The 68,440-nt window shown below is 47.1% G+C and overlaps 2 protein-coding genes and 6 non-coding genes across 9 annotated transcripts in view; all 8 read right to left on the bottom strand.

Moving 5' to 3' along the window:
• The window catches only part of PRRT1 (proline rich transmembrane protein 1), a 26,321-nt gene extending 10,470 nt beyond the window's left edge, over nucleotides 1-15,851 (bottom strand). The window contains exons 1-9 of the mRNA XM_084829942.1: nucleotides 15,760-15,851; nucleotides 13,221-13,272; nucleotides 11,331-11,417; nucleotides 10,545-10,661; nucleotides 7,660-7,710; nucleotides 5,342-5,410; nucleotides 3,699-3,773; nucleotides 1,922-1,937; nucleotides 515-927 (exon numbers count right to left, since the gene is read on the bottom strand). Coding sequence (XP_084686068.1) covers nucleotides 515-927; nucleotides 1,922-1,937; nucleotides 3,699-3,773; nucleotides 5,342-5,410; nucleotides 7,660-7,710; nucleotides 10,545-10,661; nucleotides 11,331-11,417; nucleotides 13,221-13,272; nucleotides 15,760-15,851 — 972 coding nt within the window. The remainder of the gene's footprint in view (nucleotides 1-514; nucleotides 928-1,921; nucleotides 1,938-3,698; nucleotides 3,774-5,341; nucleotides 5,411-7,659; nucleotides 7,711-10,544; nucleotides 10,662-11,330; nucleotides 11,418-13,220; nucleotides 13,273-15,759) is intronic.
• A 5,926-nt stretch (nucleotides 15,852-21,777) lies between these two features.
• On the bottom strand, nucleotides 21,778-63,056 carry LOC146355590 (carnitine O-acetyltransferase-like). 2 transcript variants are annotated; one of them, XM_084841083.1, is made up of 14 exons: nucleotides 62,946-63,056; nucleotides 57,076-57,297; nucleotides 55,313-55,431; nucleotides 43,681-43,734; nucleotides 41,995-42,160; nucleotides 39,268-39,442; nucleotides 36,223-36,401; nucleotides 33,779-33,879; nucleotides 32,164-32,283; nucleotides 26,498-26,620; nucleotides 26,005-26,140; nucleotides 25,049-25,111; nucleotides 23,857-23,994; nucleotides 21,778-23,226 (listed from the first exon to the last, which is right to left on the bottom strand). In XM_084841083.1, exons 1-14 carry the CDS (start codon nucleotides 63,009-63,011, stop codon nucleotides 22,999-23,001), a joined length of 1,890 nt encoding a protein of 629 aa, XP_084697209.1. In that variant the 5' UTR covers nucleotides 63,012-63,056; the 3' UTR covers nucleotides 21,778-22,998. The 2 variants fall into 2 exon arrangements, with proteins under 2 accessions (XP_084697209.1, XP_084697210.1); XM_084841084.1 differs by lacking the exon at nucleotides 62,946-63,056 and adding an exon at nucleotides 62,777-62,890 and having other exon boundaries at nucleotides 21,785-23,226.
• TRNAI-AAU (transfer RNA isoleucine (anticodon AAU)) lies at nucleotides 34,875-34,948 on the bottom strand. Its single transcript has one exon. It is a non-coding gene; the product is annotated as a tRNA-Ile (tRNA).
• On the bottom strand, nucleotides 46,293-46,364 carry TRNAC-GCA (transfer RNA cysteine (anticodon GCA)). Its single transcript has one exon. It is a non-coding gene; the product is annotated as a tRNA-Cys (tRNA).
• TRNAC-GCA (transfer RNA cysteine (anticodon GCA)) lies at nucleotides 47,695-47,766 on the bottom strand. The gene has a single exon. It is a non-coding gene; the product is annotated as a tRNA-Cys (tRNA).
• On the bottom strand, nucleotides 50,650-50,721 carry TRNAC-GCA (transfer RNA cysteine (anticodon GCA)). Its single transcript has one exon. It is a non-coding gene; the product is annotated as a tRNA-Cys (tRNA).
• Nucleotides 52,679-52,750, bottom strand: TRNAC-GCA (transfer RNA cysteine (anticodon GCA)). The gene has a single exon. It is a non-coding gene; the product is annotated as a tRNA-Cys (tRNA).
• TRNAC-GCA (transfer RNA cysteine (anticodon GCA)) lies at nucleotides 53,972-54,043 on the bottom strand. Its single transcript has one exon. It is a non-coding gene; the product is annotated as a tRNA-Cys (tRNA).
• Nucleotides 63,057-68,440: the final 5,384 nt, after the last annotated feature.

Raw genomic sequence — 68,440 nt, 5'->3', positions numbered from 1 at the left:
ATTGGGCACATGTGAAAGGGCTTTCTCCTGTGTTTCCGCCAAACTATGGAATGCGCTTACCTCAAGAGCTACAATTGGCCCCCACTTTCTTGGCAAAGTGCAAAGAAAGAAAGGGTGCAAAGATGCAGGGTGTACCCAAAGAAAGGGTGCAAAGATGCAGGGTGTACCCAAAGAAAGGGTGCAAAGATGCAGGGTGTACCCAAAGAAAGGGTGCAAAGATGCATCTTTTCAATTTGGCCTTCTAAAATGTGTAGTTTTAATGTTTTAACCATTTTGAATGTTCTTGTTTTTATTGCTGTTGGGTTTCATTGTTTGAAATTATTGTGCACTGCTTTGATGGCTTGTTAGCAGATAAGGCAGCATACACATCATCATCATCAGTTACATAATAGAAAACCATGGTTTCTTGTTACATATGAATTGGGTCATACTTTCTATGTTGTTCAGACAGCCTTGAACCCCCACAGGCATTCAGATGCCCATCTGAGGAAACCTTCCCCCCAAAAATACTCACCGCCCCTACAGGATAGACGGGTACATATGCCGTGCAGGGCTGCAGCTGGACTGGGTATCCTGGGTGCATGTAGCCTCCAATAGGTAGGGTGCCAACCGGTGGATGAGTCTGCACTACGTAGCCCTGGGGGGCCCCATTGAACTGAGTTTCCTGCATGTATGGATCAGGGGGAAGGCGGGGTAGGGTGGCGGAATGGTGGCGGGGTGGCCGTGGAAGGGTGGCCGATGTCGGAGGAGGGCGAGGCAGGGTAGCAGCCCCTCCAAGCCGGGGCAATGTGGCAGTGCCTGAGTGCACAGTTGTGGCAGGGGGGTCACTGTATCCAGGGATGGGGGCATCCTGTGGGGGTGGAGGAGGAGGCTGCAAAGGGGTGTTGTAGGGCGGAGGAGAGGTATGTGGGCCAGAATCAGGCAGTCCTAAGGGAGAAGGAAAAGACAAAGAGGAAACCATAAATAAAGAAGGTGAAAGAAGCATCAGCATACACACAGCACAATACAGTTTGAAAAACTAGGTTTCAGCTAGTAAGAGTTCCCCCAAATCCCCATAAACCAGCCTTCCCCAACTGTTGCCCTTCAGATGTTTTGGACTACAATTCCCAGAATTCCTGACTGAATGCTGGCTGGGGCCGATGTTAAAGTCCACAACATCTGCAGGGCACCAGGTTGGCAAAGGCTGCCATAACCCCCCCTCTCCAAAACACGACTACTTATATCAGTTTTATTGACTGGGCTTTTCTATGTCTGAGACACAGCTGAGCTGAAATTACTGTATCCAGCAGGACTGTTTTGAAGCCAAATCCTGTCCTCCAAAGTGTCTGGAATCCCTCTGAGTTTTGTGTCTCCTATAAATCTAATGCATAAACTTCTCATTCCATCAGTCAAACTGCTGATGAAAACAGCATCCAAGGCAGACACCTGTGGTATATCAAGGTATGCTTTCCTCTCAGTTCAGCCTCGTACATACCAGAAGAAGCTCTAACACTCACAGAATGTGCTTTTGATACATGCCCAGCTAAACATCAGATCACTGATCAGAGAGCTGCAATGTGACACAATCACCCCCACACTGCTTCTTCACTGGCCAGAGTGCAAGTAAGGAAGAAAGGCATATCATCACATTGTCCTACTGAACAAAGAACAGAAATGGACGTTGTTTTCCTTTCTTGTTTCGTTTTTTTCTTTTAATCCTGGACGCAGGGAGCCCCGTCTCTACACTGTGTCCAAATCCACCAAACCAAAAATTCTCAAAAACTGTTGAGTGGCATAAACCTCTAAGCCACTCACACAAGACTTGCACATAGAATCCTATTTCCCTGTCACACCCAAGAGCTCTCAACCGCCCACACTCATGGTCCTATTTTTAGGACAGTAACCCTCCATCCAGCCCTCCCTCCTTCTGTTCCTGCCGGGCCTGGGATCACCTTCTCCTGTGGAGACAGAGACATATGCAAACAGAGTCCAATGCAAGCAGCAATCCTGAGATTGAAAAGTGTGCACAAAAGTTTATCATTTCTAAAACGAGGTGCCAGGATAGAATTCTGCCTAGAATCCAGAATCCCTGCACTTCTTATTTCACGTTTGGCTGGCTGTAGTCAGTAGTTAGTGAGCCAAATGCATTCTGCATATGCCAAAGAAACACTCTTCCCTCTCTATTTCAGGGCTGTGGTCCTGGCATTGAAAATAGATTCCAAGTCTAAGCCCTGGTGACAGAATGCATGCGCAGTGCAGGTTGAGAGCATGCCTTTTTTCATATTTCTTCTGCTGGCACTGACTTGTAGTGAGGATAACAACTTTTCACTTTCCTCAGCACCCTTTTCAAAGTGATGCCTTGGTGGAGACTCAAGCATGTGATTAGAGAAGCACATTACATAAGCAGATGAAAACATAAGAACTGTGCTGGATCAGACCAAAGGCCCATTTAGTCCAGCATTCTCTTCCCACAGTGGCCAACCAGATGCCTATGTGAAGCCCACAAGCAGGACATGGACGCAATGGCACCCTCCCACTCATGTTCCCCAGCATCTGGTATACAAAGGCATCTTGCCTCTCCTCTGATACTGGAGGTAATATATAGCTATCATGATGAGTAGCCATTGATAGCTGCTGGATGTTCCTGATCTCATCTGATCTTGGAAGCTAAGCAGGGTCAACCCTGGTTAGTACTTGGATGGGAGACTGCCTGGGGATCAGGCTTCCTATATTGAGCAGGGGGTTGGACTTGATGGTCTTGTAAGCCCCTTCCAACCCTATGATTCTATGAATTTGTCTAATACCCTTTTAAAGCAATCCAAGGTGGTGGCCATCACTCACTCTACATCTTGTGATAGCAAATACCATAGTTTATGGGCTGCGTGAAGAAGTCCTTCCTTTTCTCTGTCCTGAATTTCCCACCATTCAGTTTCATAGGATGAATTCAATGGGTTCTAGTATTATGAGAGAGGGACAAAAATGTCTCCTATCCACTTTCTCCACACCACTCATAATTTTACTGGCTTTTTTTCTAAGCTAAAAAGCCCACAACGTTGTATCCTTTCTGCATAGGGGAGTTGCTGCAGTCCCTTGATCATTTGGTTTGTCCTTTCCAGCACATTGTGACTGCTACTGCTATATAGGTGGAAAACAAGTGGGACCTGCAATAAAATGTTGCAGCGTAGAGTGCTGTTGTGTAGGAATCCAGCTACTACATTTCATTCTCCCTCTATAGCATTTCTATTCCCCAGTGCTCAACAGTCAGCTCAGTCCTTCTGAGATTGTTTTTAGTCTTTCCCCAACCGCTTTCCCCAACTTAGTTTATTGTTTTTTCTCTAAAGTTCTTTCTTTCTTTTTTTGATGGTGGTGGTGGGGGAGTCATTCTGCAAACCTTGGGGATAGCTGCTGAAGCCTTCTAATACCTCCCCCTTGTATGTGAGTGGGTGCTGTTTTGGCTACATAAGCAACGGCACTCACAGCCTGAACATCAGAAATAGACAGATGGAGAATGACTGAAATGTGGAACTGTTAAAAAGTGGCAGGTAGCCAAGTGGTATGTGTCGAAGGAGTTTGAAGCACAAACTTCAAGGCCTAGGGTGGCCATGTGTCTTCTGTTTGAAGGGCTGCCAGAGGACCATCCTCTGTTTGAAGATGTCCTCTATTTGAAGGGCTGCCCTGTCCAATTCCAGTTTAAAAACAAAGAACCATGGATTTCTTACTTCTGTAGTTGGGAACCGGGAAGGACTAGAGGCGCCTGCAACCTCCGGGTTAGCCACCGAGAAGACCCTCTCTCCCTTGCCACAAAGTCGGAGGAAGGAGGGGACAGGGGACCAGCTCCCATAGCCTGCTATCCAGGTCACTAGAAGGGCTTCCAACTTCCCTCTTGCTGCGGAGGAGTGGAGGGACAGGAGGAGCCATTAATCATGTTACACGAACCAATGATCAGTGGGGGGGGGGGAGCAGCCCCCTTCTGTCCTGATTTTTCCATGCAGCTCCACCCAGCCATGAAAAGATATAGAGCAGAAGGAAGCACTATGAGAGATGCCTGTATACAGGACCAGTCTAAATCTTGGAAAGGATCTGGAATCAAAAGGACCAGTTTGTAGTGTGATAAAATGCCAGGTGTTAAGAGAGCCACAGTCTTCCACACTATGGTGAGATGTACTGTATTTCTATTTAAATTATAATAATAATAATAATTTCTAAATTTGCATCCATACAAATAAACAAACACATGTGTTATACAAATCGCTGTCCTCTTTTGTCTTTGTTGGTGCATTTTCTCTTTTTTGACCATTTATACATGGCCACCCTATTGGCCTGGGAACTAGACTAATGAGCGGCCTGGGCATGCCTGGTCTCAGTGAGCAACATACTTGGACATTTGCCAGTCCCCACACCCCAGCAGGACTCCCCCCACATCAACCACAGACCCTGAAATTGCTGCTAGGTGCCACCATTTTGTTTAGCCTCATAGGCATGCCCGAACATGGCTACACAACCTCAGCAGAACTGTTCAACCTCAGTCAGAAAAATATTATCCTTCGAGACCCACCAGGCAGCCCTGCCAACGAGGCGCAATGGCAAAGGAAGCCACAATAGCTGGCTCTTAGGGTGGCCACTTACGCATCACCAGAAAAGAGGAAATGTGTCACCACAACAACAAAAAAAGAGGACCAAAAGGGGACACAGATTTGCATAACATTTGCACAGCTTAATTTATGTGCATCACTGCAACATTAGAAATTCCTGGAATTTAAATAGAAATACAATCACCATAGCAGGGAAGACTGTGACAGAGACCTGTGTGTATGTGCAGTTAGCCTTCCAAGTGGAAGCCACGGGCAACTTCAGTGGCCCCTGCTCTCCCTTCTTATGGTTCTTTATTTTTAAACCAGACTTGGACTAGGCAGCCTTCCAAATAGAGCAGGAGTCCCCAACCTTTTTAGGGTTGGTAGGCAGATTTGAACCTTTGAGAGTGCTGTGGACACTCTCACAAAATGGCTGCCTTAAGGGAGGACTTACTCATTCCGCCATGGTGGGCATGGTTGGTCACAAAACATTAATCTCCCAGTAATCCAACTGTTGAGGTTAAAAGAAAAGTAACTTGTCCAAGAACCTAAACACAAGGCAGAGGTGGGGTCTGATCTCCAAATGCCTCCCGCCCAATTAAAAACAAAATTAATCTTTAAAAATCCTAAGAAAGAATAAAAATCAGGAGGGGCAGGGAGCCTGGTAGATGCCAAGAGAGGGGTCTGTGGGCACACTGGTACCCATGGGCACCACACTGGAGACCCCAGAAATAACAGATGTCTTGAAATAGAGGAATACCTTTTCTAAGTAGGCCCTGTGACCATCTTACCAGTCTCCTTCTGATCAAGGGCCCAGTGATACTACGGTGCCTGGGCCCACAGAAACATGGAGCCAGCCCCTATGAACAAAGGGAATGTGTGCGTTGAGGCCTCAGAATAACTTTCTTCAGTCAGGCAGCATGAGGCCTCTGGATTGGCTAGGCCTGGTATAAACAGTAGCCTGGTCTTCTCTACCTACAGCCTCCAGGCAGCTCTACCAAGGCTTTCATCTCAAGCCGCCTGCTCCAGCTATTGAATTCAGCGAGCTTGGGCTGGAGAACATACCCTTCAGGATGAGATTCGAGTACATCTGCCCACAGGCTTGGCCCCAAAACATGTGAGCTTTTTTGACAGCTGGCCGGTGTCAGCGCCATGCAGTGGCCGCCCCCTTCCAATATCCCTCAAGGAGACAATTGTCCAAGCCTTACAAAGACACATTGTTTGGGCAGCCTTGCCGATTGCACTGCTGCATCCTTTTCCTACAGTTAAGCATGCTAAGGGAAAGGAAGGGAGACACTCTGCCGCTTGGTGTGGCTCGCGGCCCCCTCACAACAGCCACCCCTTCTCTGTGGTGGGGCCAGAACAGAGCACTCACTCCAAATGGAGCAGGGGTACCATTTTAGATTTCACTGGGGAGGAGATTTTGTGGGAGAAGATTCAGCAAGGGCTGGCAGTCCAGCGAATTCTGGATGTATTCATTATTCAATTTGCAACTGTGTCTTTCTTTCTTTCTTTCTTTCTTTCTTTCTTTCTTTCTTTCTTTCTTTCTTTAATGTTATCATCCCAGAATGGTATAAGTCATTAGAATGTCAGACTAGGATTGGAGAGACCCGCGTTCAAATCCATACTCAACCATGAAGCTCACCAGGTGACTTTGTGTCAGTCTCTATCTTACCTACCTCGCAGGGTTGCTATGAGGATAAAGTGAAGTCTTATAAAGTAAGAATGGCATGGTTCTCAGAGGAACCCAACCCTCTAAGTTTGCACTTGAGTTTTGAGTGTGCTTTCTGACTGGAGGGAGGCAAGGAAGGCCTAGCACAATGGTGCAACACGCAGAGATGCAATGACCACCCAGCTCAGTGTCTTTGCTTCAGAAATAATTGGATACGTTGATCAGATCTTACGCAGAGATGTTACAGAATCTGCCTAGGGAGGGGCCATAGCTCAGTGTGATGGAGCAGCTGTTGTGCATGCAGACGGTGGCAGGTTCAATCCCCGGCATCTCTAGGCAGAGCCAGTTAAGAATCTTGGCTGAAATCCTAGAGAGTCACTGCCAGTCAGTGTTCATGATGATTGACTGGATTTGTACCTCACCTTTCCACCAAAAACTGGCACTCATTACTGGGCGAGATGGACCAATGGTCTGCCTCCGTATAAGGCAGCTTCCCGTGTCCCTAGAATTACCAACCCCAGTGCAGGCTGATTGGAAAGACGCAAGACTGGAGCGGCGCATCACGCAGACTCTCAAGAGGCAACTCCCTCTGTGTGGGGGTACTTTGTTCTCACAGGAACCTTCAGTTATTTAATTGGAACATGTTAGCAATTCTCTTATGGCATGCTAGCAAGCTCCAGCTCCCAGTTCTCAGCCTAAATGGTGTCCCTGCTCTGGGGTTAGTAGGGGGCTGCTCTGTGTGTCGTATACAGGCACAATGAGTACAGTTGTGTAAAGTAAAGGTGTCCCCAACCAGTCATGTCCGACTCTAGGGTGCGGTGCTCATCTCCGTTTCTAAGCCAAAGAGCCAGCGCTGTCCGAAGACGCTTCCGTGGCCATGTGGCCGGCATGACTGAACACCGAGGTGCACGGAACGCTGTTACCTTTCCCGCCGAGGCGGTACCTATTTATCTACTTGCAATTTCTTGCTTTCAAGCTGCTAGGTTGGCAGGAGCTGGGACTGAAGACGGGCGCTCACTCCGTCACGCAGCACTCGGGTCTCGAACAGCTGTCCTGCTGACCTTCCAGTCTGCAGTTCAGCGTCTTAACCACTAAGCCACCGCGGCCCCACAGTTGTGTACTGTGTGAGAGTACAGTTGTGTACTCTCCCCTTAAATATAACCCAGGCTCTCCCCTTATATATAACCCAGCCTCTTCCCTTGACCCAGAGGAAACCCTGCTGCAGGCCTATATTAACGGCCTTGCCAGGAAGCTGTATATACCCCATGTTCATAAACATTCAATGGCTGTAGCTCAATTGTTCAGTGTTTAATTTCTTCTGCTCCTTGTTTGGAAAGGTACTCCACAGCCTGTGCTCAGCCTGACTTAATTGTGCTTCAGCAATTCTTGAATGTTTTCAAGGGCCTCCCAGTTTTCACATCTACAACCCCATCTAACCTGCAGTGAATCCTTGACGATTTTCCTAAGCACCCATTTCAATTGACACATCTGCTTAAAGCAAGAGAAATGTTAATGACTGAATAGGAGTAGGAAGGTGTCCTTAAGCATTTGGTAAATGTGAAGAGGTTGGCAGTGTGCTGAGGTGTAGGTGGAAGGGCCTGAAATGGATCCTTTCTTGCTTTGAGGGCGAGAGGAAATAGCTTTGTGGCTCTTTAAAGCTACTGCCTGCATTAACATTGCCTTTCTAGGAAGAATGCTGCACTTTGCTGCCTGCAGTCATTTCATTCATTTCTTTCTCCCCCTGCCCCAACCCAGTACTTTATGCTGTTATGTGTCAAGCTCAGCTTATTTCTTGGCTAACAATGCCATTTACTCAGCTACACCCCTGTACATGAGAGTTCCATGGCACAGTTTTATTTAATGAGAAGGTTAATCTGATTCAGCTTAATATAGCAAACAGGAGACCTTAATCGTGCCTTTAGCGTGCATTTGCATTTCCGTTGATCACAATGGTAACTTGTACTTCAGCACAACAATTTAGTTTCAGTGTCTTTGGAGACTGACATGGCTCATTGCCTGCTAGTTTATGGGGGCCCTGGCGCAACTTTGTAGAAATGTTAGATTCAAATGTAATTTTCATGCCAGTAGTTGTCACTGACAACCTTGACTCAGGTCTTTCAAACAACACCACCACCATGGGCTTACAAAGAAACATCACAATGAATTTTATGCAGCCTTTTATTTATTTTTTTAAAGGGGAGATGGATGCTTCCAGACAGAGGGTTTTCACCGCTAACAATAAAAAAAAATTGAGCTTTTCTACACAAGGCTGTTAATCGCTGTATCTACTTTCAGTTTCATCACAGAATTGAAATCTGAGTTCTACGTAAAGAGCTTTTCTTTCCTCCTTTTCCACTTCGTAACCTCTAGGTGGAGCTATGCTATAGTGGAATAACAAAAATACACAAGTAGTTCTTTTGCTTTCAGAAATAATAGCCCATTTTCCCTGCTCTAAAAACCCCCAGGAAAGTGCTCTGAAAAAAGCAGAAGCAAAATGGGAGGATCACAACATTGTCTAACGAACCCATAACCAACAGTTAGTAAGGAATCACGAGTGCACAATAAATACCTTGAATAGAAAAGCTCATTGGGCAGTTGTTTCATCTTTTCCACCTTAACTGATTTTTTTTTCCGTTAAGGAAAAAGATGGAGAAAGCAGGAGAGCTACAAATGGAAGCAGGAGAGCTACAGATGGAAGGCAACAATGTCTGGGAACACAAACATGTGAAATTCCTTGAATGAGGCAGTGCAATTGCACGATAAAAGCTTAATCTAGAAGCACCCAATGACTTCTAGTACATGAGCTGTCATACTGATGTTTTTTTCTCATTGTTCCATAAAAAAAGAAAAGAAAATCAGTGTGACAGTATGTTTCAGGTAATCTTTGCTCTTAAATCTTATTTGTAACACTAAATCTTAAGCATGTATACTCAGAAGTAAGTGCTACTGAATTCAGTGAGATTTACTCCCAAGTATCAGATTGCATAGTTCATTATATATTTTGAACCAGGGGTGCAGAACCTCAGGCTTGGGACCCAAATCCAGCCCACCTGGAGTCCTATCTGGCCTTCCAGGGTTAGTATTGGTTATTGGGCAGTATAGAAATGTAATAAATAAATACATACATACATTTAAGCTACAATATGGTGGTATTAATGCCCCTCCCTTTTGCCCACCACTGGAAGGTGGCCCCCAACAGCTTCCCAAAAATAGAATTCAGCCCTCAGGCTGAAAAGGGCTGAACACTCCTGTTTTCAACAAAAAGCAAGAGCATTTCTGTCATGGAGGAGCGGTAGTGTCACAAGATGTGGTGATTAGATCATTGCATAGAAGATAAGGCTATCAGTAGCTATATTTCAGTATTCAGAAGTGAACGCCATCGATTATGTAGCCAAAATGGTGCAACTCACATCACACACAACAGGGAGGTATCAGCAGGCTTGGGCGAACCCTGAGTTTCATAAAGGAACAACAACAAAATGGGGGAGGGAGCAAAAAGCAGCCCAGAGATAACTGAGCCTGCTCAGTGGTCGTGGAATGCTGACTGACTAGGGCGTGGGGGACAGGACTGAAAACTGGGGAGGAGGGAGAATGGAGTGGAGTATCATGGAGGAGGGCAGGGCTGAGTGACTGGGCCACTGAACAAGAGCACCCCACACTGCAGCATTTTATTGCAGGTCCCACTTGCTAACAGCTATTAGCTCCCTTACAGGGCTAACTGTCATCAATGGCCAGGTAGGAAAGATGATGGAGCAAGGGAGACAGGAGCAGGCAAAGGGAACATCAGGGCCTGCTCCAGTTGGACTGTCCCCCCACCCCCCAGCTGAGGAGAGGATAAGCAGAGCCATTGCACCAGCCCTGCTGAAAGCCTACTTGATTTTTTCCTCTTTCCTCCCCATCCCTTTTTCCTTCTGTGTCATATCTTTTTATAAATTGTCAGCCTGCGGGCAGGAACTGTCTTATTTACCGATTGATTGTAAGGTGCTCCAGGAGGCTTTTTTGGCTGAGGAGCATGATAAAAATCCTTTAAATAAATAATTAAAAAATGACCCTATGGAACTTCCAAATTGAGAGGCAATGTGCCAATGAATACCAGTTGCTGAGAGGCAACTGTGACTGAGGGCTTTTGCCTCCATGTCCTGGTGGTGACCTTTCTAGAGGCATCTGGTTTTGAGAAACAAGATGCTACATAAGATGGACCTAGTCTGATGCAGCAAGGCTCTTCCTATGGTATTCTATTTTTCCCTCCCACAGTCAGTGCTCCTTGTATCCTTGTGATACAAGGAGCTGAGTCAGATCAACGCTATTGATTTGTCTCATACATGGATCTGTATCCTCACGAGATACAGCTGCAGCAACTTGTCCAATACAACGGAGTGAGCTCCGTGGCTGAGCAGCAACTTGATCCTCAGCAAGGCCAGCCCAAGACATTTGGCTGCCTGAGGCAAAGGACAAAGCAGCAAGATACCCCCCCGCACCCCACTCCCATTCCATGTACAGAAGCCAACTGGACTGGAAACACTGGCGACAGGCCAGCATCCTCCCACATGCTGGAAGACTCAGGCTAGCTTAGGAAGTGCAGGGTCCTCCAAAACTTTGCCACCATTCCCTGCCTCCACCACCTGCCACCTGAGGTGACTACCCCACTCTGCCTAATGTTAGGGCCAGTCTTGATTTCCACAGCCAAAGCTAACCGTCTAGCAACTACCCCATAGCATGCTGGTTCTTCTCTTAAATCTCGGGTAGGCTGAGAGCTGAATTCAATTTCAGAGATGCTCTCGGGGCTGCATTCCAGTGGTGGGTGGGGCCAATATGCTGATACAAACAAAATGCCCATGTATTAGAGCTGAAAGCTCTCACTGCCAGTAGCTAAGCTATAGGTGAAGCAGTTCAACCTTTTAGAATGGGGGAAAAACTGCACAAAAGGTTGGAAACCATCGAACAATGGGTGGTTGGGGCAAGAGAAGGGGTGTGTGGCCATCTGAGGAAGGGCTGGATTGGGCCCCCAGGGCTGAAGTTTCCCACCCCTGTCTTAGATGGTGGTAGGTTCCAGGATCTTGAGTCAGAGGCAGAATGTTGGGTTTCCCTTCTGGCTCTCCTCATGTTACCTGCACTCCTTTAATAGGAGACATTGGGGAATCAGTGCTTTCAAATGAAAGATTTTGAGGCTTGACTTTAGCCTGGAATGTCTCATTCTAAATGTGAGGAGACCGCACTTAAAAAGGAAGGGACATCCCAAACAGGAACAGCTTAACACACTTTGCTGCCAGAGCTGGAGCCAAAAAAGTGCCCTCCCTGCAAGTCAAGATGCATAGTAGCCTTGGCTACTATGTCAAATTATTTTGCCTCCTGAGGCAAAACAAAAAGGGGAGGGGGCAAGCCAATACAAATACAACAATAATAAATTAAGGGTGCAATCCTATTCAGGTAGGCGGCCGCCTCTGAACTCAGAGGCAACTGCCTATCCAATGCAGGGCAGGAGAAGCATGGAGGGGATCATTCCCTCTGCACTTCTCCTGCCCTGCATTTTTGGCTAGACAGCCGATTGTGGCTGTCTAGCCATGGGAGGACAGAGCAGGGGAGGAGGCTGCTGTACAACATATTGGATGTGTTGTACCGGCATTTCCGCCCTCCCTGCCCCAGAACACCCCCTGAACACCCCCAGACACGCCCCTTTTCAGCTGCTCCACACTCCTCCTGCAAGCGCAGATGACAGGGCTGTTCCACACTGCCTCCAAGGCAGTGCAGAAGTGGAGGGAGGTCAGTTCTCTGGGAACCGACCTCGGAGCGCGGGCTCCAAGTTCGGTTCCCAGAAAACCAGATATCCTATGGCCATCTAGCTACTGTCTAGCGGCCATAGGATTGCTCCCTAAATAACTAACAATTTGCTGCCCTTTTGCGTCAGTCCCAAAATCAGCTGCCTGAAGCTGCTGTCTCACTCTGCCTAATAGTAGGGCTGGCTCTTTAGACATGTCTTGTACACATATTCCAGTATTTGAATTGCAAACCGGATTTGAGCAGTTACTCAAAGCCATGAAGGGTCAAGTCCAGGGCAGTTTGACACCTGGGAGAGGAAATCCAAATGGCAACCCATTCCCATCTGCTAGATAGTACAAACATAATCATAAACTAAATAGCAGTTTGCTGCCCTTTAACAGTGGCCCCCAATTGGCCACCTGAACTGTCTGCTTCACTCAGTTTAATGATAGGGCTGGCCCTGAGGCATCCCTAACCATTAATTATGCACTGCATATTTTTGTCCAGTTGTCAAATAGTGGTTTGTTTGGTGTAGCTTTATGTAGGTTATGGGCAGCTTTCTCTCGGAAACTGAAAGTATGCCCCACTTTGAAAGATCTTTTTAACCCTATCCTTTTATCTCACACTGTCCTATTTTGATCAATTTCTCCCTTGTCACAACTTTGCCTCCCCTTCAATCTGACTGATGCATGACATCCTTCAGTGGGGAACCTCTTTCCATTTGAGGCCCAAATTAAATTTCAGAGACGCTCTCGGGGGCCACATTCCAGTGGTGGGCGGGGCCTAATGCAAAAGGAGTGTGCTCAAAATACAAGGAATGCCAATGGATTTTAGCTTAAGGTTCTTACTGCCAGAAACTAACCCTTAGGAGAGGCAGTTCAATATTTTAGAATGGAGAATAAACCATGCAAAAGCTGGGAAACCATCAAACTGTCAGTGGGGCCAGGGGAAGGGGACATATGGGAAACCCAGGAGTGTCAGATTTGGCCCCCTTCCCCACTCCTAATGTATACCAAGAGTTTCCCAGTATGATAAAGATAGGTAGCTAGCTAGCTAGATACCACTTTGGGGTCATACAACACTGCAGTATCTGGGACATGTATATAAAATTACATATGTATTCTCTCTCTCCCCAACCCCCGCCACCACACAAATGTGGCTGAATAGATCTCCCCATTCTCTTCAAAGGAGGCCACCCCTCCAGAGGGTGAATGAAATTCCGTTACTGTTTTTTAGGTCACCTTGTTTGTGTCTGCCTGCTCTCTATTTATACAGGGAGAAGAAAGAAGTGCCCTAGGGGAAAAGAGAAGGGGGGAAGGGTGTGTGGGTAGGTGAATGGGTGAGTGGATTAAAAAAAGGTACATATAATGCTAGGGATGGCTGGAAGAGTAGCTCCAGGAGGCAGAAAGGCCATGCGGATTCAGATTCCAGCTCATGGCTGGACTCAGCCTGCTGGCCCTGCATTTTCCCTCATCCTCAGTCACCACCAGTCCCTCACAGCATCGTTTTGAAAAAGAATGAGATGCAGTTTGTAAAGTACTAAAAAAAAGGGTATCTAGGGTAAATGGGGCATAATAGTTGAGGGATTGTTCAATACAGAGACAGCAAGTATGAGGTTCATATTATTCTACTCAGACTTAACCCAGTAATTTGCAAACGCAACCCCCTCCCTTCCCTTAATATCTCCTTTGTCAGTGTCAAGCCATAAATGACCATAATAGTATGATCCAGGAAAAGCTACATTTTTTAAGTCTCTGTGACTTCAGTTAAGGGTGTTAAGCATGTGCTTAAATATCTCACATTAAAATCAATGGAGCAGAAGTGCTTAACTTTGCCTGAATTATGCCCTTTGTATTGTGTGTGTGTCTGTTTGCGCACGCACGCACACACACACACACACACACACAGCACTTTTTGTAAATGTTCCTAAGTGCTTCCCATACTTTTCTTTCAATAAACTTACAATATTCACTTGATCATTTTAGTTTCAGATTATGCTCTTTGAAGGTGTGGGATTCCAGTGAGTTAAAGTCCTGTGGTAGCCACTTAGTTTATTGCATGCCATTTGTAGCACGTGGGGAGAGGATCTGTAGCTTGCAGTCCTGATGGGGCTAAGCTCAGTCTTACCACTCCTCTGCTTTTTCAGAGGAGGAGAAGGTAACACTGGGCTTAACCATTTAGTGGGGAATACTAGAAATGCATGATAAGACTCCCATGTTCTACAGGAACCACACAGTAAACACTTTTTAACACATGGTTTGTGTGTGTGATATTTATGAGTGAAGAAGTCGCTCAAGTGAACTGAATTCTGAGGTATTATTCAATAATTCACAAACATTTGGAGAAAATCTCATCACAAGCCATTTGATCTCTATATCCACATATCCACAATTCCTCATGCTGGCATCTAACTGACCAAAGATCCTACATCCTCACTCACTTCCTTCTCTCACTGCTCTTATATATCGCAGATACACACTGAGAGAGATCGTTACAAATACTCCTCAAAGACTGCATCCAACATCCAGGTGTACTTAACAACCCCTTATGTCTCCTTCCCAGTACTTCTACATCCTGCTGCTTCTCACAGTACACAAATCCAAGGCCACATGGATACCTCTGCACCTCCTGCTCAAAAACAAAATCCTACACAAACAGACACAATTGCAGCCTCACACAGATGCCATCTGCTTCACACCTCAAACCACAATGTCTGTCCCCCCCCACACTAATACAGACATCTCTGCAGTCTCCCCATTGCATAAATTCAGACACACACTCTTCTATACCACACACTCTTCTATACACTGTTTATGCAGCAGCATAAATAGGAACAGTTCGATGTGTCAAGTCACAGCATATCATTGGTATCATCCGTTTGCCTGACACCTGCCCAATCCCATATACAGTTTCACACACTGCATGATACACACCAAACACACAGCCACATCATGGCTGGCATCATAAACTGATGCACACACATTAACTCTACTACACAGAGCCTCACACCTCAGACATGAAATGTTGCGTCTGTCTCTCACTCACTCACACACAGACCTGTACCGGCGACCTCCATGGAAACATCCAATAGTGCCACACACACACACACACACACACACACACCAGTCTTAAACACACCAAATATTCCCCTTTCTGTCCATATTTGATACAAACCTGCAAATGAATACAGGCACATGCATTCACACAGAGATCCCTAACGACCACAAAGCCTGACCTTTTAAAATCGCTTCTCGTGCACGCATCCTGATGCCTCCTGGGTTGTTTAAACACATCCATCCATCTGCATTTTCTGCACCATTCCAAACCACGACCCCAGCAATTTAACAGCAACACAGATGCATGCTAGATGTGTCAGATCCCTCTACAGGCATGCATGCACACAATCTACACTCCTCAAATAGATCCATGTACACAAGCCCAGATGTATTTATTTCTCATCTCCAACGTGAAGGACAAGACATCACAGAAAACAACACACACAATTTCATTATGTGCATAGAATAGTACAAACTCCCCCTGCCTTCTCAGATACACATTTTTTTCCACCATGTATCTTGATTCTCTCCCTCCCTCTCCCTCTCTTACACACATATATGCAATCTCGCTCCCCCCCCCCCATATACACCTCTAGGAGGTATAGAAATATTTAAAATACAAAATCAAAATGAGAGCCTTTGCATGTTGTTCCCTAACACAGAGATCTGATCTTTCCCCCCTAACACACAAGCCACTGCGGGCAAACGCCAACCGTGTGCCCACCTAAGCACATAACAGACACACACAATCGCAGCGGGGTCATTCACAACCTCTTCATCATGCATCGTTCCTTCACCTGTTTTCTCCGAAGACATCTCTGCTGCTCTCGACGTGGCTTCCACCAAGTGTATGTGGGGGTGGGAGGAAGAGACCCAGCGGAGGGGGAAAGCTCTCTGCGTCACCCCCTCCCAAAAAGCCCTCCCTCCCCGAGCGAGCCACGCGGTTCTTGCTTTCCTGAGAAGATGCTGTTCTTCCCACTGATGGAGCGAGAAATACAGATGCATGCAAGGGGGTGGTTAAAGGGACAGGCAGCTCTCCTGCTTCCCTTCAAGTGTCCAGCTCTCGCACTCTCGCTCGCTCGCACATGCCTTTCAGTAGCATTCTCTCCCCCAATGTGTCCATGGATCACCATTCTCGATTTAGCTGGCCAGATTAACGTGGAGGGCCAAAGACCGATTCACACGACCCCTTCTTCCTCCATGAGGGTGGTCCCGAGCACTGCGGGCTGGTGGCTCCGATTTCAGTGGGGCAGTGAATCCATTCTGGGTTTCAGTCAGAGCTCTAAAGGAGCTATCCAAGGTGCTGGACCCTGTTTTGGGGCTAGGATTCAGCACCTTGGATAGCTCCTTTAGAGTTCTGGCTGGTTCTGACTGAAACCTAGAATGGATGCACAGCCCCACCGAAACTGGAGGCACCAGCCTCCACTGGTCCCAAGCGTTCCCCAGGTATGGATGTGGAGGGAGAAAAGTATTGACTAGTGCACAGTCGAAAAGCACAAGACTTCCTCACATACGGGAGCAGTCCCAACAGCCCTTGGGCACACACTCACGGGGACAAATGTAATGTGAGAACGGGGTCATCATTAACGAAACTGCTGAAAGAAGGGGTGGGCAACTTGTGGTCCTCCAGATGTTGTTGGACTGCAACTCCCCTCACCCCTCACCCCTGGCTATGCTGTCTAGCTGATGTGAGTTGTGGTCCAGCAACATCTGGATGGCCACAAATTGCCGGCTCCTGTGCTGAAAGTATTGAGGGACCTGTTCCCTCATTACAGTTGTTCACACTGAGCATGCATGAAGGGACTGTTCGGACAGCTCAGCTATAGGAGGGAAAGCACGTTTATTTTATACGTTGATTTAAAGGATGTATACCCTGCCCTTCAACAGGTAAGTAAGGCGGCTTACAAAAAGTTTATTACGACCAAATTAAAACAAAAACGTTTGAACACCACATTATAAAAACATTTAAACACCACATTTTATCGGATGGGATCATAGTTCAATGGTAGAACACATGTTCTCCATGCAAAAGGTCCCAGGCTCAACCCCCAGCATCTCCAGGTAGGGATGGGAAAGTCCCCTGTCTGAAACTCTGGAGAGCCACTTCCAGTCAGCATAGATCAGGTGTGTTGAACCTTTTTCAGTCCAAAGGCCATATTCAATTTCAGAGAAGCTTTTGGGGGGCTGCATTCCAGTGGTGGGTGGGGCTAAAGGCAAGGGGGGGCAAAGGCAAGAGGGGTGGGGCCAACATACAAAAATACCAACATATTTTAGTTTGAAGCTCTTAGGGCACAATCCTATGTGTGTTTAGACACAAGAGTCCTACAATTTCCAGCATACCACCGCCAGCATTGCTGGCCAGGGAATGCTAGGAGTTGTAGGACTTTTCTCCTGTCTAAACATGCATAGGATTGCACCCTTACTGTTAGAAACAAAGCTTTAGGAGAGGAATTTCAGCCTTTCAGAATAGGGCGGTGAAACCATGCAAAAACTGGGAAACAACCAAACAATAGGCAGTCAAGGAGGAGGAACAGGAACTGCCTGGTGGCATGGAGAAGGGGGTGGCCAACTGGAAAACCCTCTAGAGCCAAATTGGGCCTGAGGTTTCCCACCCCTGGTGTAGACAATACTGAGCTAGATGGACCAATGGCTTGACTCTGTATAAGACAGCTTCATATACAGTCAGCAAAAAACCAAATGCAAAGCAGCATCGAAAGAATGTATAAGAGGATTAAAAATCCTGGGGATATAAAAAGGGCACTGAAGTAGTATCAAGGTAGCCACCAGGCGAGCCTAGGGTGAGTATTCCATGGTCATGGTGTCACTACTTTAGCCCCTTTACCCTGAAGCCACCCACACGTCAGACAATGGCAGCACCTGAAGACGGGCCTCTGCTGAAGGTTTTGGTGTAGGAGCAGACACACGTGAAGACAAGCAGCCCTTTAAACTCTGGAAACCCAATTATTTTTCAGGTTGCCTTCTTTTAAAACAGGGGTGCAGAGGGCCGCCCCACCATCTTTCCCCCAACTACTAATCGTTGGGTGGTTTTCCTGCAGTTGTTTTCCCTCATTCTAAAAGGATGAAATGCCATTCAAAATAGGCTGGTATTTTTATCCCCTCCCCCCTTTTGCCTTGGGCCCAACCCCACCACTTGGGCCCAAGTTCACCCTAGAGAGTTTCCCTGAAGTAGAATTCGGCCTTCAGGCTGAAAGAGGTTCAACGCCCCGGTCTTAAAAGATTTGTAGTGCTGCTCATTAGTACTGGGGTACAATCTCAAAAACGATAGAATGATTTCAGTACGAATCCAAGGCAAACCATTCAACATCACAGTAGTCCAAGTCTATGCCCCAACCACTGAGGCCGAAGAAGCTGAGGTTGATCGGTTCTATGAAGACCTACAATCATAGCACTCTTTTCCAACAGCACAAGAGGCGACTCTACACATGGACATCACCAGATGGTCAATATCGAAATCAGATTGATCATGTCCTTTGCAGCCAAAGATGGAGAAGCTCTATACAGTCAGTAAAAACAAGACCTGGAGCTGACTGTGGCTCAGATCATGAGCTTCTTGTTGCAAAATTTTGGCTTAAATTGAAGAACGTAGGGAAAACCATTAAGACATTCAGGTATGACCTCAATCATATCCCTTATGAATATACAGTGGAGGTGACGAATAGATTGAAGAAGTTAGACCTGATAGACAGAGTGCCTGAGGAACTATGGATGGAGGTCTGTAACACTGTTCAGGAGGCAGCAACTCAATCCATCCGAAAGAAAAAGAAATGCAAGAAAGCAACATGGCTGTCTGATGAGGCTTTACAAGTAGCTGAGGAAAGAAGGGAAGCGAAAAGCAAGGGAGGAAGGGGAAGATATATCCAACTGAATGCAGAGTTCCAGAGAATAGCAAGGAGAGACAAGAAGGCCTTCTTAAATTAACAATGCAAAGAAATCAAGGAAAGCAATAGAATGGGAAAGACTAGAGATCTCTTCAAAAAAATCGGAGATATCAAGGGAACGTTTTGTGCAAAGACGGGCATGATCAAGGACAAAGAAGGCAGGGACCTAACAGAAGCAGATGAGATTAAGAAGAGGTGGAAAGAATACACAGAAGAACTATACAGGAAAGATCTGAATGTCCCTGATAGCCATGATAGTGCGCTCGCTGAACTTGAGCCGGACTTCCTAGAGAGTGAAGTCAAGTGGGCCTTAGGAAGCATTACTAACAACAAAGCTAGTGGAGATGACAGTCTTCCAGTTGAGCTATTTAAAATCCTAAAAGATGATGCTGTTAAAGTGCTGCACTCAATATGCTAACACATTTGGAACACTCAACAGTGGCCACAAGACTGGAAAAGGTCAGTTTACATTCCAATTCCAAAGAAGGGCAATGCCAAAGAGTGTTCAAACTACCGCACAATTGCACTCATTTCACATGCCAGCAAGGTGATGCTCAAAATCCTACAAGCTAGGCTTCAGCAGTATGTGAACCGAGAACTACCAGAAGTACAAGCGGGGTTTTGAAGAGGCAGAGGAACTAGAGATCAAATCGCCAACTTTCGCTGCATCATGGAGAAAGCAAGAGAATTCCAGAAAAATGTCTCTTTCTGCTTCATTGACTACACTAAAGCCTTTGATTGTGTGGATCACAACAAACTGTGGCAAATTCTTAAAGAGATGGGAGTACCAGACCACCTTACCTGTCTCCTGAGAAACCTGTACGAGGGTCAAGAAGCAACAGTAAGAAACGGACATGGAACAACCGATTGGTTCAAAATTGGGAAAGGAGTATGACAAGGCTGTATATTGTCACCCTGCTTATTTAACTTATATGCAGAGTACATCATGAGAAACGCCGGGTTGGATGAATCACAGGTTAATCACATCCAATTAAGATTGCTGGGAGAATTATCAACAACCTCCGATACGCAGACGATACCACCCTAATGGCAGAAAGCAATGAGGATCTAAAGAGCGTCTTGTTGAGGGTGAAAGTGGAGAGTGCAAAAGCTGGTTTGAAACTCAACATTAAAAAAACGAAGATCATGGCATCTGGCTCCATCACTTCCTGGCATATAGAAGGGGAAGAAATGGAAGCAGTGACAGATTTTATTTTCTTGGGCTCCAAGATCACCGCAGACGGTGACTGTAGCCATGAAATTAAAAGACGCTTGCTCCTGGGGAGGAAAGCTATGGCAAACATAGACAGAATAGTAAGAAACAGAGACATCACCTTGCTGACAAAGATTCGTATAATCAAAGCTATGGTTTTCCCAGTAGCAACGTATGGCTGTGAGAGCTGGACTATAAGGAAGGCTGAGCGCCGAAGAATTGATGCTTTCGAACTGTGGTGCTGGAGATGACTCTTACGAGTCCCCCGGACTGCAAGGAGGTCAAATCAGTCAATCCTAAATGAAATCAACCCTGCCTGTTCATTGGAAGGACAGATACTGAAGCTGAAGCTCCAATATTTTGGCCACCTAATGCAAACAGAAAACTCCCTGGAAAAGACCCTGATGCTGGGAAAGATTGAAGGCAAAAGAAGGGGACGGCAGAGGATGAGATGGCTAGATAGCATCACCGATGCAATGAATATGAACTTGAGCACACTCCGGGAGAGAGCGGAGGACAGGAGGGCCTGGCATGCTATGGTCCATGGGGTCACGAAGACTTTGTCAGACACAACTTAACGACTGAACAACAACAAAGAGCTGCTCATTAGAAACTAACTCAAGACAACATCTTACGCATCTGATGTAGTGGACAGCAGCCTATGAAAGCAGATACCATCTTTGTCTGTCTTTAAGGTGACACAATATTTGTTGTTTTTGCTGCAACAGACCAATGTAGTACCTCTCTGCAAAGTGTTTTAAATTGTTTTAATTACATTTTTAATGGTGTGTTGCTGACCTCTGAATTTGCTTTGGAGTGCAGTTTTATTTTTTTTATTGAAATGTGATATTGTGTTTTATAGTTGTCATACCCTCACCATCCAATCTCTCAATGAAGGAGGATCTTGTTTCCATTTATAGCTGATCACTATGGTCCCTTTTACACCTTATGTTAACTGAGCCCTGCTAGGCCTAAGGAACCACTGAATACGGTAAACACCAGAGCAGCCACGATGGAAAAAAATGGGTGACGGCCCTGGAAAAACCCAGCTCTGGGCCAGCTCCTTGTAACTTTGGTTGAAACAAAGCAAGAGATAGCAGTGAGAGACCTTGGCACCTTGAATAAGAAAAACATTGTGCTTGGTAAAAAGCTGTGAACAATATTGTCAGGTGGTACACTAGATGGAGAAACTTCAACATACTTGGTTTTGTTTTGAGAAGATGCTGATATGAAATGTGTTTATGTTATTTGTGTGCCAATATTTTGTGAACTGTGCAGACGGCTTTGGCTATTGGGTGGCACAGAAATGTTGTTAATAAATAAAATGGATAAAAATAATAAGCACACGTCATAGAATTTTACATTTTCCCCTGAGGAATTCTGAACATATGTGAAGGGTGAAAAAGTCCCAATGGTCAGCCTGGGCTCAACTCCAAATGGACATAAATATTAGGCTTTGTTTTGCTTTGTTGGCAGGTAGAGGGATCCTTGGATCTGTAGACCCATGACACTAGATTGGCTACTTTGAATTTCTTTTCATACTATGCAGTTTAGAACAGCTAAGAAACCTAGGATGTTTTAAAACTAGATGGGCTGGAGGAAGTATTAGGATGGAGTAACATAGAGCCTGGTAATTTATCAGATTGCTTTATTAGTATTTGCTCCGTCAATTATTCTTATTCAAATTGCTATTGCTCTGTCAGTCCCCAGTCTTATTTATTATTATTCTTTTAGCCACATTGTACTACTACATGGTACTGCCTTCATAGATTTTCCTTTATGTCTTTGAGTCTTGGGTTCTTGTCCCCGGTTCAGTTTTGCCCAGTGTGGTGGAAATTTGAACACACATTAACTTCTACCATCATCCCAACCCATGGTCCAGACCTCAGTGTTACAAAGACACACTTTCAACTGGGTGTCCTAGTAGTGCACAACATATCAACATGCCATAAACGTGCTATACGCCTCATCAAGAGTTCTGGGCAACTCTAAAACTTGCATCTCTTCTCTGATAAGCACAGCAGCAGCTCTCAGTGCTGATCTAATACCTCAAGTCAGAAAGACTCCTTCACGAGCTGGGCAAAGGAAGTGTTTTCTATCATGGGATGTATTCATTTAGATCAGAGCCAGGGAACCTGCGGCCCTCCAGATGTTGTTGGACTACAACTCCCATCAGTCCCAGCCAGCATGTTGAATGGTGATGGATGATGTGAGCTGTAGTCCAGCAACATGGGGGTGTGCAGGTTCCCCATCCATGATGTAGCTGCATGGCTTATCCAATGGCAGGCACTAATACTTTCTGGTTTCACTGGTCCTCATAACAAGCCTGTGAGGTACAACACTATGTCCCTATCGTACAGATATGGGGAACTGATGCTGAGAGAAAAGGCTTGCCTAAGGGTACCCTGTGAGCCTACGACCAGTTGATCCATAGGCTTAGAGTCTGACATTGTCCACTGGATCACATCGCTGGATGTGCGCTTGTCATGTTATTTTTCATTTACCACAAAATATGAAAGCCAAGCCTTTTTCTGAAAGAACCCTTATTTCTTTATTCTGGAAATAAATTAGATTTGGCTTTGAATTAAGACTGTGTAAAAAAAAAAGAAAAAAGAAGCATGGCTGCCTTCCCAGTGGTCCCCTCTGAAGGATACAAAGGGCATTATGGGTAAGGAGTGCCATCAGGAAAGGTTGGAGGATACCTGGGTCCCAAAGCTTTGGCAAAAAGGAAGGCAGGGTGCAGATCTGGGGGCTGAGGCCTACAGAATTATGGGTAACGAGTGCTGGTATGAGGCAGAGAGTAATTCTCTGTAAGCCACAGCTGGGTCGGATGACAGAGTTATGGAGTTTCTCAAGGCTGTCTGTCAGAGTTTCCACTGCCACAGTTCCCCAGCAAGGCCCCTACATCATCCAGTGCCTTCTGGAGGCTTCCAGCCAGATGCTCCGCATTGGTCTCCTCGCAACAATTGAAGGCAGTGACAGCAAAGTTAACATGAGCAGGCAGAGGGTTGTAGCAGACAGCGTAGCCATCGGGCACCAGGGGTCCGTAGCACATCACACAATCCGTGCGGGCAGCTACCTGAGAGGGAAGGGAAATTGGGATCAATAGACAATTACCAGCCATTAAAAAAAATAGGTTGCTTTTCCGTAAGCTTGAAATGATGAACCACCACCCTAACGCTGAAAACAACGTCATTAAAAATAGCAATATATCACAAAATGTGAAGAAATATAAAAATCACACGGCATCACTAATTGATAAGTGGCAGCAACAGCGTTACACAGCAGATTCATAGGTCTGATGAAATAAGCATGTTTTCAACTGACATTAAAAAAAAACTAGCATGATGTGGTGGTAGTGCTGCGGAGATGCAGTTTCAAATTCTTACTCAGCCGTGAAGCTCAACGGGTGGCCTTGAGCCAGCTGCATTCTCCCTCAGCCCAGCTTAACTCACAGGGTTGCTATGAGGATAACAGGGGGAATCTTATATGCCACTGAGCTCCTTGAAGTAATGGAGCAGGATCTTTCCAGAAGACCTTGGCAATCAGGGAAGAAGGTCCTCGAGAGGCACTGGACCATTTAAGGAAGACCAATTCGATAGCAAAGCTTTGAGGGGGATGGAACATATCTCTTGTGATCAAGCCTACTTGTTGCGACAAGGAAGTCAAGAGGCCAAGTAGGGCAAACTGGGGATCCGGCAGCCTGTACCTGTCCTGTGGAGAGTTTCCAGTAAGAGGCCACAGCATAGGACGTGTCCATAAAAAGCTCGGGCACACGGAAGCCATCAGCAATGGCCTCCAGTTTGAGTCCTAGCAAATGGCGGTCGATGCCTTGCCCATCCAGAGCCTGCAACAGATCAGACAAAAGGGGTTCCAGCGCTCGTTGTACAGCAGGCTTGCTCTTGCAATCACCATCATAACAGGGTGGCAGGGCGACCCTTCCCAGTTTCACGGGGTTTGTATATGCCTAAGAAGACCTGGTAGCAAGAGCTCTGTAGTTAGATCTTCTGTAGTGCAGCTGAAGGTGGGGGTGGGAGTGGATTCAGATCCAACAAACAGCACAGGGGACAAAGGTTTGAAACCCATTTCTGGTAGCACAGTGGCCCCGATCTGAATCTCCCCCCAGAACAGGTTCATTTGCCCTTTTAAAACAATCCACAGATCTCCCACTGCTTTTTCTCCTTGCACCCTAATTGTCAATGCTGGATCAAGATTTTTTAAGGCCCTTGGGCAAGACACCCTCCGTGGGCCCCTCCCTCTGTGAGTCTACTGTCTCACCACCATTGTCACCAGCTGTTCTTGCTCCTCGTCCTCTTTTCCCACTCGCTTGCTTGACAGGCAGAGCACCACTGAGCAAGGACACCGTGGCATCTGCTGCTCCTCCTCTTCACCACCACTGCTGTCTGGGCCAGAGCCAGGGATACAAGTAGGCTGCAATGGTGAGGTGGAGCAACTCCAGGCTGCTCTCGTCAGTGGGCCCCTGCTGGAGTGCGGGCCCTCGGCCGGTGCCCAACTCTGCCTCCCCTTGACGCAGGCCCCGCTAGTGCCTTAAGTCTCAGGCACAATAGCAGCGGTAGGTTCTTTAAAAGACACACACCCTACATTCCTTTCACTGAACTCAAGTCTCCTGCTGACACTACCTTACCCAAAACAGGAAATGTTCTGTGTTTTGGGGGAAGGCACCAACTCCTGCTCCCATTTTGTGTTTTGGCAGAATTTGCTTTCCGCAGGACGATGCACGTTCTGCCATGATGCAAGCCAGAAAGCCACCCAATGGTTGAGGGAAACGAGGTGGGGTCAGAGGAGAGGGCGTGGCCCACCAAGCTCCTCGATAGGTCGGTGTTTCCTATTGACTTAGTCCCCTCTTCACAGTAGTGGAGGGCCTCCGACGAGATACGTACCTGCTCTGTGAGGGTGCTGTGGACCTCAACTGCTTCTTTCAGCAAAGACAGTCTTTCTGGGGCCTAGTGCAGAGAGAGGGAGGAAGTGGGGTTACAGATGGGTGAAGAGGCTTACAAGGCATGGTGGACTGCAGGAAGCTCCACATCACACGCACAGCAAGAGAATCCCGATAATGGTCTACTGTTGAAATGCTCAGAGGCGTTTTAAGGGTGAACACGGGCACTCCCAAGTTCAGGTCACGGGGAAAAGAGGCCAAGGAACGGGCAGAGTTCCATGGCTGCCCCAAGGCCAGCTGAATGTACTGACTGCAAGGTTGTTGAACCTCTTTCAGGCCTGGGGCTGAATTCCAGTTTGGAGAAGCTCTCAGGGGCTGCGTTCCAGTGGTGGGCAGGGCATACTGTAGCTTGAAGCTTTCCCTGCTAGTAACTAGGCCTTAGGAGAGGCTCTTAACCTTGTAGTGTGAGGGTGGGGACTACACAAAAGCCAGGAAATCACCGAAAGGTTGGTGATTGGGAGGAAGCAGGTAGCCATATACTGAACCCAGGAGTGTTGGATTGGGACCCCAAGCAGGCTGGATTTTGCCCCTGGACTTGAGGTTCTGCAGTGTTGCTTAACTGCTGGAGGCAAAGAATAAGATTGTGACAGGACTGCATCCTACACTGCAGACAAGGGCAGCAGGATAGCTTAGGTGGTGCTGTGCAGGCCACACGGAACACAGAGCTCTGTCCTCCAATGCTGTGCAAAGCTCCCTGCCCCACTCCCACCTGTCACTGTTCACTGCCTGAGGTGGATGCCTGACTTTGCCTAATGGTAGGGCTGGCCCCACCAAGGCAAGAGGTCTCATGAGTTAACAGCCAATCAATGCTCATTGCACTGATTGCTGCTGGAACTCACCACCCGGGGCTGTACTCTCAACTGTCATTAGGAGACAGGGGATTGTGGGAGAGTTCAATACCTGGCAGTTGTCGTCAGCCATACCGCGGACAAAAGCCAGTGCAGCAGAGGTAGCAGAGCGGATGGTCTCCGTCCGGCCACGGTGGAAGCGACGGAGAGAGGCTGACTCAGTGGTGGGACAAAGTTCCCCATGTGCCCTGGGGAAGGTACAGCAGATAGACAGAATGACAGACACAGCCCTCCCACATATCCTGGTACAGACACATATAAACACCCTCTAGGTGAGCAATACTACATACACAAAAGCAAATCCTTCAATTTTGTCTTAGCTCGGGGGTGGGCAGCTTGTGGCCCTCCAGATGTTTTGGCCTACAACTCCCATCAGCCCTAGCCAGCTTAGCCAATGCTGAGGGATGATGGGAGATGCAGGCGAAAACATCTGGAGGGCCAGAAGTTGCCCAACCATTAGCTCGTCACCTCTCGTTCTAGAAAGTGGATAACACTCAATGCATCCGTTCCCCTCAAACCAGCCTTCTGCTAGACAGTCACCTCACCTGTAATAGGCCAGCTGCAATGCCACCTGCAGGACAGAGTCTGGGCTCAGCTTATGGCGTTTGGGCAATTCCTTGCCAAAACCACGGTAAGTGAAACAGCTGATGTCCAGGTCGGTGATGAGACTGATAAGAGAGAAAAGACAGACAGACAGACAGACCAGCCAATAAGCCACAGTTACAACTTACAGGGTTGTAACTTCACATTCTTGCTTCACCAGGGCGCAATCCTACGCATGTTTAGACAGAAAAAAAACCCCTACAACTCCCAGCATTCCCCAGCTGGGGAATGATGTGAGTTGTAGGGCTTTTTTCTGTCTAAACTTGCATATTTATTTATTTTATTTATTATTAAATTTATTAATCGCCCATCTGGCTGGTCACCCAGCCACTCTGGGCGATGTACAGCATAAAATAAAACAGTTTAAAACAATAAAATTCTACAATAAAAACGTTTTCTAAAATACCCTAACCCACCCCAAATGCCTGCCTGAACAACCACATTTTTAATGCACAACGGAAGCTCATTAAAGAGGGGGCATTATGGAGTTCCCTAGGGAGGGAGTTCCACAGAGTGGGGGCCACCACAGAAAAGGCCCTCTCCCTCGTCCCCACCAGTCTAGCTGTCCTGGCTGATGGGACAGAGAGAAGGCCATCCGAGGCTGATCTTGTTAAGCGGCCTGTCTGGTGTTGCTGGAGGCGCTCCTTAAGATAGGCTGGGCCAGAGCCGTATAGGGTTTTAAAGGTCAAAACCAACACCTTGAATTTGGCCCGGTAAACAACTGGTAACCAGTGCAACTCCTTCAGCACTGGAGTGATGTGATCTCGCCGGCAGCTGCCTTTACTCAGGCGAGCCGCCGCGTTCTGTACCAGCTGCAGCTTCCGAACCGTCTTCAAGGGTAACCCCACGTAGAGCGCATTACAGTAGTCTAAATGAGAGGAGACCAGGGCATGTACTACCGATGGGAGCAGATGGTCGGGAAGGAAGGGGCGCAGCCGCCGTATCAGATGGAGTTGATACAGCGCTGTCCGGCTCTCAGCTGACACCTGAGCCTCCATGGACAGCTGGGAGTCTAAAATGACCCCCAGGCTGCGGACCTGGTCTTTCAAGGGTAGCCGTACCCCATTCAACACCAGGTCAACATCCCCCAGCCTCCTCTTGTCTCCCACTAAAAGTACCTCAGTCTTGTCAGGATTCAGCTTCAGCTTATTTCTCCCCATCCAGCCACTCACCGTCTCCAGACATTTGGACAGAGATTCTACGGCCAACCTTGGTGAAGATTTAAACGAGAGGTAGAGCTGCGTGTCATCCGCATATTGATGACACCGCACCCCAAACCTCCTGATGATAGCCCCCAGCGGCTTCACATAGATATTAAATAGCATCGGGGAGAGGATGGAACCCTGTGGCACCCCACAGGTGAGTGGCCACGGGTCTGAAACCTCCTCTCCCAGTGCTACCCTCTGGTACCTGCTGGAGAGGAAGGACCGGAACCACCACAATACGGTGTCTCCAATGCCCAACCCCTCCAGGCGGTCCAGGAGGATACCGTGGTCAACGGTATCAAAAGCCGCTGAGAGGTCGAGGAGAACAAGGAAGGAGCATTCACCCCTATCCAGAGCCCTCCTCATATCATCTACCAAGGCGACCAAGGCCGTTTCTGTCCCATGCCCAAGCCTGAAGCCCGACTGAAATGGGTCTAGATAATCAGTTTCTTCCAAGTGTGCCTTCAACTGCATCGCCACCACCCACTCAATCACCTTGCCCAAAAATGGCAGAATTGAGACTGGGCAAAAGTTGTTCAGAACTTGGGGATCCAAGGAGGGCTTCTTTAAGAGCGGTCTTATCACTGCCTCCTTGAGGGCTGATGGCATCACTCCCTCCTCAAGGGAGGCGTTCACCACCGCCCTGGTCCCCTCACCCAGTCTCTCTCTGCAGCCCATGAGCCAAGATGGGCAAGGATCAAGTAAGCAGGTGGTCGGCCGTACAGATGAAAGCACCTTGTCCACTTCATCAGGAGGAAGAAGCTGGAACCGATCCCACAAAACCGGTTTGCCACAGGCCGCCTCTTGCTCACTAACTGTATCCATAGCGTGCAGAGTAACACACCTAATCTGATCAATTTTATCTGCAAAGTGCCTTGCCAAGGCCTCACAGGAAGCCCTAGAATGCTCCAGTGGTTCTGGAGCCACAGGACCAACCAGGCTCCAGACCACTTGGAACAGCCTCCTGGGACAGCACTCTGCAGACGCGATAGAGGCAGCATAATATTCCTTTTTTGCTGCCTTCACCACCACGTGATAAGGTGAAGATACAGCTCTAACCCGTGTCTGATTGTCTTTGGAGCGAGACTTCCGCCACCAGCGCTCTAGCCGTCTCACCTCCTGTTTCAGAGCTCGGAACCGCGGATTGAACCATGGTGCAGTCCGAGCCCTGTTCAGGGGGAGAGGGCGTTTTGGAGCCACCTGATCTAATGCCCCAGTGATTGCGGCATTCCAGACACCCACCAGGGTCTCGACCGAGTGGCCGTTGGCGTGCCCCAGAGAATCCCCAAGCGCGTTCAGGAATCCATTTGGATCCATAAGACGCCTGGGGCGGACCATTTTAATGGGTCCTCCACCCCGCGGAGGGGTTGTGGAACCGAGAAGTCCAACGTCACCAGATAGTGATCTGACCATGACAAGGGGGTGGTGGATATACCCCCGACTTCCAGATCACTCCCCGCTTCTCCAGAAACAAACACAAGGTCTAGTGCATGACCGGCTACATGGGTGGGCCCAGTTAGAATATGGTGCAGCTCCCAGGAGGCCATGGTCTCCATGAAGTCCCAAGGTGCTCCTGTGAGGATGGCCTCCGAATGTACGTTGAAGTCCCCCAACACCAATAAGTTAGGGGACTGTACGTGCACATCAGAGACCACCTCAAGCACCTCGGCCAGGGAGTCAGTCGTGCAGCAGGGTGGACGGTACACGAGCAGAATCCCCAGACTGCCCATCGGGCCCAACCTCCAGTACATGCACTCAGCAACCTTGGTCTCCTGGAGAGGGGGTCTGGTGAAGACCAAGGACTCTCGGTAGATAACAGCCACTCCCCCTCCCCAATCCCCAGCCCTCGGCTGCTGTGCATACGAAAATCCGGCTGGACACATGGCTGCAAGGGTTGGAGCAGCAGCCTCGGCCAGCCAGGTCTCCATAATACATGCCAGGTCTGCACCCTCATCCAGGATCATGTCATGTATGAGGGAGGTTTTCTGGGTAACAGACCTGGCATTGCAGAGCAGCAAACGAAGGCCAGAAGATGGGGTCACGCCTCCCCCAGCCACCCTTTGGCTCTGGACAGGCCCGGAGCAGGGGACAGATACTACACATCTCTCCCTTGTTCCCCTTGCCTGGCATGGCCTGCCCCTAGCGCTCCGCCAGCGCCTGCCGCCCCGCCTCAGTATGTTCTGGCCCCCAACATTCCCCCCACTGCCTCCATCAAGTGGACACATGCCCTCTCACTCCTGCCTATCAGGCAGGCTACCCACCCCTAAAAACACAACAAAATCCCCCAGAAAAAAAAAATTAAAATCCCCTTAAAAATAATGCCAGGCAGGAGTCCACAAGGAAGGCCTGGAGGTGGTGGTGGTGGCGGCGGTGGGAGCAGCAGGCCCAGCAGCAGCAGACACGCCTCTTCCCCGGTGGTGGTGGCTTCTCCTGCAGGCCCTGGCTCTCCCAGGCCACCTCAGCCAGCCAGCTTATGTAGCCCCTCCAGGGAGGGGCAGGTGGAGCAGCACAGCTGGCTCGGTACCTTTAGAGGATCGAACCTTTAGAGTACATTCCTTCTCCCTCTACCTCTTTACCAAGGCTAGCTTAAAAGCCATGGTGCCACACAGCAGAAACTTTATCTGGTACAAAATTCAGTTGCCAGAAGGCTTGGGGTAGTTAAGTGATCATAACACAGCAGTTTTGCGTAAGTAGCATTGTAAGTACCCATTCCTTTCTGGTCTCAATTTGAACTGCTGGTGCTAACCTTTGCATCCTGAACTATTTGGGACTAGGTTGCATGAAGGACCACCTTCACCCATTTTAGAGCATCAGGAGACTGCCTACTGATCTTAGGGCACAGGCAGATTCATAAGATCAGCCTCAGAGGCCCTGGTCTCGGCCTGCCACTGCAGTTGATCAGGTTGGGGACAGGTCCTTTTCAGTGGTGGCTCCCCACATGTGAAATTCCCAATCCCGAGAATTACACCCTTGAAACCTTTAAGCAGACCTTAATGATTTTTTTATTCCATCACGTTTTTTATTGATTTTTTTTTTGCAGGCCCCCTGTATATGATTTTATCTGATGCTGTTTTTATTATGTTGTTAATTGTTTGAACATTTTTATTGTAAGCTGCCTAGTGAGGGCTTGCCCTAAAACAGCGGGTACACAAGCTTTTCAGGATCGAGGCCACACTGAGTCTCAGAGCCCAAATGAGAAAAGGGCATGTGCAGAGCCAAAAGGGACTCTGGAATTAATCATTCCCCCTAGAATTGTACTGTTACATTGGTCTCCCTGCACCACTCACAAATGTAATTCCTCATGTTACATTTACTGTAATGCTGAGTCCCCAATCTTTCTGGGTCAGTGAGCAAATTTGAAATGTTGAGAGTGTTGTGGGCACTCTCACAAAATGGCTGCCATGGGGGAGTTGCTCATTCACAGACTTGCTGCCATGGTGGGCGCAGTCAGTCACGAAACGCTCATTTCCAAGAAGGCAAACTGGTGAGACTAAAAGAAACGTACCTTGATCAAGAACCTAAGCCAGATGCAGGGTCGGAGTTCCAAAACACAAAACCACTCTATTGAACTCAAATAAAGGTGGTGCTGGAGGTCAGCACTTTGCTTTGCAGCATAGCAACCTCCCAGTTTAAAATAAAAACATAATAATGTTTTAAAATCTTAATAAAAATCAGTAGGGGGAGGGAGCCTGGAAGGGCCAAAGCAGGTGTCCACAGACACATTGGTGCCCATGAGGCACCATGTTCGAGACCCCAGGTGTAGATGATACTGAACTAGATGGACAAACAGTCTGACACAGCATAGGGCAACTTCCTGTGTGATAAAAAGAGTAATATATTCTGTATAAATGGTAATTTCTGGTCTGCCGCTGTTCATATAAAAACAGAGGTAGAAACAAATCCTACAGGCATTGCTGCCTTCATTCCTACTTAATGTCATTTTGATTCATTCCTAAAAACATCTGCTGTACAAGCAGCCTTCCCCAACCCGGTCCCTCCACATGTGTAGGACTACAACTCCCATCTCCAGCAATGGCCATGCTGGCTGGAGGTAATGGGACTTGTAGTCCAACATACCTAGAGGGTGCTGGCTCGGGGGAGGCTGGTTCAGAGAATATTTTGATCTCTCCTTCTCGTGGCAGCTAGGCCTCCCTCACTCTGCCATTCTCCTCAGGCCTGGAGGGATGGCTAATTCTTCCCTGCTTCCTGAGGAGAAAAACCAGCATTGTGTTCTCCGAGCTGCTGCAGGGAGCTTTCAAAGAAACCCCAGCACAGGGCATGAGTCGGGCCTGCTTTTCAAACGGAGAAACGCCAGATAATGAAACCACAGCAGGGCCTCCAATTGGGCTGCGCCCACCCACCTTTACAAAAAAACGCCTTGAACACAGGCCCCACGCACTCACATGTCCAGGTTTTGCTTGGCATGCTCAATGTCACGTTTGATTTCTGGAGTGAAGCAGAAGTAGAGTTTTTTGGGCAACTGTAGAGGGATCAGCGGGGCACGTACCGGGACAGGATCTTTGCTGGAATTTGTGGGGAGGGGGAGGGAGAAAAAACAGATGCTTTAGAATGTACTTAAAGGAAGTAACAGGTTAAATCACAGGAAAGACCCATCTCTTTCTCTCTCCTATCCCCTCTTCCTCACCTGTCTTCTCCAAGCGAGCAAGTAGGAGAAGTCTTCTCCTGGAACTAGGAGAAGGCACAAAAGCCTCTCATCACCTTGCCCGCTCTCTCTGGGTAGTGGTGACGACTGGGCCCAGAGGGACAGGTCAAGTGAATGGGAAGCAGCAGCAAGGGGAGCCCCCAGAGGGCATATCTTGCCCCCCAAAACATGCAGACTCCAGTGAAGTCACATGCAAGAGATCATGCTCCATGTTTCAAAGCAAGTATTCTTGAAGAGCTAACACCCTTCTCATTTGTACTCATCGCATCCATATCACAGATTAAAGTTGCAAATCTACCCAAATATGTGTTCTTAGAGGGCGAGGGGAATGTGGCCCTTTGTACCACACAATAACAGTTGTAACAGAGTATAAAAAGGGAGCGAAAGTATCAGTGAGAGCCAGTGTGGTGTAGTGGTTAGAGTGCTGGACTGGGACCCAGGAGATTGGGGCTCTAGTCCCTACTCAGCCATGAAAACCACTGGGTGATTTTGAGCCAGTCACAGACTCTCAGCCTAAACTACCTCACAGGGTTGTTGTGAGGATAAAATGGAGAGGAGGAGGATTATGCATACACCACCTTGGGCTCCCTGGAGGAAAGGTGGGATATAATGTAACAACTAAAATAAACAAAGTATATTAAGGGATAAATCGGCATACATCTCTAGAGCAGGGGTACAAGACCTCAGGCATTCCAGGCCAAATCCAGCCCCCTGGGAATCCCAATCTGGCCCTCAGGTGGTCCCCAGAAGGCCACGCCCTCCCCCTGGCCCCATCCCCTTTCCCCTAACCACCAACCATTCGACAATGGTGGGGGGAGAGGAAGTTCCAGGCATTCTGTGTCAGAGGCTCCAGGTAAACAAAGGCCTCACAAATCAATGCAGCCCACAAAGAGGTCCAAGGAAGTTCTGTCAAACATCATCAAGGTTGAAATGCCTCTCCTGCGGTGTAGTTACCCTGCAGTAAGTGTTTTCAGCTAAAATATGCTGGTATTTTTTGACCTTACCCAACTTGCCTTTGGCCCTGCCTACCACTGGAATGCACCCACACACACACACACACATGCACACACACACAAGTGCTTCTCCAAAATGAAATTTGGCCCTTGGGCTGAAAGAGGTTCTGCACCCCTGAACATTTTTTTTTTTTATTACTACCTATGAACGCAGCCAAGCCTCCGGAAATTAATTCAGATTTTTAAGTGACCTCAAGCACCCACCACCCTCAAATGAACTCCTACTTGTTTCTCTTCCTCAACGCAGCCTCTGCAGAAAGCTAAAGGGGAAGTTCTGCCCACGCATACAAGAGCCAAACCTGGGTAGTTGCACACCCTTCCCCTCACCCAAGGGGGCATTACCAGTAGTCAAGGACGTGGTCTATGATCGTGGCAATCGGGGGGCCCTCGGCGACGGCTTGTTCATAAAGCACTCCACAGGAGCCATCTTCTCCCACAATGAACTGTGAGCCAGGAAAAAGGACAAGTATTTATATAAAATAAATACAATAAAATAAAACTTTGAATAAAGAATGTACATATCCATGTATTTAAATTGCCATCATGTAATCTTTTTATTTTTAAAGCAGAAACTCTCATAAAGCCATTCGCTCTCCATCGCCATCTCTCTCTTCCTCTTTTTCTTCTTCGTACTTCCAGCCACTGTTTTATTGATCTATTTGCTTTGACTGTAATTTTTTGTATTTTAATTTATCGCATACCACTCTGCTTGCTCTCTCGACGTGGAGCGGTTTATAAATTTTATAAAATTTATAAACCGCTCCACGTCGAGAGAGCAAGCAGAGTGGTATGCGATAAATTAAAATACAAAAAATTACAGTCAAAGCAAATAGATCAATAAAACAGTGGCTGGAAGTACGAAGAAGAAAAAGAGGAAGAGAGAGATGGCGATGGAGAGCGAATGGCTTTATGAGAGTTTCTGCTTTAAAAATAAAAAGATTACATGATGGCAATTTAAATACATGGATATGTACATTCTTTATTCAAAGTTTTATTTTATTGTATTTATTTTATATAAATAAAATAACATGTATTCCGAAACAGTTGGTCTATAATGACAGCTGATGCAACATAGTGGCCAAAAGACTGAGCTAAAAATCAAGAAGCCTCTGGTTCAAATCGCTCCTCTGCCATGAACAAACTAGGTGACCAGTCACTCAGCCTCAGTTTCCCCATTTGCAATATGGGAGGATAATAATAGTGACTTATTTTCCAGGACCGTTATAAGGATTACAACTCCATAATGCATGTGCAACACTTTGAACAGTTGAAGGTACTATATAAATGTTGCTATTATTGTTGTTGTTAATAATAACGATAACAATAATAGTAATAATATTGATACTGATGATGATGATGTATTTTATTTATTATTAAATTTATTAATCACCCATTTGGCTGGTCACCCAGCCACTCTGGGCGATGAAACACTACTCTGTGGCGCGTACGGGGATTGAACCCGCGACCTTGGCGTTATTAGCACCACGCTCTAACCAACTGAGCTAACCGGCCAAATACCAACTCGTATTTGGTCTTTCCTTTCCACAATTCACTCAACCTTTCTTCATAGAACTAGACAACCCCCTTACCCCCTGACATGATCTTCTACCCTCCCAGTATCTGAGCCTCAGGAAGCCTAAATCATAAGATTCTGTTAACAAAATAAACAAATAAATAGAGTGGAATGGAGGGGAGAAGAAAAGGAAAGAGGGAGTGGTGGAAAAAGAAGTTCCTGACACTCTGTGTCCGAGGCTCCAGGTAAACAAAGGCCCCACAAATCAACTCAGCCCACAAAGAGGTTCAAGGAAGTTCTGTCAAACTATACTGAAACAAAGCTTGGCAAACAGAGGCCTCAGGTCAAATCTGGCCCCATGAAATATGCTGCCTGGCCTTCCAGTTGCCAGCCTGAAGCAGAAGAGGTGTGGAAGAAGTGGCAAATACAATTTGGTAGAAGACAACTGGCTCACTTCAACCAGGATGGAAATACGTCTTAAGGAGCAGCAGGATTTTATATTTCCAGTTAACTGTGATGGGCAAGTTGGAGCTGCAACAAAATGTTTTGTGGTTCCTCCCCCACTGCCCAGATTTTTTTCTAAAGTTTTTTTGTACTTCTGCAAACCTTGGGGATCCCCCAAGCTTGTGGATTCCTCCCTCTTGTGCATGGATGGTACTGTTTTGGTTACATAAGGGCCGGCGCTTGGAGAATTGAGATTGCTATATATGCATATCTGTGTGCGTGCATATGTATAGGTGCAGACTACAGAGATAGGCAGGCAGGCAGGCATAGATAGATTCGCCCATCCTCTATGGAATGCTAATATTTCAAGGAAAGGTGTTCTAGTTATTTCTGTTGGGGCAGTTTTAACGTGGGGGAGCACATGAACTTCCTTACCTGCTGTTTTAAAATGGTGCAGTCTTTAGGGCCAAGTCACAAAGTACAGTACTTACTGCACCGCACATCTTCAGAATGCAAGTGGGGGACCTTTTACTTGGGTGTTTTTCCACACAGAAACCTCTGAACACAGCAAATTAGGTGCTAGCCTAGCTTTCACCCTGACATACTAGTTTTCAGTGTGCAGGGAGGCTTTTTTTTCTTTTAACGCTGGAAAGCATTACTGAGGAGGTAACTTCACACATAGTTTGGGTCTTCACTGCCTTGTACCAAGATGAAGGAGGAAAATTGACACTCTCAGCATCTAAGTGCTCAAAGTCTGAACACAGAGGTCATGCCCCCACCTTGTTTCCAAAGAGAAGAAGCCCCACTCTCGGCCTGATCTTATTCTTACCTGCAGAGTCTTGTCAAACCAGCGATTCCCGCTGTTGGAGTGGCTGCCTCCACCATGCAACATCTGTGCCGCAAGACGGCTTGCTGCACGTGCATCTGACACCTTCAGGACAGGTGCGTCCAGGCAGACAGTGAAGAGGCTACGCTGGATGGCGCGTGCTGATTCCCGGTTCAGCTTGTCTGGAGATGGAGGAGGAAGGCGGTGGGGGGTGGGGGAGGAGACACACAAGGTTATTCCAACAAACCACTGTGGTGTAGCAGACAAAGGCTTAGCTCTATCTTCCAAGTGGAGAAGACATGTGAAGGAGCCCACCAGAGGGTAAAGGAGAGAAAGTGTGCAGAACCTCAAATCCCAATTTGGCCCTCTAGGGTTCCCCAGATGTTCATATCTCCTTCTCCCAGCCTCTGCCTGTTTGGCGATTTCCTGGCTTTTGTGCCATTTTTCCCCTATTCTAAAGGGGTTAAATATCTCTTCTAAAGGGTTAGTTACTGGCAGTCAGAGTTTTATGCTAAAATATGCTGGTATTTTTGGCTTCAACCAGCCCATCTTTGCCTTCAACCTCACCCACTGGAATGCGGCCAGTGGAACGCGGCCCCCAAGAGCTTCTCCGAACTGGAGTGTGTCCCTCAGGCTGAAAGAGGTTCTGCACCACTGCTGTAGAGGGCAGCCCTCCACACTGGATGGATGCAGGCCTTAATGTTTAACCCTGACTAGCTTCCTTAACCCTGGTTGAGCTACAAAATGGACAACAAAACCATGGATTAGCTTGCCAGACTAAGGCTTGGCCTACACAGGCAGCAGAATCAGGTAGAAATCATGTGGAAGAATGGACTGCACCGCTTCATACTAAAGATGGGATGCACCGCGTTTGAATGCTTCCCCATGTTAAAGCAATTGATTGCCCTGTCTGCAAACGGTAAAACAAGCGCAACAGGGACAAAGCTTCTAGCTGAGCCCCTCGCCTCCTATGTTGATGTTCTGTTGCAGGGAGGTTTTAATGTAGCAGAGCCTTCCAAAATGTGACACGCACACACACACACACACACACTTGCAGTTTGAAGTGGCTCAGCCTATTTTGCTACGTCATTCTCCCGCATGTGTGAATGAGGCCTAAGCTTTCTTCAAAGAGTGTGTATAAAAATACAAAACAAAGACCTGCTTTGCAAGCAAGGATGCTGGACAGATGGACAAACTGCTTTACCCATGGTTTCCTCAGCACAGGCACAGCACTTAACCATGGTTACCACAAACCTTGGCTTCCTGTTCTGGAATGCAGCCAGCGTTAAACCACGCTTTAGGTCAGGGATGGGGAACCTTCGGCCTGCAAGCTTCTTCTGCTGTTATCTCCAATCAGTGATTGGACATAAGAGGGTATTTAAAGGCATTCAAACTTGAATACCCTGCATAGAATTTTTATTTGTTTATTATTACATTTATATCCCCCCCCCGCTTTTTCCTCCAAGGAACGAATGGCAGCTTACACAATCTTCCTCCTCTCTATTTTATCCTCACAACAACCCTGTGAGCAGGTTAGGCTGAGAGTCAGCAGCTGGCCCAAAGTCACCCGGTGAGTTTCATGGCCAAAGAGCCCAGATCTCCCAAGTCCCAGTCCAACACTCTAACCACTACACCACATCGGCTCTCTAGAACTGAGCTGTGCTTTGCATGCCTGAACGCTGCTGCACTGGGGCTTACTCCTGAGTAGACACGAATAGAATCTGGGATGTGTTTTGGATGCCTGATGGGAAAAGGTCCAAATGAGTAAGAATTATGTCTTGCCCCTGTCCACTTTGCTTTCTCTGTCTGAGGCCCCACCCCACACCCTGAGGCCCACCCACTCCTGGAATGCAACCTTCCAAGACCCTTAGAATCATAGAATAGTAGGGTTGGAAGGGGCCTACAAGGCCATCGAGTCCAACCCCCTGCTCAATGCAGGAATCCAAGTCAGAGCATCCCTGACAGATGGCTGTCCAGCCTCGTCTTGAAGGCCTCCAGTGTGGGAGAGCCCACCACCTCCCCAGGTCATTGGTTCCATTGCCGTATTGCTCTGACACTCAGGAAGTTTTTCCTGATGTTCAGCCGGAATCTGGCTTCCTGTAACTTGAGCCCATTATTCCGTGTCCTGCACTCTGGGGTGATCAAGAAGAGATCCTGGCCTTCTTCTCTGTGACAACCTTTCAAGTACTTGAAGAGTGCTATCATATCTCCCCTCAGTCTTCTCTTCTCAAGGCTAAACATGCCCAGTTCTTTCAGTCTCTCTTCATAGGGCTTTGTTTCCAGTCCCCTGATCATCTTTGTTGCCCTCCTCTGAACCCTCTCCAGCTTGTCTGCATCCTTCTTAAAGTGTGGTGCCCAGAACTGGACACAGTACTCCAGATGAGGCCTAACCAGTGCTGAGTAGAGGGGAACTAGTACTTCCCGGGATTTGGAAGCGATGCTTCTATTAATGCAGCCCAAAATAGCATTTGCCTTTTTTGCAGCCACATCACATTGTTGGCTCATATTCAGCTTGTGATCGACGACAATTCCAAGATCCTTCTCGCTCGTAGTGTGGTTGAGCCACGTATCCCCCATCTTGTAACTGTGCATTTGGTTTCTTTTTCCTAGGTGCAGAACTTGGCATTTGTCCCTATTAAATGCCATTCTGTTGTTTTCTGCCCAGCACTCCAGTCTATCCAGATCACTTTGAATTTTGTTTCTGTCTTCCAAAGTATTAGCTATCCCTCCCAATTTTGTGTCATCTGCAAATTTGATCAGCATTCCCTGCACCTCCTCCTCCAAGTCATTAATAAAAATGTTGAAGAGCACTGGGCCCAGGAACCCTTCCCAAATTGGAATCCAGCCCCGGGCCAAAAAGGGTTTCCCACCCCTGGGAACACTGAACCATTAGATCCAACACTTAACCATATTTAAAGCAAACCACGGTTACGTGTTTTGTCTGCATATAGCCATGGGGAGCTCTCAGAAAACTGAATTAAGAGCACAGCACCACAGTGTGCTTAACATTATAGTTGATCTAGTCTCCTTCCCCCCACGTACACCTACCTCTCATGAGGGTGGTGTAGGCCTGTCCCCATGTGTGCCGATGGTCACTGGTCAGCACCCCCAGGGGCTCCTTATCTGTCTTCCAAGACTGCGCACGGATTCGCTGGAGCTGCCAGTGGAGCTGATCCACGGTCAGAGGTGTCCCATCGCTGTTGTACACTTCAAGCTGGAAGAACTGAGGGAGGGACGGAAGCAGCACAGAAGTGAGGCGTATCCATTCATGGCAAGGAGCTGTTCTCTTCTGGACACAATCCAAGGGGCTAGTTTTAACCTATAAAGCAGGGCTGGGCAACCCTTTTTCTGTTGAGGGCCTCATTCGCTTGTGAGTAATCTGATGGGGGGGGGTTGCACATCAGGGTTGAGCAGGGCTGAAGGCAATGGCGGGTAGGACCAGAGCGCAAAGCGGGTGGGTCACCCCTTTTCTCCTTCTATCTCATTTTCCTCTCCCTTTCTGCCATCCCCGTTTTCTCTCCCCCACTTTCCTTTCCACCCAACAGGCTGTAGGGAAGGGGAAGAACACCCTTGTCAGAGGTCAGAACTCATTGCACGCAGAGGGCCACATGAAATTAGATTGAGGCCGCAGGTTGCCCAATGCCCTGCTATAAAGCCCCCAGACACTTCAGCGATCAAATCCTCCCACGAGTCATAAGAACATACTAAGCAGAACCCTGCTGGATCAGAATGAAGGCCGATCTAGTCCAGATTCTGTTCCCACAGTGGCCAACCAGATGCCTCTAGGAATCCTGCACAAGCTGAACAGTGAAACAGCACCTTCCTGCTTATAGTTCTCAGCATACTGCCTCTGATATTGGAGGTGGTTTATAGCAATGGTCCCCATGGGCACCTCCAACGATGCCCACAAAGCTCTCCAATCCCTGTCCTCGTCAAAAAATTATTTTAAATAAAGAACTTGAAAAATGTTAGTGGGGAGGGGGCACGTTCTCCTTCCTGTGCCTGAACCTGCTGCTGATCAGCTGTTCAGTGCAAGCAGGAAGGGGAGGAAAGAGTTGCTTCCTGCTCCCCCAATCCTCTTCCACCCACAGACATTTCCCCTTGCTCTCTCTCTTTTCACTCCCGGCCTCTAGCCTTGCTGTTTCTCTCCACCCAACCCCCTTCCTTGCTATTTCTCTCTCTTCTCCATCCTAGTCTTGCTCTTGCTCTCCCACTTACCCCTTTATCTTGCTGTTTCTCCTTGCTCCTAGCCTTGGTCTTTCTCTCCCCTCTACTCCTTTGCCTTGCTGTTTTCCCTTCCCTCCCTCCCTCCTTCCCTCCAGCCTTGCTATTACTCTCCCCACCGCACCTCTTTTGACTAGCCAGGCCCCCACAGCAGCCGTTACGTGACTAGCCATATCCTCCATGGGAGCCATTTTGTGGTGGTGCCCACAGGAGTTTCTCAAATTCCCAAATATGCCCAAAAGGTTGGGGACCCCGGTATATAGCCATCATTACTAGTAACCTGTTAAAACCTCTCAGATCCTGAGCACATGAAGCTGCCCTGTACCATTTGTCCATCTAGCCCAGGACTTGTTAGTCTGAAAGGCTGTAGCTCTCCGAGGTTTCAGGTGTAGACTTGTTACTAACCGTGCTACTTCAAATCCTTTAACTGGAGACCCTGAGGACTGAGCCTGTGGGTTTTCTAAATATTTAAAACATTAATACCCCATCTTTCCTTATAAAAGTTCAAGGAGGCTCACAACAACACCCCCCCCCATAAAATACAGTAAAACTGGAAATTGCAAGAACAAACAGAACAGTGGACAAGAGATAAAAATCAGTTAATACAGCACCAGTAAAATATCCATTAAAAAACAACCAGGAGAGCAATGCAGACCTTCTACATGCAACACTTTTAGGGCATAGTTCTATGGACTGCGTCTTTGCTGCTCAGAAGCCCTCGAACTTGGAGGCTTCCAAGATTCGTATGCCCTGCTGGGCTGAAGCTGCCAAGGCAGGAGGAGTGGCGGAGGCAAACTTTGTCCCCCCCCATCCTCTGATATCCTTTCTTTGTGCTAGATGGGCTTTTCAGCCAGTCTAACAAGGGCACTTTGCAAGGGGAGGGAAGGAGGCTGGAGAAGGCTCAGTATAAATAGTATGCTAGCTTCTCCAGTCTTCTCCCCTCCGTGCCCACTGGAACACCCCCTTTCCTCCTCCTTCGGGGTTGCTTTTCCAACCTTGGAGAGGCAGCCAGTGCTGTTCTCTCCATGCCAGCTGCAAGGGGTGGGGTCGGCTCTCCAACTCACCCTTCCAAGGCTGGAGCACTGTTTCTGATCTCAGAAGGGGTTTTCTGAGCCATTCTATGGTTCCTGGGTCGCTTGACCAGGGACCATAGGATTGCTCTCTCTGTCTCTCACCAATCTACTCAGTTTGCTTTGTCCTTATTGAGATGATGGATGATGGAATTCAGAGGAGGAACTGCCCCTTTCTTCCTTTCACAGGAACCCCCCATTTAGGATTTATACAACATCCTGTCATTTGCAAAGTGGCAACTAATGTATTGTTTAAATTAAATCTTCTTAATGTGTCACCATAGAGGAAAACTAAGCTAAGATACTTGACACAAGTCCCAGGATTCTTTGTTTCTATTTCTCTGAATAAGTATAATGCATTTGGTCCGCCTCTCTTAATTGCTGCATGGTGGATGATTTTTGAGCCTTATGTTTTAGGGGCACACGAATCCTTTCAGTAGCCCTGGGCCATTAGCAGTTATACCAGGATGGGGATAACTACCTGGAAGTTGCGGACTACAGTGATGTAGGTGGTGGGTCTCCGGCCTGGAGGAGGCAGCAAGACAGAATCGTGTTTTGGCCCTGGAAGTCGGCACGAGGCGAAGAGGCGGGAATACTGATCCATACAGAGAGGGTAGCCCCGGGAATATTCAACCAACAGGGTCTGGCTGGCATGAAGGGAAAACCAGATCAGCAGGTCAATGCTCTTCAAATCTCAGTCCATAAGGCAACTGTTGCTCTGGGTACTAGGATGGCCTTAGCTCTGCTAATCCCCCCAGTTCTGACCTCCAGGTGCCCCCATTATCTCAGCACTGGCATATAGGTAGGAATTGTCCAACCACTAACCCACATGCTGCCCCCTACTGGAGATACAAATTGCTCTTCAAAGTCCAGGTCAGATGCCAAACAGATGCTCACTTAAATCTGTGTCCTGTTTCACCCTGTATACTACCCCCCTATTAATGCGCTCTCTCTCTCTCTCTCTCTCTCACACACACACACACACAGTTATGGACAGTTCCTAATACATCCTTTCCCAAACTTCCTTAGTCAAATCTGGAAACTTAAATAGGGATGTTATTGGTAGCAACAGAAGATGAAATTTATTTTACAATCAGATCTCTAATCTCAAAGTCTCCCCTACTGACTAGAATATCTAACGAACAATGCAAGACAAACTGCATGTATTGTATACCGTTGATGTTTTGGTTATGTTAGAACGGTGATCTACGTTAGAACAAAATGAAATAAAAACATATATAATTTTAATATCTGAATTACCTCTCCCTCTACCACAAACCTATTATTGTCACCCTATAACAGGTGAACACAGTTGCCTATTCACCAAGTGGCAACTTAACCCAGTGTGCCTGTAACCCGTTGGTAAGCTGGCCATCTGTGCTCTCTTGCCGCGTGGCATGGAGAATCGTGCCACTCATCTGCTCCCCTAGATCCCCAACCAGGTGCAGGAGAGTGGCAAGATCCTCCTTGCTACTTGGCAGAACAAGGCTTTCCTGGGCCATTTTCCATGGACAGGTGTGACAAAATCACAATGCTTGCCATGTGGAGTTCATATTAATGCTTCTATGTGTTTGCTGTGTTACAAAGAACCCAGCTAAATTAGGATTAACTGTTTGGTAGAGAGTGAGTGAAAGGTGGGAGGGGTTTGTGTGTGTGTGAGGAGACTGAGCTTATAAAAGGCAGGAGCAGACAGTTAGTGGGTTAGAGAGGAGGTGGAGACAGGGGAGATAGGACCTTAGGGTTTGACTAAGCTACATCTAGACAGTGGGGGAACAGGAGTCAGAAGGGGTACAGTAGGCAGGGTAAGACCAAGAACTGAGTGATTAATTGTAAGATATAACATCCCTTGGATTAAATAAGCTTTAATTTGTTTTAAATTAATAAAATCCCACATCTTGTTCATTTTTCTGTGCTACCAGGCGTGTTCATTTTTCCTGGGTGCTTCTCCTGGTTGGGTAAAGGGAACCAATTAGGCATATTGGACGTCTCTTTTACCTGGTGAATTTTGGGGCTGAAGCTTGTGGGACAGTGAGGACAGCTGTCTCAAAGCGGAGGAAGACAGACATGAGGGAGGCAACAGGGTTTTGCTAACACCCCCCAATTTCGACCGACAACAGGCTGTGCCCTGCATGAGTGTCTCTGTGCTTCCCCACTCCAGGTTACTCACTAGTCAATCTTGGCCTTGAAATCCAGCACACCAGCAATGAGTTTTGCTGCAAACCTGTGTAAGGGAGAGAGAAGAAATCCCAGGTTAAAAGCTCCAGAGAGAACCACTGAGCACCAATAACCACACCACAGTGCTATCCCGGTCTTGAGGAGCAAAGCCCACTGCAGCTATCCCTTAACATCCTGCAATCAACTCCACAGTTAGAGAATACCTTTATTAGAAACTATTTATCATTCAGAGAGAGCTGCTCTGCACATGCTCAGGGGCACTGCTCTTTTTAAACCAAGTTGCCAGTCAGAGGGGAGAAAGCACTTTGCATGCTCAAAGGTACTGTCCATCAGTCTTTCTTTATAATAATTATAATAATAATATTGTTATTATTTTATTTATTTAAAACATTTGCATCCCTCCCTGTATCATTAAGATCTCAGGGTGGCATACAGATAAAATCAATTTAAACAGTATAAAACAAAAAATAATTTAAATAGCTAAAGACATATTAAATCATTAAGCTAGCTAGTACCAATTAAAAAAACTAAAACAATAAAACAGTTAAAACAGTGTGCAAACTCAGGGAATCCAATAATTATTAGAGAGAGTCTTGTGGTACCTTAAAGACTAACACATTTATTATGGCATAAACTTCCATGGACTAGACCAAGGTTGGGAAGCCTCTTTCAGCCTGCAGGACAAATTCAATTTCAGGGAAGCTCTTGGGGCCCTCATTCCAGTGGTGGGCAGGGAAAATTTAGAGGGGGGGGGGGTGCCAAAGGCAACGGTGGGGGGCAAAATACTCAGAGGTTTTAGCTTAAAGCTCTTTCTGCCAGTAACTAAGCTTTAAAAGAGGCATTTCAGCCTTTTAGAATGGGGGAAAACTGCACAAAAGCCGGGAAACCACCAAGTGATTGGCAGTCAGAGTAGGTCCAGGTGGTGTGGGTATCTGAGGAACCTCTGAGGGCCAGATTTGGCCCCCAAGCCTGAGGTTCCCAACCGTTGAACTAGTCTCCGCTTCATCAGATGCATGGACATCTCTCTGAACTGACATCACTCGGAAGAGTATCCTTAAAAAACACAAACACGTATTTTTTGTTTATACCTTTCAAGAAAAAAAACCTTATCAAAAGAGATAGCCATGAAAACACCACACGTCTGTTGGGTTGGTGGTAGAGCAGGCTTTATACCATTCTGTTCTGTCAGCTGATGATATTTATCAAAACATTTTAATAAAGAGAAATAATAAGCATCTGGCTGCACCAGTATAGTTCTGGCTGGCTGTCAATCTCTGAATGTTTACGTTTCCATTAACTGGCCTACATTTTACCCAGCTCAGGCCTCTGTGGTGGCTAAGCCACATTTCAGACATCAATTTTCATCTATATCAGGGTGTCTGGATTTGCAAGACAGCATTTGCTGCCAAAAGATTAATTCAGCTAAAAAGGAAATAGGTGACAGCTCAAACACTAAAGCCTGCAAAAAGTTAAATTAGTTGAAAATGGCGTTCCAGTGGCAAGCAAAGACACAAAACTGGACATTGTTCTACACCAGCCATCCCCAACCAGGTGCCCTCACAGGAACATAGGCAGCTGCCTCAGACTGAGTCAGACCCTGGGTCCATCAAGCCCAATATTGTTAACACTGACCGGCAGCAGCAGCTCTCCAGAGTTTCAGGCAGGATTCTTTCCTAGCCCTACTTGAGAAGCTGGGGATCAAAGCCGGGACCTTCTGAGCAGCTGCTCTATCACACTGAGCTACTGTTGTTGTTGTTCAGTTGTTAAGTCGTGTCCGACTCTTCGTGACCCCATGGAAGCCACCTTAAATAGAGTGAGACCCTTGGTCCATCTAGCTCAGTAACGTAGACCCCGACTGGCAGGGTTTCAGGCATGAGTTTTCCCAGGCCTAACTTGGGATGTTTTAACCACAACTCCCAGCATTCTTGATCATTGGTGATGCTGAATGGGGTTGACTGGAGTTGAAGTCCAAAATATCTGGACGGCACCGGGTTAAGGAAGGTGGATCCTACACAATCTGGTTACATGTCTTCTGAAGGATTTTATCCACCCCTTCCTTTTTGTAACACCCCCCCCCAATGGTTTAGAAATGCAATTTAAAAAGTCATCAAATAAAAAAGAGGGCTCTAGAGGTTCTTCTCAAAACACCCTCCCCACACACACATAGACCCCAAGCACCAAACCATGCTATTTCTCTTCAGAGTTTCAGAACTTCTAACGTAATTCGTTCATTAAGGATAAGTGCTCCATTGCCCAGGTGAGGTAGGAAAAGGGAAGTATCTAATGTTTGTTTAGAATTACAGTGTCGTAAAATTCACAGAACATGTAAGTAATTTTGCTTTGCTTAAAAAATGAGGGGGGGAAATCAATATTTAAACCATGAGTTCCTGATCAGCAGTCAAACATTGTACCACTGTGCTATACTGAATACAGAAATTTGTCAGCAAGAACTCTAGGTAAGAATACTAGGTATTTCCCACATATTTCTAGTTAACAGATTCATTTTACATTGTTTTTCATGAGGTACTTCCACATGTTACCCACCAAGAGCCTTCAGGAAAAGAGGGCAGGCTAAAAATCTAACTCAATTCTTTAAAAAAAGAAAGGGGGCACCCGGACTTGAACCAGGGACCTCTTGATCTGCAGTCAAATGCTCTACCGCTGAGCTATACCCCCAGCACACAGACTTGTTTGACCAAGAAGCCTCCTTATGGATACTGGTTTTGCCACATAGTTCTCTACCACATGTTTAATAAGGAATGCTTTCCACAGGCAACTCTTCCCACTTAAATGTTCCTGCTGAGGAACAACCGTCTGCACTTCTATGCATCAATGCCCCCTCTTTAAACAAAAAAGATTATTTATAGATCATACATTCTCACAGAGCACTAGCTATGCGGCCTATCACTCCCTTGCAAACTGAGATTACACCTGAGAATGCCACAAACACACTGCAGGGGTAGATTAGTAGTGGGGACCGAAAAATTGTATTTCATGGACAAATCTCCATCATCATAACCCGCATCTGTTTCCTCTTCTGCTTCTGCTTCCTCTGCTGCTTCATCTGGAGATGCCCTCTTTAATTTGAAGCCCCTCATAGTCTGTGTTGTACAGAGAGATCCCCAAAATGAGAAATTCCTGGGCTCGTTTGTCATGGATGCCATGCTCAACTGAATAGTTTGAGGCTTTGTGCATGGTTACTGACCATCAGAGAAACAAGGGGAAGTTTCAACTGATTATTTGGGGGGATTTTCCCTGGGAGTGCTGCTCCAGAATAAAGCTTGCTCATTTCAGTGTGAACATGTGTAACTCTCTGTGATACAAATACCTACAGAAGAATACACAGAGGCTAAGAGTGCAATCTTATGCATGTATAGACAGAAAAGAAGTCCTACAAGTCCCAGCATTTCCCAGCAGCCATGCTGACTGGGGAATGCTGGGAGCTGTAGGCCTTTTTTCTGTCTTGACATGCATAGGATTACACTGTAAGTTAGGTAAACAGCTGCATCAGACACCTGGGGATATGTCAGGACTTGGATTAAGTCTGACACCCTCTCATGGGTGGAGGAACTTCTAGCTGGGTAGAGATATTGTTTGGACAACTGCAATGTTATCTTGCACCCACAGCCTCACTGTACCCAGCAACATCACATTAAGTGCTAGATTTGTCAACATCTGGACTAGAAGTATATAAAAACCCTTGTTCTGGGCATAAGGAGAGACAGAAGATGACTGAGCCAGAGGTGAGCTGAGACCCTGTCCATCTGTCCCTAATCAGACCATCAACTTGCAGTGGAGATTTGATCAATCTCCCAGTAAGGCCTGGAGAATTGGTGAGACAGACCTAGTATTGTCTGTCTGTCTAGTGCTAAGCCGTAAAAGACTCTACCACTGAGCGATACTACCCCAACCTCAGTACACAGCTGTTTGTCACCAAGACCTGAGATTTGTCCTATTATTTACTCTCATGTTACTATTAAAAATGCAAATACATTCCTCAAAAAAAAGGGGGCACCCGGACTTGAACCAGGGACCTCTTGATCTGCAGTCAAATGCTCTACCGCTGAGCTATACCCCCAGCACACACACATGTCTAACCAGGAAGCCTACTTATACTGGTTTTACCACATAGTTCTTTACTGTCTGCTTAATGAGTAATGGTTTCAAACAGTGCTCCTACAAGGCAATTCTTCCCATGAAGATATTTCTGTGAGAACAACCTCCTGCACATCAGCACACTGCAAAAAGCACACAGTCAGCTCATGCAGAGCCACAGTTATGTGGGGCTACCCCAAGATGTAGTGATGACCATCAACTTGGACAGCTTTAAAAGGGGACTAGGCATATTCATGGAGGATAAGGCTATCAATGTTTTAATATTTGTTGTAAGACACCTAGAATCTTTTCTGAGAAAGGTGTCTAAGCAATCCAATAAATAAAGCATCATCATATTCAGCTGCTAGTCACGATGTCCACATACTATCTCCAGTAGCAAAAACAGTATGCCTCTCAATGGTAGTTGCAGGGAAACATGAGCTGGAGGAGGATGTTACGCTCATGCCCTGCCTGTGGCCTTTCCATTCAGGTATCTGGTTGGCCCCTCTGGGAACAGAATGCTGGACTAGCTAGGCCTCTGGTCTGATGTAGTGGGGGCTCTTCTTTTCTTATCCACCATGCAAACTGAGATTACACCCAAGAACACACCCAGCATTTCCTGTGGCTGCACACTGCAGGAGAAGATTACGAGAGGTGAGCCCAAAGAAACGTCTTTCATGGAATGCTTCTTCATCCTCACTGGTCTTGTTAAGGAACCCTGAATAAGCTCCCAAGGAGCTCCCAAGCAGGAGTTCATGACTCCATTCCCCAGCTTCCTACTGGCAAACACATTTTCAAAAATTCTGTCAAGATCCCCCACGCTTCTCCAGAGCTCGCACGAAGACTAGCAAGGGAAACCCTCCTCTCCTCTCCCCTCTCTCTCGAGAGAGATGAGAGACAAGTTTCCCACAGTACTGCTAGTGTTAGTTAGGAAAAGCCCTGGTTTGGGGGTGGGAGGGAGCGTGTGTCTGGGCAGGGGGCGCGGAGTGTTTGTGTGTATATGTGGAAGGGGGAAGTGAGTATGTGTATGTGCGTGTGTATGTATGTGGGGGATGTGAATGAGAGTGTGTGTTTGTGTGTGTGTGTGTGTGTGTGTGTGTGTATATAGGGGGGAAAGTGTGTGTGTGTGTGGGGGATGTGAATGAGTGTGTGTATGTATGTAGGGGATGTGAATGAGTATCTGTGTATGTGGAGGGGGAAAAGTGTGTGCGCGTGCATGTATGTGGGAGGATGTAAATGTGTGTGTGCATGTGTGTGTGTAAGATGGGGGAGAGAGTGCATGTTTGAGTGTGTGGACGAGTGTGAATCAGCGTGTATGTGTTGCCATTGAATATCTTGAAGGTGGGCCTTCTTGGTGGTGGCGCCCACCCTCTGGAACACCCTCTCCTGCGCAGTTTGGGAGGCAGAAAATGTAGTATGTTTTAAATGCCTCCTGAAAACACACTTGTTCATCCAGGTTTTCTCTGGCTTGCAGTTAATCATATAGCTGCTCCATCTTACTCTTCTTTGAATTGTTTTTTATTGTTATTTTAGTTGAAATCGTTTTTAATAATGTATTTTAAATAGTGTTTTTTAATACTGATATGTAAACTGCTTAGAGATTTTATGTCAAGTGCCCAGCCTCTGTTTTCTGTTGTGATTGGTCAGAGAAGTTGGAAGTGCAAAACAACTGCTTTTATTATGCAAACTACAGTCAGATTAGCAGTGCTTCACAACCAGCAGTGAAGTACTAAGTCTCTAGACAGCTTTGTACAGGACCATTTAGGCTACAAGCTTTTGGTTAATGCATTATGATGGTTGGTTGCACTGAAAATGGGCACTGGCCGACTCTTTGAAAACCCGAGTGGCTGGTTAAGCCCCTCCCTAAGGGTGGGTCTTTCCAGAGCCTTCTGGAACATCTCACTAGTTGACGTGGCTTCTCTCGCCCAGCCCAACGTCTCACCCTGGGATCTCATATTTCTGACTCCTCTTCTTCCAGCTCTAGCATTTCCATGGATGAAGAGGCCCTAGCGGGCTACTCTCCAACCGATTCGTTTGCACCTGGACAACTTCCACTCTGGGACTGCTACCGCTGAAGTGAATCCTTGGCACTTCAGCAAACCCTTCTGCCTCCTCCCCCCCAACTCCAAATCAGTTCCCATGTCTTTTTGGGGTGCCTCTGCAGAGGTGCTGGGCCCAGTCCGTACATTTTATTGTATTAAGCTGTATGTAAAGTATTAATGAGTAAGTGAACAAATAGCTAAGTAACTGTGCATGTGCATATATGTGGGTGTATGTGCACATGCACAACCCCTAACACCCCAGCGGACACCCTGTGCAGCCCTTGAGGCTGGAAACGTTGTGCACCACTGCTGTAAACAGTTTCCTGGGACTTTTGTTCTGCTTCAGAGGCTTTCCTTTGGGTCTGCTGCCATCTGAGATATGGTGAGTGGGTATCGGGGGGGGGGGGCTTCTCCGTTGTGGCAGTCAAGCTGTGGAGGGGCTTCCCAAGAGAGATATGCTTGGCCCCCTATTTTTAGGCAGGCAGAGAAGACCTTTTTCAGCCTTTTTAGAATCTTGATTTTTTTAATTGCATATTCTGCTGCTGTTTTAAACTGCTAGTGGTCTTGCTTGTTTATTTGTTTTTAGGATATTTTTTATCTTACTTTGTATTACATTGATTGTTTGTAAGCTGCCTTGTATTCCTTTTGTAAAAAAAAATGGGAGGGGGAATGCATGAATAAATAATACATTAACGATATGGGATCTGTTTCATCATTCATTCCCATGTTTCCAATACATGTTATTTCTACATTTTATGCACCATGAGACTCTGTGGATAGGAAAGGCTAAAAATCCAACTAAATCCTTCTTTAAAAAAAACAACAGGGGGCACCCGGACTTGAACCACGGACCTCTTGATCTGCAGTCAAATGCTCTACCACTGAGCTATACCCCCAGCACATAGGCATGTCTCACCTAAAGTCTAGTTATGGATACTGGTTTTGCCACATAGTTCTCTTCCATATATTTATGAGTAATGGCTTTCAAACATTATACCTACAGGGGAACTCTTCCTGCAACATTACTGGTGAGAAACAACTCCTTGCACATCTGTGCATTGCAAGGGGCTCTTCTGGGGATATATTCTACAGCACAGTGTCAGCTGACACTGAGCCATGCATCTCCATCATCCCACCCTTGCAAACTGAGAACACATCCAGCACTTTCTGTGGCTGTACACTGCAGGGATGGCTTAGCACTGGTGGGTAAGCTGCCTTCCATGGACACTTCTCTGCCATCACTAATCTTAAGGAAACATGATCAGCTTCCAAGGAATCCCAGGCAGCGGTCCAGCAATGCACATGACACCTTGCCACTGGCATGTACCTTTAAAAATTCTATCAATATCCCCCAACCCATTCCTGTGTTTGGAGAAGCATATCTCCCAGACCTCGCACTGACTTGAGACACTTTTGGAAAGCCCCTTCAAGGCGCAGGGGTGAGCCACCACCTTCCTCTCCCCAGCCTACACAGGGACAGGCCCCTGGTCACACCGGCCCTCATATATGAAGAGCCGTGCTGGATCAGACAAAAGGCCCCTCTAGTTCAGCATTCTGTTCCCACAGTGGCCAACCAGATGCCCCAAGGGGAAGCTGTATTGATCTGGGCTCCTGACTCTGTCAGTTCCCAGTCATCAATCACATTATTTTGGTTATCAAGATGAAACAAGCCACTTGTGCAAAAAGATGACAGTTTATTGATAGAAAATGGATGCAGACTATACACAAAGAAAGTTCACACCTCCTCTTAGTTGACAAAGGAGGCACCCTTGTCACAAGCTGATATGTCTATCTGAGTTCCCAAGGCAGATGGGGAAGCCGTTTCTGGGCCAAAGGTTCTCCAAGCTGGTAGCGCGCATTTCCCCTTGAAGCGAGACCAAATTGGTCTGCTCTTAGCACAAGCTTATATACTTAGGTTTCTCTGTCTAAGTTCAATAGCGGACAGGTTACACACACGTAGGAGAAGGGGGCCCTCCCCCACTCAAAACATCCAGCTTGGGAACCTAAGTGCAAAGAAAGTCCCCTAGCATTCCAGAGAGAGAGACTCGGGGAGTGGAAACCGCCCAGCTCATGGGTGAGATAAGCTGTCCCTCTATGAGAAAGGGGTGAGGGAGCACAGTTGCTATGAAACTGCACTTGCTTGATACCAATTAAACGTATGTGAAAGGCTCACCCAAGAAGCCCCCCCCCCCCATCAAGGGGCCTACTTTTGTTAGCTAAACCCTGCTAACTTTAGTAACTGTGTTAAAGTACACAGGCCTCTATGCATTTAGGGACTCTGTGAAGTCCACATTTTCTGCTCACCAAACAAACTACAACAGAAGCCCACAGAGTGCTTCTCTGAATGTGCCTTCTGAAGCTCATGACGCCATAATTAAAACCCTTCACATCCTCCCTTGGGGGAGTACAAATTTTTGGCGGATACCAAGGCCAGCCAAAATGTATGGACCCCTGACTTAGCACAAGTAGTAAAAAAAAAAAATACTGTTTTTGTTTCCCTCTACACGTGGAAAACACAGTAATTCATAACACATTATCTGTTGTTATGTATTTCTAGATGTTACCCACAAGGAGCCTTTGAGGATAGGAAGAACTAAAACTGCAAAGTTATTCCCCCAAAGAGGGGGCACCTTGATTTGAACCCAGGACCTCATGATCTGCAGTCAAATACTCTACCACTGAGCTATACCTCCACCACATATGCACATGTCAGTACAACTTCAGCTTAGGATATAGGGTCTATCCTATCATTCCTTCTCATAGTATTCTACTAAAAGGAATTTCTAGACTTTATCCACTCTGTGTCTCCAGGGATGGGGAAGGGTAAACACCCACATTAATTCCTCTAAAAAGAGGGGGCACCCGGACTTGAACCAGGGACCTCTTGATCTGCAGTCAAATGCTCTACCGCTGAGCTATACCCCCAGCACATAGGCATGCCTCTCCTAAAGTCTAGTTATGGATACTGGTTTTGCCACATAGTTCTCTTCCATATATTTATGAGTAATGGCTTTCAAACATTATACCTACAGGGGAACTCTTCCTGCAACATTACTGGTGAGAAACAACTCCTTGCACATCTGTGCATTGCAAAGGGTTCTTCTGGGGATATATTCTACAGCACAGTGTCAGCTGACACTGAGCCATGCATCTCCATCATCCCACCCCTGCAAACTGAGAACACATCCAGCACTTTCTGTGGCTGTACACTGCAGGGATGGCTTAGCACTGGGGGTAAGCTGCCTTCCATGGACACTTCTCTGCCATCACTGATCTTCTTAAAGAAACATGATCAGCTTCCAAGGAATCCCAGGCAGCAGTCCAGCAACGCACATGTACCTTTAAAAATTCTATCAATATCCCCCAAACCGGGGAGATATGCTTCTCTGTTTGGAGAAGCATATCTCCCAGACCTTGCACTGACTTGAGACACTTTTGGAAAGCCCCTTCAAGGCGCAGGGGTGAGCCACCACCTTCCTCTCCCCAGCCCACACAGGGACAGGCCCCTGGTCACACTGGCCCTCATATATGAAGAGCCGTGCTGGATCAGACGAAAGGCCCCTCTAGTCCAGCATTCTGTTCCTACAGTGGCCCCAGATGCCCCAAGGGGAAGCTGTACTGATCTGGGCTCCTGACTCTGTCAGTTCCCAGTCATCAATCACATTATTTTGGTTATCAAGATGAAACAAGCCACTTGTGCGAAAAGATGACAGTTTATTGATAGAAAATGGATGCAGAATATATATAGAATCATAGAATAGTAGGGTTGGAAGGGGCCTATATGACGATCAAGTCCAACCCCCTGCTTAATGCAGGAATCTAAGTCAAAGCATGTATTCGTGTATTTCTAGATGTTACCCACGAGGAGCCTTTGAGGATAGGAAGAACTAAAGCTGCAAAGTTATTCCCCAAAAGAAGGGGCACCTTAATTTGAACCCAAGACCTCATGATCTGCAGTCAAGTGCTCTACCACTGAGCTATACCTCCACCACATATGCACATGTCAGTAGGCTTCAGCTTAGGATATAGGGTCTGTTCTATCATTCCTTCTCATAGTCTTCTACTAAAAGGAATTTCTAGACTTTATCCACTCTGTGTCTCCAGGGACGGGGAAGGCTAAACACCCAAATAAATTCCTCTAAAAAGAGGGGGCACCCGGACTTGAACCAGGGACCTCTTGATCTGCAGTCAAATGCTCTACCGCTGAGCTATACCCCCAACATAAATATTCCTTCCCAAGATGACTAGTAATAGATACTGGTTCATTCACTTAGTCCACTTTGATCTGCTGCCAGTAACACGTTTATTAAGCACAGTGATTACCATGTTACTTACCACCCACAAAATTATAATTATACTTCATTTTACATCATGCTCAACTAGTTATTTGTTTGGATAAACTTCTCTCTAATCATAGTTAGTCATCCTGAAGCATTTGGGTGACAGGCTGGATGCATGTTGTCCCAGATGTAGTTACACCAGCAGTGTAGTGATGGATGATGGGAGTTGCAGCCCCAAAACATGCAGAGAGCCAAATGTTGCTCACTGCTGGGCTATGTAACTTCCCCACTGGGTGGCAAGATCCAGCATCACAGGCCAAACCCAGAAGAAGCCGCGCACTGGGCTGGCAGCGTGGGAGCATTAACATACGCAGCCACTTTCAGATTCCTGAGGGGAAGGAGGAAACAGACAGAGCCCCTGCCACAAAACAATATTGTCCTGAAGATCCCAAGCCAGGGGTCTTGAATCTCAGGCCTGTGGGCCAAATTTAGCCTGTTTGGGCTTCCATTCCGACTCTCTGGGATTTGCCTTCTCCTGGCCCCACCACCTCTCCCCTGACTGCCTATCATTTGGTGGCTTTCTGATTTTGGCATATTCTGCCCCCCCCCCCCCTTCTAAAAGGTTGAAATGCCTCTCCTAAGACTTAGTTACTGACAGTAAGAACTTTAAGCTAAAATATGCTGGTATTTTTTTTGCTCCACCCACCACTGAAATGTGGCCCCCGAGAGATTCTTTGAAATAGAATTCAGCCCTCAGGCTGAAATAGGTTCTGCATCCTGGTTCTAAGCCAAGATAGATGCTGCCCTTGTCCCAGATTGTCAAAAGAAGCTGCTTGCTCTCAGGGGTGATGGGGAGGAGATGTGCAGTACATTCCAAGGGGCAGTGCTATGGAAGGAGAAGAGGGACATGGGTAAGAGGCTCCAGAAACTGAGGACTTCCTGGAGGAAGTGACAAGAGTCCTGCACTTCTTAGAAAAGGGCAGTTACAGCTCCTTGCAAGAGGGGTCCTTTGGGTGTAGGGAAAATAACAGAGACCCTCCTTTATCCAGGAGACACTCTGTCTTAAATAGTGAGCTGGCAAAGCATCGTGTCTAGTCCTCATGAAAACAGGACCTCTGCTCAGTCCAAGGGCCTGGCTCTCATTCCAGAGCCATGCCAAAGGCCTGTCTCAAGCCCCTTTCTGTCCCATCCTCACCCCGCCCCTTACCTCAGTTGTCCTTTCCAATCATTAAAATCCTGCTTTGGCAGCACAACAGCCGGGCTCGAATGAACAGCCAGGGGGAGGCGGCTTTCCAGATAGGCTGACTGAACCCACCAGTCCGTGATCTGGGATGAATGAAAAGACTGTTAGAATACTTGAGGGGAGGAGGAGGGTCTACAACACTTCCCCCTGTACCATTTTGCCCTCCCCTCCATCCCCATTATACCTGGTAAAGACCTAAGAGCCACTGGCAGACCCATCATCCACCGCTATTATTTATATAGTGCTGGAAACGTGAATAATGCTTTACAGTGTGCAAGAGGCCAGATCCCTGCCCCGAGGAGCTTCCAATCTAAAATTCAACATGGGGAAAACAGAAGAAGGGGAAAGAATAAGAAGCAGGGGGTAAGCAGGGGAAGAACATGCAACAATTTCAAGGCCAAATTTTAACATGTGTATTTTTAAAAATAAAAATTGCATCAACTTGGGGGAAGGGGCTAATAATCAACAGGAACAGAACAGGTCTGCAAAGTGAATGTAATTCTTTCCTCCCCTGCCACGGTCCAGAAGAAGTTTCCTCTTCCGAAACCAGTATTTATGTCGGAAGGAATTCCCTCCCCTACCTCCCCCACAACATTGCCAGAAACGGCAAATTTAACTTGGTCATCATATTGTCTCCCCGCTCATTACTCTGGCAAGTAGGACACAGGCAAAGGGCTCCTCAACGCTGTCCTTCCCCTCCAACTCCAATGTAAACAGCAGCAGAGGTCTTGGCAGGGCTCTCCCCTTATGATGCACTTCAGTAGTTGGCTCACAAGCAACCGCCAAGATGTGGGCTATGTTCAGGCACAATAAGCCAGAACTACAGAGAATTCCAGCTCATCATGAACGAGATATGCGCTGGTGCACTCAGCTTGTTCATGCCCACTTTGCTCCTCCCCACTAGTACAACCGCTACACAAACCAGGAAGGATTTGTTTGGCGCAGCCTTCCCCAACCTCTCCCCTCCAAATGTCTTGGACTTCAACTTGGACTTCTGCCCCAACAAGCATGAATCAGGAATGCTGGGAGTTGCTGTCAAAAACTATCAGAAAGCACCAGGTAGTGGGAAGCTGATTTAACATGTTGTCCGAACTAAGGATCGCAGCTTGTTGCTCCCTTGACAAGCCAGAATCACAACCCAGGGTTTTGCTCTTGGTTTACGCTTCCTGGCTTGTTTTGGAGCAACAAGCCAGCAGCCCCGGTTCAGATGACACACTAAAGTTTCCACTAGGGGGCCAGGCCTGGCCCTCTAGATGTTTTGGCCTACAATTCCCATCAGCCTTAGCCAGCACAGCCAATGGTGATAGATGATGGGAATTGTAAGCCAAAACATCCGGAGGGCCACAAGTTGCCCACCCTGGTTTACACAAAACATATCTGCAGGAGCCAAATGCAAGCAGGCAGGCTGCATACACCAGCGTGCAGTTTATTCATGATAAAACTAGGATTCTCCAGAATTCTGGCTTATCACTGCATACAAACCCAACGATAAGCAAATGGGAGAGAGCAACTCAGGTGCATAGTAAGAAGAGGCCAAAGCTTCCCTTGGGTTTAAGAGCCCTTAGCTATTAGAGCCCTTTGCCTGAAACTGGACTTGCACAGGAGAAAACAGCAGTGAGGGATGGTTCCCAAGACCATGCGCTCTGCTGAGGGTCAGATGGTTTGCCTATTTCCTCTTTAGGTCTCTACACAATTCATCCCTCTCCCACAGGCTCCTGGGTCCTTACCCAGTTCTCCATGCGAGCTGCCCTGCGTTGCAGCCGTGCCTGGAGCCTCTCACCCTCTCCGTCCGGCGCCTCAAATTCCGTCACCAGTTGTTGCGTCTGCTCCAGCTCCTCAGGGCTCACCAGGGGCTCCAGAGAGCGCAGGTATCGGGCCATGGTTTGGGCCAGCAAGGGCAGGGGCTGGCGAGGGAGCGGGAAAGACGATGCCTGCCTGCAGTGGAGCACCTGGAAGGGAAGAAAGGACCAAGACACCACCTTCAAATGGACAGCCATTGCGGCTTAGCTGACCCTTCACCCACTTCAACAGTTGTTCAGTTTCCACCATGAGTAGATGGTGGTTTCATTACTCAAGCCCTAGTCAGGAGTTTGGTATCCTTGGTTACCAAATGTGTGAAGAGGCCATAGCAAATATGTGGGCTAGCCTGCCAGCTAAGTGATGCATGTCTTTCACATCAGTGTGAGGGGACCTACACCCCATTAGAGCAACCTCCCCCAACCTGGTGCCGCCCAGATGTTTTGGACTTCAACTCCCATAATCCCAGCTATGCTATCTGGGGCTGATAGGACTTGGAAGTCCAAAACATCTGGATAGCATCAGGTTGGGAAAGGCTGGTTTGAGGCCTGGGTATTGTACCTCAAGCCTGTGGGACAAACCTGGCCCTCTGGGATTCCCCAGTTGGCCATGCCGTTCCCTTCGCCGCACCCCCTTTCTCCCAGCCACAGATTATGGTGGTTTCCTGGTGTTTGTGCAGTTTTTTCCCCATTCTGAAAGGTCAAAATGCCTCTCCTAAGGCTGAATTAGTGGCAGAAAGAGCTTTAAGCTAAAATATACTGGGGTTTGGGGTATTTTCTGGAATTTTGGCCCCATCCCTTTTGCCTTCGGCCTTGCCCACCGCTGGAATATTTTATTTATTTATTGCATTTATATCCCACCTTTCTTCCATTGTGGAACGCAAGGTGGCAACGTGTGGCTCCCAGGTGGTCTCCTCTCCAAGCACTGACCCAAGCCCAACCTGCTTAGCTTCAGCAAGGTGGCTGCCTCATGTGCTTTCAGACCATGCACTGGGAGTGCAGCCCCTGAGTGCTTCTCCAAAACTGAATTCAGCCCTTGGGCTGAAAGAGGTTTGACTCCCCTGGCCTAGGGGACAGGGCTAGCCCACGTGGTCTTGAGAGCCCCTTCATACATTTGGAACTGAACGCAGCGATCACAACATCCCGGGTTTGTGTGACACAGCCATTGCAGATTAAAACACATATCCCAGAGCTTTTGTGATGCTGACATCATGCCAAATCCAATACTTTTTGATGAAGGGTGTTTGCTTGTCCTGCTAGGAATCAAAATCAAGTGATAAGACATAGAATAATAAAGAGACTTGAGCACCACAGTGGCAAAGCAGCAGACAGCAGCAGAGTTAGACCTGGGAGCCTGAGAGTTTCAGTCCCCACTAATTCACTTAGGCCGGATACTCACCCAGCCTAACACAGCCTTTCCCAACTTGGTCCCCTTCAGATGTTTTGGACTACAACTCCCAGGATTCTTGACCACTGGCCATGCTGGGTTGGGGCTGATGGGAATTGGAAGTCCAAAACATCTAGAAAGCACCAGGCTGGGGAAGGTAGGCCTAACCTACTTCACACATCAGGCTACATACTCTGCTCTAAGGACAGGTGGCATCCAAATGCAGTCCCCAGGACACGGTCTAAAGCAGTGGAGACTGGTGGTTCCAGTGTCAGCGGGGCAGTGAATCCGCTTCTGCACCTTGGATAGCTCCTTTAGAGTTCTGACAGAAACCCAGACTGGATTCACCACCCCACTGATGTTGGAGCCACCAGCCTCCATTGGTCTAAAGACATATGATGCCTCCACCGTGCTGAAGCCAAGTAGGCCTGGGTCTTGTTAGGGCTTGGCTGGAAGAATGCCTACAAACCCTACCAACATCACCTTGAGTTTCGTGATGGAAAAAGAGGCAGGAATTAATTAATTAATAATGAATAGCCCATGTGCCTATGGTGAGTAAGAACTAACTACTGGTAGGGAAGTTCTTGCAACCTGAAATAGAACTGAAGTGGTTCAGCTAGTAAACAGGTGCAGGCTGGGGGTGGGCAACTTCTGGCCCTCCAAAGTTTTGGCCTACAGTCCCCATGATCCCTCACCACTGACTATGCTTGCTAGGGCTGATGGGAATTGTAGGCCAAAACATCTGGAGGGTCACAAGTCACCTATCCCTGGCGCAGACAATATTCTAAACTGTCGAGTAAGAAATAATTTGATTGTAGTGCTACAGCTGATGAGTGTAATAACAATAATGCTAGACATTTGTAGTATTTAACAGTGAAATCCTATACATGTCCACTCAGAAGCAAGCACCACAGAGTTCAGTGGGGCTTGCTCCCAAGTAAGCATGCACAGAATTGCAACCTTAGGCTGCAATCCTGCACCCCTTACCTGAGAGTAAGTTCAACTGAGTCCAGTGGGGGTTACATCTGAGTAGACATCCATAGGATTGCACTGATGATGTAATGCATCTTAAACGGCTTGAACACACAACAGCCTCCCCCAAATTGGCACCCTCCAGATGTTTTGGACTACAACTCCCATCAACTCCAGCCAGTATGGCCAAGTCAGGAATGCTAGCAGTTGCGATCCAAAACATCTGGAGGGCACCAGGTTGAGGAAGGCTACATTATGACTACAACAACCCTGCAGGGGAGGTCAGATTCATTATCCCTCTTATGCACTCCCCACTTGCTAGAGTGGCGAGAAGTTCAGGGGGCAGCACTTTCCCCAGATTTGATTTCCTTAGGAGGAACACAGGATTGGAGACTGAAAGCATTTCTTGCAATATTTTAGTTTATTTACACAAGTACAGCAGAGGTGGAGACAGGCAGCTTAACTCCTTTATTGTTGTTCAGTCGTGTCCAACTCTTCGTGACCCTGTGGACCAGAGCATGCCAGGCCTTCCTGTCTTGCGCTCTCTCCCGGAGTGTGCTGAAGTCCATATTCATTGCATCAGTGATGCTATCTAGCCATCTCATCCTCTGCCATCCCCTTCTCCTTTTGCCTTCAATCCTTCCCAGCATCAGGGTCTTTTCCAGAGAGTTTTCTCTTCGCATTAGGTGGCCAAAATATTTGAGCTTCAGCTTCAGTATCTGTCCTTCCAATGAGCAGTCAGGGTTGATTTCCTTTAGGATGGACTGATTTGACCTAGCTTAACTCCTACAAGGAGCAAATTCCACTGCTCCATATCAGATCCCCAGCCTCATCCAAACCATGCTTACAAGGGCTCAAAGCCCACCCTTTGCCTCTTTCGCCATCTGCTGCACCTTTGTTGCTGGCCACACACACACAAACCTAGATGACATCATCCTCAGCAGAGAGGACGCCTATTAAGAAGAATCCAGGGCCTTCCAGCTAATTCCAAGAGTATCTACTGGTCATTTAGCCAGCAATCTTCCTGACCAAAGAAAGGTACAGCCAGGCCCGGTTGGCAGTAAGGTTCTTTAAAGGCACAATCCAATCTGTGTTTAGACAGAAAAAAGTCCTACAACTCCCAGCATTCCCCAGCCGGGCTGGGGAATGCTGGGAGTTGTAGGGCTTTTTTCTGTCTAAACACACATCAGATTGTGCCCTAAGCCAACCTTGCCAACCCAGCGGCCTCCAGATGTGTTGGACCAACTTGGGTGATGGGAGTTGTAGTCCAACACATCTGGAGGGCACCAGGTTAGGGAATTTGCTTTAAGCAGTCCAGGACTCCTTAAACCTTTTCTGTTGAAACTCCAGAGTTCTTGCAGCAATTACACAAGCTTATAAACACCCTGCCCCCCACCCCTGATTTTACATGGGGTGGCATGGGGGCAAGAGATAGTGGCATGCCTAAGGCAACCCAGTAAATTCACAGCAAACACATTAGGACCAAACAAGAGGCACTTCACACTTTATTTTTTTTTATTTTTATTCAAATTTAATTATACCACCCCCAAAGCATGCAGTGCATTACAGTGTTACATAGGCTATAGGACATGACTCCTAGCACAGAGGTTCTCAAACTGGGGCCTGAGAACCACTGGGAGTCCATTTCATTCAAGTGGACTGTGGAATGGTTGCAGAACAGTCATGAACATCTAGACTTGGCTTTGCACTTGGGTTTCTTTTCCCTGATCATGGAGATTTTATTTATTTATTTATTTATTTCATTTATATCCACCTTTTTTCCTCCAAGGAACTCAAGGCGACATACATAATCCTCCTCCTCTCCATTTCATCCTCACAACAACCACCCTATGAGGTAGGTTGGGCTGAGAGTCTGTGACTGGCCCAAAGTCACCCAGTAGGCTTCTATGGCAAAGTGGGTATTAGAACCCGGATCTCCCGGCTCCCAGTCTGTCACTCTCACCACTACACCACAGGTCATTTTGGCCAGAGCCAGATTATCGAACAGGTGAACAAGGCCCTGGCTGAGGGCCCACAGTTTTCACAATACAGCACTGCTGCAGTCTACAATTTTGTTCCTAAATGTTTATCATTTAAAGGGGCCCTTTTCAGAAGCCTGGCTCAAGGCCTGTGATTTTCATAATACGCCACTGGTTTTGATAATTATGCCAGTGCCGAAGGGAAAAAATGTGATTAAAATTTAAGCTATATGTGTGTACTTTGATTTGTAGAACAAAACGAACAAGCAAGCAAACAGAAAAGAAAACAAAAAGAATAAAGTATTCAGCAGAGACCACTCTCCCCCAGCAGTTTTGAAGTGGTCCATGATGGAAAACCCACAGTCCTAGGTAAAACCAACAGCAGCTAAACCATGAGGAAACAAGGACATGGGCAAATATCACCACACTACTTGAAAACTGGGTTACACTTTGGAATGAGGATTAAGAAGAAAGCCGAAGATTGGAGGTGGGGGGAGAGCATGGCTTGGCTTGCGAAAGGAAGGAAGGAAGGAAGGAAGGAAGGAAAAAGAGCTGGCACCAGGTCCACATTCAGATCCACATTTTTTTTTTTTTAGTAAAGAAACTTGAAAACAAACAGTAGCATAAAATCATGAGTTTTTAAAACACCCACACATTATCGTGAACAGTATAAATTAATCCGAAGCATGGCAATTAAGAAAATGCAGATGGGAATGAAAATGTTCTAAGGGCGCAATCCTACGCATATTTAGACAGAAATAAGTCCTACAACTCCCAGCATACTATGGCATCGTATGTCTGTCCAAACATGCATAAGACTGCACCCTAAGAGATGTATGTGTGTACAAGTTCACCTTAAAACTTATAACAATGGAAGTGGACAAGGGATTTCCGGGGCGGCGGAGACATGCGGGCCCGCCACGGAAAAGGCAGTCGGTTCTCCTTTGTTCGAGAACAACTGCCACCTTTCCCTGCAGGCTATTCGTGCTCGCCATATGGAAAACAAGGGACACGCGCTTGCACAGCGAGAGAAGACGGGCGGCGCCAGCGATTCCCCCAGGCGGCTAGGCTGCAACCTTTGCTTAAAACGCCAGAAGCCCCCCCCCCCTCGCCTTTCCACCTCGGTCCTCGCTGTTGGTTTACTCGCGTGTAGGCTCGCCGCCCGATCCCAGGCATGCCTACGGGAAGCGCCTCCTGCTGAACGGCACGACAGCGACTTCCAAAGCAAGGTGCACCAGAATCCCTGCAGCTCAGCTGCCTCTCCGCGAACTACGAGCCAAGCCTCCCCACCTACCTATCGCCCCTGCGACGCAGGGTCCAACGCCCTGCCTCCATCTGCAACCGCCGCTTATTGCACGTCCGCACGCTGGTGATGGCTGCAAAACAACGGCCCCACCTAAAAACGACCCAGTACACGCGCCCATTTTTTTTTTAATTTTTTGCCAAGAGGGTCTTCTACTCACCGCGGACTTCAAAACTGGGGGCTTTCTGCAGGCCCAGGGCTGCCACAGCAACCTCCACCTTCCCATTGCAAGAATCCCATGCGCTCTCCTAAAAGCTACGGGGGTTACAGAACCGGGGGGCGGCGGGGGGGGGGGAGAATTCCGATTGACCCGGCTGCAAATATTTGTCACTTCCTGAAACTCAGAGGAAGCTAAAAAGCTGGGAATAGGGGTGGCGCCTTCCTTGTGCAAGTTATTGTAAGTTTTATAGCAGATCTATTCTCTGGCGTTAATGGAGCGAGGTTTTTTTCCCCGTCTTCCCTTCTCCCCCAATCGAAGAAAATATGTTTGCAAGTAGGTCGTACATTGTAACTACATAAGAGTGCAAAATGGCTTTGCAACACCGCCATGCAAGAGATACGTGCTTCCTTATTGATCTGTCGTAAGTGTGTAGCTCAAATACATTTTTAACCCATCTGTGTGGAGAATATATACCATTTCGCCACCTCTGAGATATTTTCCCAGTTTTTCTTCCTTTCCTTTCTTATGGCTGGGCTTCCCCATGACTACAGAAACTGATCAGGTGCATTTCTTTCCCACGCCGCGGGATGCGTATGCAAAGGAGAGCTTCACTTCAGAAATGAAATAAACAAATAAATAAATAAAAATTCACGAGTTGAATGTCTACCTGTTCAACAGCTGTTAAAGCCACAGGAACTGCTTGACAGAAAACAGAAAGCAGCCCCAGTACTGCAAAACTATTACCTACTAGGCTCTGTCTTCCTAAACATCTGGCAGAATGTGGTGGAAGAGTCCTGAGATGGTAGAATGGATGCTACTATTTCAGCCTGCAGGCGCAGAATCATATTGACAAATGCCTCTATAGATTTTAAAAAATGCAGAAAAATATTGCAAGTAAAAAAAACTAGCACAACGGCAGGCAGGCTAGTACAAGAAAACAAGGGCTCCTGCACCTTAAATAGTGTACACCTGCTAAAATTCTCTCTTCTACAGAATTATTAAAGGTGCAGAAGCCGTGTCCTCATTCACAACTGACCATCCCAGCTAACCTATCTCCGTTATGTGCTACATTCTTTTAAATATACTTTCAGGGAGATTTTCTTATGTGGGCCAATGCTCAAAAATCGTATCCCCCTGCAATCTGAAATGATCCCCTCCACTCTACCACTGTCTTCTGTTACTGCATGCAGACAGCACCATGATATAGGCAGTAATTTGAATGCACCTCTATCCAGAATACTGCACTGGGCTCTTCTGCATTCCTGTGCAGCTGTACCAAAGGCATGGAGAAGGGGAAGCATTGTTTTGTGTATGCTTTGTGTCACTGTGATGTTTCTCAGGCTCAGACTACACATGATGGCGGCAGGCCTAGTTGTATAAACTCAAGTCTTTCTCAATCACATATAAGGAGGGTGACAGGTCTGAAAATCCAAGCCCTACAAGGAATGGTTACATCGGAACATAGGAGGCTGCCTTATACTGAGTCAGACGATTGGTCAGTCTAGCCCAGTATTGTTGACACTGACTGGCGGCAGTAGGATTTTTTCCAGCCCTACCTGGAGATGCTGGCAATTGAACCTGGGACCTTCTGGGTCCAGAGCATGTGCTCTACCCCTGAGCTATGGCCTTTCCTAAAAGCTGAAAGAGGTAGTGTATTTAGCATGGAGAAGAGAAGATGAAGGGAAGACAGACAGCTGTCTTCAGAGAGCCAGTGTAGTGTAGTGGTGAGAGTGACAGACTGGGAGCCGGGAGATCCGGGTTCTAGTCCCCACTTGGCCATGGAAGCTCACTGGGTGACTTTGGGCCAGCCACAGACTCTCAGCCCAACCTACCTCACAGGGTTGTTGTTAGGATAAAATGGAGAGGAAGATGAGGATAATGTAAGCCGCCTTGGGTTCCTTGCAAGAGGAAAAAAGGCGAGATATAAATACAATAAATAATAATAATATTTGGAGGGTTGTTACACAGAAGATGGAGCATATTTGTTCTCTGTTGTTCCAAGGGGCAAGATTAAAACCACTGCAAGGAAACAGATTTTGGCTAAACATTAGGAGAAACTTCCTAATGGTAAGAGCTGTTTGGCAGTGGAACAGACAGACTGCCTTGGGAGGTGATGGTGGTGTCCTTCACCTGAAGCATTTAAGCAGTGGCTGGATTGCCATCAGTCAGATGGTTTTGTTGCAAGATTCCAGCACAGGGCTGGACTAAATGACCTCCAAGGTCCCTTCCAACTCAAAAAATTCTAGGATTTGCAGGTGGAACATGTGCAATCTGACTTAGAGGAAAACATTGGACTTGCCATCAACCCTTTTAGCAGACTTGGCTGGAAACAAATTTGTTTGTTGCTGTCTTATGTAATTCAAGCTATAGTCAAAACACTTATTCAGGGTCAAGCTGATATGGTGCTCACTTAAACCTAGCAACACCTGTCTATAACTTAGCAGCATTTCCTATTTCTTTTCAGCCTGTGAGATTTTGACACAGTTGCTCTGGAGCAGAGTTTTAATTCAGTGTACTTCACTATTTGTTCTGAAAAGATGATTTTCCTCTTCATTAAGGGCGCAATCCTATCAAGATCAGTGGCCACCTCCGAACTCAGAGGCACCCGCCTATCCAAAGCAAGGCAGGAGAAGCACGGAGGGGATTGTTCCCTCTGCACTCCTCCTGCCCTGCTTTTTCGGCTAGACAGCTGCGCAGGAGGACGGAGTGGGGAAGGAGGCTGCTGTATGACAAATAGGATGTGTCGTACAGGCAGCTATGCTCTCCCCACCCCGCAATGCCCCCCTTTCCGGCTGCTCCATGCTCCTCTTGCGAGCATGGAGGACAGGGCTGTTCCATGCTGCCTCTGAGACAGCACAGACGTGGGGGGAGGTCAGTTCTCTGGGAACCAACCTCAGAGCGCGGGCTCCGAAGTCAGTTCCTGGAAAACATTATATCCTATGGCCGTCTAGCCACTGTCTAGCAGCCATAGGATTGCTCCCTAAGTGCTCAAGTCAAGGAACAGCTAAAAGCACATAATGGACTACTATTTCTGTAGTAAAAAAAGATCCTTACATTCCTTGATGTGGGGCACCTTGCTAACTCCCATTGCCTGATTGTGGCACACAACAATACAGGTTTATTTCTAGGAACATAGGAAGTGCATAGTTAAACTATGGAGTTTGGTACCACAATATGTAGTGATGGCTACTAACTTGGATGGCTTTTAAAAAGGACTAGACAAATTCATGCAGGATAAGGCAATCAGTGGCTATTATTATTAAATAAATAAATAAATAAATAAATACATTTCTATACTGCCCAATAGCTGGAGCTCTTTGGGTGGTTCACAGCAGTTAAAACCACAAAATACAGCATAAATACAATATAAGATGTAAAAGTTTAAAGGAAAGGTTCCTCCTGTGCAAGCACCGGGTCATTACTGACCCCTAGAGGGATACCTGCTTACGCTGGCATTTTCATGGCAGACTATGGCGGGGTGGTTTGCCATTGCCTTCCCCAGTCATGACTACCTTTCCCCCAGCAAGCTGGGTACTCATTTTACCAACCTCGGAAGGATGGAAGGCTGAGTCGACCTGAGCCAGCTACCTGGGACCCAGCTTCCGCTGGGATCGAATTCAGGTCGTGGGGAGAGTTTCAGTTGCAATACTGCTGCCTACCACTCTGCGCCACACGAGGCTTAAAAGTTTAAAACTACAGTATAAAAGTAAAAACCAAAATAAAACCTAGCAGCAATTACGAGATTTAAAATATAATAACAGATTTAAAACAACAGAACTAAAATACTATGAAGTGCCTGGGAAAATAAGGTCTTTACTATGTGCTGAAAAGAGGACAATATAGGCACCAGGTGAACCACTTTTTTAGATGGGTATCTCCAGTATCAGAGGCAATACGCCTCTCAGAACCAGTTGCTGGGGGACATGAGTGGGAGGGTGCCATTGCATTCATGTCCTGCTTGTGGGCTTCCCATTGGTGTATCTGGTTGCCAATTGTGAGACCAGAATGCTGAATTACATAGGCCCTTGGCCTGATCCAGCAGGGCTCTTATGTTCTTAAGCCTTATACTGAGTCAGACCTTTAGTCAATCAATCCCAGTATTGTTGACATTGACTGACAACACCTCTCCTGGATTTGGGGCAGTAATTTTCACAGCCCTACCTGGAGATGCTGGGGATCGAACCTGGGACCTTCTGCTTGTGAAGCGGGGGCTCCACCCACTGAGCTCCAGCCCCCAATGGTCACCCTTTAAATACACAGCTTTTCCTGATACGGAGCAGGGGCTGGGGGGGAAGCAGGCAACACTAATAAGTTTTGGAAACACCGCCCCACTAATTAATCTTTTGAGCAGTGGTGCTATGAGGGCAGGACTTTGGGGCAGAGTTCCAGGGACCCACTCAGCAGAATTAGCAGGAAGGCCTCCAAAGGCAGCATGGCTGGCTTACCACATTTTGAAGTAAGTAAAGTCACTGCCTTGTTGTGGCGAAGGGGCTTGCGTAACTCAGTGAAGCCATAAGCTATGCCGTGCAGGGCCACCCAAGACGGACAGGTCATGGCAGAGAGTTCTGACAAAATGTGGTCCACTGGAGAAGGAAATGGCAACCCACTCCAGTATTCTTGCCAAGAAAACCCCATGGAACGTATCACAAGGCTAAAAGATATGACGCTGGAAGATGAGCCCCTCAGGTCGGAAGGTGTCCAATATACTACTGGGGAAGAGCAGAGGGTATTTCCAAGTAGCGCCAGAAAGAGTGAAGCAGCTGGGCCAAAGCCGAAAGGACACTCAGCTGTGGATGTGTCTGGCGGTGAAAAGAAAATCCGATGCTGTAAAGAACAATATTGTTTAGGAACCTGGAATGTCAGATCAATGAATCAAGGTAAGCTGGAGGTGGTCAAACATGAGATGGCAAGATTGAACATCGACATCTTGGGAATCAGCGAACTAAAATGGACAGGCATGGGCGAATTTAATTCAGGTGACTATCATATCTACTATTGTGGGCAAGAATCCCTTAGAAGAAATGGAGTAGCACTCATAGTCAACAAAAGGGTGGGAAAAGCAGTACTGGGGTACAATCTTAAAAATGATAGAATGATCTCAGTACGAATCCAAGGCAAACCATTCAACATCACAGTAATTCAAGTCTATGCCCCAACCACTGAGGCCGAAGAAGCTGAGTTTGATCGGTTCTATGAAGACCTACAACACCTTCTAGAACTAACACCAAAAAAAGATGTCCTCTTCATCATAGGGGATTGGAATACTAAAGTAGGAAGTCAAGAAATCACGGGGATAACAGGCAGGCATGGCCTTGGTGTACAAAATGAAGCAGGACAAAAGCTAATAGAGTTTTGCCAAGAGAACATGCTGATCATAGCAAACACTCTTTTCCAACAGCACAAGAGGCGACTCTACACATGGACATCACCAGATGGTCAATATCGAAATCAGATTGATTATGTCCTTTGCAGCCAAAGATGGAGAAGCTCCATAC

This window comes from Heloderma suspectum, chromosome 2 (assembly GCF_057233095.1).
Source record: "Heloderma suspectum isolate Gila_16-S chromosome 2, 16-S_ref, whole genome shotgun sequence".
NCBI lineage: Eukaryota > Metazoa > Chordata > Lepidosauria > Squamata > Helodermatidae > Heloderma > Heloderma suspectum.
This window is presented reverse-complemented; position numbering and strand designations above follow the sequence as displayed.

What these genes read in the sequence shown, in the direction of transcription:
- LOC146355590 (XM_084841083.1), bottom strand. Translation starts at nt 63,011, where the DNA reads ATGGGAAGGTGGAGGTTGCTGTGGCAGCCCTGGGCCTGCAGAAAGCCC. An exon ending in GGTTTGACAAGACTCTGCAG is followed by an intron (nt 33,880 to 36,222) that starts GTAAGAATAAGA and finishes CCTGGCTCACAG; the next exon opens with TTCATTGTGGGAGAAGATGG. An exon ending in GACCACGTCCTTGACTACTG is followed by an intron (nt 32,284 to 33,778) that starts GTAATGCCCCCT and finishes CACAAATTCCAG; the next exon opens with CAAAGATCCTGTCCCGGTAC.